The 67,479-nt window shown below is 40.5% G+C and overlaps 3 protein-coding genes across 3 annotated transcripts; all 3 read right to left on the bottom strand.

Moving 5' to 3' along the window:
* Window positions 1–16,459: 16,459 nt before the first annotated feature.
* Window positions 16,460–17,037, bottom strand: sf3b5 (splicing factor 3b subunit 5). Its single transcript, NM_001016441.2, has one exon. The coding sequence runs from the start codon at window positions 17,033–17,035 to the stop codon at window positions 16,775–16,777; it is 261 nt and encodes an 86-aa protein (NP_001016441.1). The 5' UTR covers window positions 17,036–17,037; the 3' UTR covers window positions 16,460–16,774.
* Window positions 17,038–22,041: 5,004 nt separating this feature from the next.
* exoc8 (exocyst complex component 8) lies at window positions 22,042–31,763 on the bottom strand. Its single transcript, XM_002941595.5, has 3 exons — window positions 31,716–31,763; window positions 30,594–31,234; window positions 22,042–24,454 (listed from the first exon to the last, which is right to left on the bottom strand). Exons 2-3 carry the CDS (start codon window positions 31,040–31,042, stop codon window positions 22,843–22,845), a joined length of 2,061 nt encoding a protein of 686 aa, XP_002941641.1. The 5' UTR covers window positions 31,043–31,234; window positions 31,716–31,763; the 3' UTR covers window positions 22,042–22,842.
* Window positions 31,764–38,125: 6,362 nt separating this feature from the next.
* On the bottom strand, window positions 38,126–62,753 carry tsnax (translin-associated factor X). Its single transcript, NM_001006777.1, has 6 exons — window positions 62,587–62,753; window positions 56,006–56,113; window positions 52,726–52,840; window positions 42,238–42,368; window positions 39,834–39,952; window positions 38,126–39,244 (listed from the first exon to the last, which is right to left on the bottom strand). Exons 1-6 carry the CDS (start codon window positions 62,597–62,599, stop codon window positions 38,837–38,839), a joined length of 894 nt encoding a protein of 297 aa, NP_001006778.1. The 5' UTR covers window positions 62,600–62,753; the 3' UTR covers window positions 38,126–38,836.
* Window positions 62,754–67,479: the final 4,726 nt, after the last annotated feature.

The following is a 67,479-nucleotide window of genomic DNA, read 5'->3' as shown; positions in this document are numbered from 1 at the left end:
AAAACAGGGGGCACATTATTATAATACACAAGTTTCATTGAGTCATGTGACAGAAATGACACCGCATATCCCTATAAATGGGGCTTTGCGATATCAGTTATAATTGGTGCAAAGAAATGTAATTCGTCGCATGACTGACCAAAACCTATTTATTATAATAAATTATATTTAATTGAGAGGAATCTTCAAATTTTTTTTCAATATAGGGCATCCAACAGCATCACCTGTATATGCCATTTTTATTCCAACTCCGGCCTTAAAACATGGCCCATGATTCATGAAGCCTATAACCCACCCCCTTCAGAAATTTTTCATTATCAGCAGATAAATCATTTTGTACGCACATTCAATAAGGAAAATACTTCCTTATCTCCCTCATACTTTAGACCTCTCAAATGTGGATGTTTAAAGCAAACAGTCTCAATCTTCTATTTAAATCGAATATTATTCGATATCCATATAGACACCCCTTTACCCCTTTATTCTAGCAAGCGACAAGGACCTCAATACTACTATTACAGGAGAAACTTGGTTGTGATGCTTGCAAAAAATATCATTACTAGAAACGGCTTATAAAGTTTTGGCAAGTTGGTATATGGTCCCTTCACTCTCAAATATAACAAATCCCCCCAACTTAGCGGAGACTGTGAGGCAATGCAGTCAGATTGGCTCTGTATTGCATATATGGTGGAAATGCCCAAACGTCTAAAGCTTCTAGGCTTATAATATAGATTTAGAATATATATTTTCAGTAACACAAAATAACTTTAAGAAAGACCCCCAAAAAGCTTTTCTGAACACAAAGATACATAATATCAACTAGAAAGGGAAGTTTGAGAAAAAACTTCATGTTGGGTTGAATGAAATCTGATCTGTTGTTGGCTCCGTCCACTTTTTCTAACGTTGGACCACAGTGGTAAAAGCCACTGTGCAAAGTTTGGGGACCCTGGTTTTAATAGTGTCTGAATGGCAATAGGTAAATTGTTATAGGTGGTTGGTGGGTGTGCCCACTTTTTCTAACCTTGAGTAGAATTCACCCAGTGACAAAAAGTGGGCACCCTGGCATAAATAGTGTGAGAATGGCAGCATTTTAAATCAATAAAATGCAATGGATGTAATCTGATTGGCTGTTAGTGGCCCAACCCACTTTTCCTATTTTTGAACTGCAGTCCCCCAGTAACAAAGTTTGCTAAGTTTTGGGACTCGGGCATAAAAATTGTGAGACTGACAGCATTTTACACTTCACCATTGAAAGTAAATGTGATTGGCTGTTGGTGACTCCGCCCAGTTTTTTCTAACTTTGAATGCCAAATACTCAGTGACTAACTCTGGAAAGTTTAATAACCCTGGAATTAATACTTAAATAATAAATTATAAACCAATTAAATGTAATGGGTGGAAATGAATTGGCTGTTGGTGGCTCCACCCACTTGTTCTAACCCTGAATATGTAGGCAGCCAGTGACTGACTGTGCAAAGTTTGGGAACCCTGACATAAATAGAGTGAGAAAGGCAGCATTTTAAATTTAAACCAAAAAAAATTAATAGGTGAAGTCTGATTGGCTGTTGGTGGCTCCACCACTTTTTAAAACCTAAAAATGCAGTCCCCTAGTGACCCTGGTGTTAATACTGTGAGAATGGCAGCAGGTTGAATTTCCCCATTGAAAATCAATAGTTAAAATCTGATTGGCTGTTGTTGGCTTCACCCACTTTTTCTAACTCTGAACCGCAGTTACCTGGTGACTAGCTTTGCAAAGTTTTGGGACCTTAGTATTAATATTAAAGAATGGCAGCAGTTTAAATTTAAACATATGAAGTCTATAGGTGAAATCTGATTGCCTGTTGGCCCCGCCCCCTTTTTTAAACTTGGAACATAGTCACCCAGTGACAAACTGTGCAACGTGTGGGTACCCTGGCATTAAACATGTGAGAATGGCAGCAGTTGAAATTTCCCCCCTGAAAACAATGAAAGAAATGTGATTGGCTTTTGGTGGCCCTGACCACATTTTCTAACCTTGAGTAAGAAGTCACCCAGTGACTAACTAATAAAATGCAATAGGTGAAATCTGATTGGCTGTTGCTGGCTCCACCCACTTTTCAAAACTAAAACTGCAGTCCCCTAGTGACCAACTGTGAAAAGTTTGGGGACCCTGGGGTTAATGCTGTGAGAATGGCGGCAGGTTGAATTTCCCCATTGAAAGTCAATAGGTAAAATCTAATTGGCTGTTGGTGGCTCTGCCCACTTTTTCTAACCTTGAACCGCAGTTACCTGGTGCCTAACCCTGCAAAGTTTGGGGACCCCAGTGTTATTACTGTGAGAATGGCAGCAGGCTTGATTTCCGCCAAGTCAATAGGTAAAATCACAGCTCTGCCCACTTTTGGGCATCCAACAATCATCTTATTTTCATTCAGGCTGACCCCATGACTATGTGATTCAAGTTTGGGGAGTGTAGCCTCAAAGCTGTAAGATTGGCAGCAATTTCAATTTACTTATAAAAGTCAATGGGTGAAATTTGATTGGCTGTTGTTGGCCCCTCCCACTGTGGGGTCATCTAACAAATGTCGCTGTTTCATTCAGGGTGACCCCATTATCATGTTATTCAAGTTTGGGGAGTGTAGCATCAAAGCTGTAAGTGTGGCAGCAGTTTGAAAATCTTCCCTGTCAAAGTCAATTGGAAAATTGGGGTGTTCAGAGCGGCGCCACAAAAAGACGGGGGAGGGATTGCTTAGAAAAGCACAAGCAACCTGCTCCGCTATAGGGCGAAGGAGTGTGGAGAGTTTGGGTGTTGTACCCCTAAAACTGTAAGAGGAGTAGCGTTTAGAAAATAGTGGTGCTAAGAAGAAGCGGAAGAATAAGCTGAAGTCGAAGAACAGTATGTTGGGGTTTTCAACCCAACACAATAATTATACAAAACTGATAACTTTTATTTTTCTGCCAGCCAAAATCACAATTGCAAAGTTTTGGGGGAAAAAAAACATTCCCATCTCCCAAGACAAAATGAACTGGGTTGTGACCAGTATACTCATAGATGGACTTGAAAAATTATGTTGGTTTGAAAAACCCAACATACTATTCTTCGACTTATTCTTCCGCTTTTTCTTATAATTATTCTTAGCGCCCCCCATTTTCTTTCTTTTTTTTTAAACATTTTATTGAAGTTTTGCAATAAACATGTAGGATGAATAATGACAAATTATTTAAATATAGGTTGTACAACAATAGTCACATTCGACAGTTTGTCTTTCTGCCAATATTATAGCTTTGAAGCTACACCCCCCAAACCTGAATAACATAATCATGGGGTCACCCCGAATGAAACTGCAAAATTTGCTGAATGATCCAAAGTGGGAGCAGCCAAACTTCACTCTGGCTTTCAATGGGTAAACTTAATTTGCTGTCACTTACAGCTTTGAGGCTACACTCCCCAAACTTGAATCACATAGTCATGGGGGCAGCCTGAATTAAAAGATATTTGTTGGATGCCTGGAAGTGGGTGGAGCTATGAACAGCCAATCAGATTTTACCTATTGACTATCAATCGGGAAATCCAACGTGCTGCCATTCTCACAGTATTAATGCCAGGGTCCCCAAACTTTGCAGAGTTAGTCAACAGGCAACTGCAGTTCAAGGTTAGAAAGCTACCAAGCCAATCAGATTTTACCTATTGAATTTAAACAGGTAATTTATACCTGCTGTTATTCTCAGTGTCTCGCCAGGATCCCTGAGTTGCTCACTAGGGGACTGCAGTTTGAAAAAGTGGGCAGAACCACCAACAGCCAGTCAGAGGTCACCTTATTGAATTTTTTTGTTTTAAATTTAAAATGCTGTCATTCTTATACTATTTATGCCAGGGCTCCAAACTTTGCAGAGTAAGTCACTGGATGACTTCAAGGTTTGAAAAAAGTGGGTGGAGCCATCAATAGCCAATTAGATTTATCTCATTAATTTTAATGTGGAAATTTAAACTGCTGCCATTCTCACACATTTAATGCGAGTGTCTCACAGTTAGTCACTAGGGGACTAAGGTTAAAGGTTAGAAAAAGCAGGCGGAGCCACCAACAGCCAATCAGATTACACCAATTTAATTTCATTGGTTTATATTTAAACTGCTGCTAGTTCTCACAGCATTAATGGCAGGGTCCCTGTACTTGCAGATTTAGTCACTGGTGGACTGCAGTTCAATGTTAGTAAAAGTGGGCAGAGCCATCAACAGCCAATCAGATTTCATTCAGTGACTTCACATGTTTTTCAAACCAACATGAAATTTGTTCTCAAACTTCCCTTCCTAGTGTGGTTCTGTTGTTTCGCCGTGAACTGGTAATTCAACCTTCGGTTAAGTTATGTCTCTTCCTTTTTTTGGCCCTATTATCCAGATGAAAACGGGCCACTCTTCCTTTTCTCTTTTCTTTCTTTTCTTCACTTATTGTTTTCATTAATTGTCTGTCTTAAAATGTTAAGAAAATGCAAATAAAAATCATTAAAAACAAAAATATGGTCTCCCCGACGCTATACAAAACCTACAGGAGGAAGTGCCGCAGCTTCTAAAATCTATAGTCCCGGACATAACAGACTCTCAACTACTCATGGACAGAGTCCACAGGGCTCTTGGTCCCAGACGGGAGGGAGCCCCACCGAAAGACATAATCGCTCAGCTTCATTACTACTCAACGAAGGAAGCTATAATGTTTGCCTCCCGGGCCGCTTCCCATCTGGAATATAAAGGCCACCAATACTCCATTTATGCCGACCTAGCCGCACTGACAATTCAAAAACGTAAGCTCATGAAACCAGTACTCACCATTCTGACCTCACATCGGATCCGCTACAGATGGGGATATCCATTCAAGCTAACGTTCATGTACCAAAACCGCCCGTACTCAGCGACGACAACACAAGAAGGCCTAGAACTCCTGACTCGACTAAAGTTACAACAACCAACCCCAACCACTCCTAATATTACTCCTAGGAAAAGCTCAAGCGAGAGGTCCATCTCACCACTCTGGCGTAAAAGTCCTATGGCACAACGGTCCCCGAATCATTAACCTTGCCTCACTTCACTACTAAGAAGGAGTCCTCCGGGAGGAATTCCCCCCCAACCGAGGTCAACCGACTGACCTTCTCGAAATCCTTGCAGGATTCTGATAAGTTTATATCACCTGTTTGAACGATGTTTTCCAGTTATAGAAGTTTTCCCCCTTGTTTATTTTTTGCTGCTATTCTTGTGGGTATAATTAACGGTCTCTTTATATGGTGTCCTATGAACCAACCTCTTAAGCTTTACTGTCTTATATGCTATGTCTTTAAAATGTATATCTCATGACGCCAAAGGCCTGGACTCCCCCACGAAACGTTCACTGGCATTCCGGCACTATAACAAATTAGGGGCTGACGTTCTTTTCCTCCAGGAAACTCATTTTTCTAACACTTCCGTACCCAAATATTTCCATCATTCATATCAACTTGTATATACTGCCTGTGCAGATAAAAAACATAGAGGAGTAGCCATAGGCATTCACAAAAAATTAAACTTCCAAACCACCACTACAAAATCAGACCCAGAAGGCAGATTCCTAATCCTAGTGGGACAAATACAAGATACCCCAATAACCCTGGCAACAGTTTATGGCCCTAACGAATGCCAACAAACATATTATAGGAAATTTTTCTCTATCCTGGAGGAGAAGTGCAGAGGTCCCTTAATACTGGCCGGTGACTTTAATGAAGTATCCCACCCAAATATAGATCGACAACCCAATCCTGTATTTAAACGTAATCAAAAAAACAAACATTATTTTGCAAAGCTATTGGACAAATATCTCTTGGTGGATGCATGGAGGGAACAACACCCATTTAAGAAAGATTTTAAGTTTTTTTCCGCCCCACATAATTCCCACTTTAGAATTGACATGTTTCTAATTCATAAGCAAATATCCCCTAAAATATCTCAGACAAAAATACTCTCTTGCCCCTGGTCAGACCACTCTATAATTACTCTAACACTAGCTAGCTTAGCACACAAGCCCTTAAATACCACTTGGCGACTAGATGACTCCCTCCTATCCAACCCACAACATCAACAAACAATAGAATCGGAATTAGAATCATACTTCACTCACAACAACACCCCAGATATTGCTAGCCCAACTCTATGGGCGGCACATAAAGCTTATATTAGAGGGATCCTGATCCAAATTAAAGCTAAAGCTAGAAAAGAAAGAACCAAAGCTACTAGTCAGCTGAACATCAACATGCAACGACTAGAAGATCAGCTTAAAACTAACCCTAATGATACCAAATCTAAAAAGGAACTTGAAAAAACTAAAACAGAACTTAATCTACTCCTAACAGAAAAAGAAATCACAAAATTACAGTGGACAAAGCAAAAATTCTATAGAAAGGCCAACAAAGCCGACACAATGATGGCACGTCAGTTATCAAATAAATTTAACAGATCCCCCTTCACCCAAATCAAATTAAAAGACGGATCCCTGACAACAAATCCAGAACGTATCACTCAGGAATTTGCAACGTATTACCACATGCTATATCAAAAACACAAAGACCCAAGCCCAACTTTACTACAGCAGTTTTTAAAACAAGCAAACCTACCCTCACTAACGCCTCAACAGAAAACATTAATGTCAGAACCAATCTCCATAGAAGAGATTAAGGTAGCTATAAAACAACTGAAAGCAAACAAATCCCCAGGCCCCGATGGGTTCACGGGAAAATACTACAAACTATTTGCCCCTAAACTGATCCCATGGTTACACCTATTATTTAACGATATAATGACTAATAAAGGCAACTTCAACAGAGATGACTTACAAGCACAAATAGCCGTGATACCTAAACCAGAGAAGGACCACACTAATTGTAAAAATTTTCACCCCATATCAATACTAAACCTAGACATTAAACTATTGGCTAAAATAATAGCCTCAAGACTCAACCAGTTTCTGGGACAACTCATCCACAAGGACCAATCAGGATTAATCCCAAAACGATATGATGACATAATAATGACCCCATGACCTCTCTCCCATGATCCCATGACCTCTCTCCCATATTTATATGAGACTCTTTCTAACTTTGCCAAAATTTCGGGGCTTAAAATTAACCCCTCTAAGTCAGAAGCTTTAAGTATAAACCTCCAGCCCCACCTTAAAAAACTATTGGAAATTAATTTTGAATTCAAATGGCAAACCAAAACTAGGGAGTATTGATATCAGCCGATTACAGATCTTTAGCCAAAGAAAATTATCCCAAAATAGAACAAAAGATTTTAAATATGGTGAAGTCATGGCAAAGACTTAAATTATCCTGGCTTGGGAGAGTAACCGCGCTAAAAATGTCTGCCCTCCCCCTACTGTTATACTTGTTTCGCACGCTCCCAACCTCCCCCCCCCAAGGATTACATAGAGAAAATGCAAAAGACTTTTACAAAATTTGTCTGGAATGGTAAAAGGCCGCGAATTAATCGCACTACAGCTTGCCGCAACCGACACAAGGGCGGCCTAGGCATTCCCAACTTGAAAGGATATTATATCGCAGCACAACTATCCCTGCTGATACCATGGCACTTACCTGAGGATAAACCACTATGGGTAACGATCGAACAAGACTCTCTGCCAAATATATCCTTAAGGAACATATTATGGACAACCCACTCTATCCCTCAGACACAAACAAATCCCATAGTAACTCATCTCGTTAGGCTCTGGGACAGATCCAAGGAACCCTACAAACCTTGTTCTCCACATAAACCAGTCGCAAGCCTTATTAACAACCCAGACTTCGATCCAGGCCAGTCACCAGGAGCTCTTCACTGGTGGAAACAATCCAACCTGGACACTATATACTCACTAACTAGCTCTAACATACTTCTGCCTTGGCCAAGACCCCGGGACAACTATAAAATTCCACAACAAGAATGGCTCCACTACCACCAAGTAGTAAGCTACATCAGATCTCAATATAAAGGCAAACAATTTCCTCTACCCACAGCCTTCGAGAGACTATGTCTGCAACTCACTATGTTTAAAGGGGCATTATCCTACTTATATGACACAATAACCCACCTAACTCCAATTAAGGAATTAAAATTTGTACAAACCTGGGAAAGTACGTTACGCCTGTGCTTTGACGAGGATACTTGGCGGGACATCTTCAAAAATACAGTATCATGCTCTATAAACGTGCTGACTCAGGAAACTTCCCAAAAGGTTCTACATCAATGGTACTTGATACCAACTAGAATCTCCAAATGGTACCCTTCGGCATCCTCATTATGCTTTCAAACATGCAATCAACAAGGCACATTTATGCACACTTGGTGGGACTGCCCAGTCGCAGTACGTTACTGGATCAGAATCTATACCTTAATAACGGCAGTAACAAGCCTCTCATTAAAAAAGAGCCCAGCAGAAGCCTTACTCAACAAAAACATTCCCGGCGGCAATAAATACTTGAGGAAACTAATCACTCACATCTTCTCAGCAGCGAAACAAACAATAGCCAAAGCCTGGAAATCTGCGACACTGGACATAAACTCTGTCAAAACTAGACTTGATAATATGCTAATTATGGAAAGGCTAACAAGCATCTCATCAGGCCAATTAAAAGCCCACCATAAAATTTGGGCCCCCTGGATGACTTACAGAAATATCTCACTACATCTATAAGACCAACCTGGATAGGATACCTTCTACAGGCGCACTGATATACTAAAAGACAAGACCTTGATTACCTACCTACAAGACAAAAACTTGACAAACATATACCCACAAGAACTCATTCCCCAATTTTACCGGTTACTCTCCCATTTTATTTTATTTTATTACTTGTGCTTATTCTTTATCCTCAACTTCTCTTTCCTCTTTCATTCCCTCCCCCTACCCCCCCCCCTCCTTTTTCCCTATGTTTATAACTACTTTGTAAACCTGCCTGGCACCCTGGGATAACCCAAAAGGTGCTCCTCTGTATACCGTTACTTTCAAACTTAAAATAAAAACATTTAAATTAAAAAAAAAAAAAATATGAGGATATTAGAAGTCAACTTGGAGTTCCATGACCTGTATTATATGGTCACAGACTCCTCAGTAACTTATAATATCCTTACTTTATTAAAAGAAAAAAAACTTTGCTAAAGTTTAGCATATTTAAAATTTTGCAGTTTACGTAAACTTATGTCCCACATGCAAGGGTTTTATAAACAGATTATACATTATATATTTATAGAATTACAAAACTATATGTCATTAAAAAAAATCTAAAACAAAAGCACAGCACACCTGTCAAAGGCCCATAAGTGTCTGTGGTGACATACGATATGTAAACCACAAGCAAACAAGTTAACTTAAAATTGCTCAGAGTGCTCTTTTATATACACTTGCAATTTACATGCTGCTAAAATAATACATTTTGTAACATCACCATATTCTGGTAATTTTTGCTGACTGTCTACAGTCAGGATAAAACCATTAGTGAAATGAAAATTGTGATGTTGTTACAATAAGGGGGTGTTACATCAAGGGGCTCCAATTTGCCAACATCACAGAGAAAGTGTCCCTCTTCATGGACGATATATTTATATATCTAGCAAGCTGTAGTGCGATTAATTTGCGGCCTTTTCCCATTAGAATCCCTTTTCCCTTAGAATCCCTTACCACCCTGCTAACTGTTGTCCAAGACTTTGGCAAATACTCAGCACTCCATATTAATTGGAAAAATCACAGCTATTTAGCATTGACCCTACCCCTCATATTCCACCTTTCCAACAGACGCAATTGAAATGGGTCACATCTTTTAAATACCCTGGGATATGGATACACCCAGACCCCCAACTTTTCCTACAACTTAATCTAGACCCTATAATGGACTCTCTGTCAGACCTGGGCCAAACTACCACTCACACTATTGGGAAGAGTGAATATTATCAAGATGATATCTCTGCCTAAGCGCCTTTATATATTTCATAATACTCCATTTATTTGGGCCAACAGTACCCTCAGATTTCCTGCGAGAGACTAAAAGCAAATTGGGTTTTGGCCCTGTCACACTTCTATTTTTACTTTCTAGCCTCCCAAATTTACTACATACATTGATGCCTCTCTCCCAATCCTTACAATACTAACACAGAACTCCAAGCATCCATTCTCCACTCAATAGAAGGCCTAGGTACTTACCCCTACAGACACCACTCAGATATGACCACTCTACTGAACACCTTATTCACTCGCACAAAGCATGGACCACAGCCCTGAAAATCCTGAACCACCCATGGCCGCTTCTCTCATCCCAGCTCCCACTCTGAGCCAAGTCGCTCCTACCCCACCTGCAGGAACTACAGGACTACATCTATTGCCTGGGTTTTAAAAAACTCAGTGACCTTATATTTGGTCACCAGTTCCCCACACACCCAGACCTGCAAGAAAGAGCATTGGGCCAACAGATACAACTCTATAGATACTTGCTGCTGTGCTGCTAACCCTCATGCCACTTAGCTCTATTAGGCAGCCCTCTGTACTCCGGTGCCGGCTGCCTGCAATTGGGCTCCATGCATAACCCTAACATCCACACGCTTTCCCCCACCATAACTACAGTAACCCTAGAGGACATCCTGTTCTCCTCATCTCCAGCCAAACATCTATCCAGGCTGCCATTTTAGCTTGGTGTTCATAGCTTCCTGTTTGTGGTCTACCCCGCATAGCTCAGATCACACATTCCTAAGGGTGGGGGGAGTGGGTTTTATGAATTCTTACGGGAGGGGGAGCAGGAGAGGGCAGAGAGGAGAGCTGCGCAGACTCTGGCCCCGGGAATGAAGGATTCTTCTGAGAGAGGAAGTCAGATACCCTAACAACGTATTTACAAAAAAGGAGACAAGAAATCCTGTGTTTCTTTTGATAGAGGACTCAGTACAGTGTTTCTGTGAGTGCTTGCTGCACTGACTTCTCTGAAAAAAGATTAGTTGTGTAAGTTTTCCTCTGCCAGAGACACACAGCTTTCTGCTTCCTGCTCTTTCCTGCTCCTCCTCAAGAATGCTAAGAACTCACCCCCCCCCCCCTTAGGAATGTGGATCTGAGCCAATCAGCAGGATGCTGACTCATAGTCTAACTAACTGAGCATGTTCACTTCGTCTGGGTGTCTGTGCAGGAGTGAGGCGTCATGGGAACTTTCTTTACACAGCTCAGCTTTTTTCTTCCTGTTTGGCTTCTCATCATCTGAACAGGTGAAACATGGGGAGACTTAGGCTGATGCCACACGCGGCGTAGGGCTGATTTTTTCGGCAAGCGGATAAACGCTTGCCGAAAATTCAGCCCTACGCCTCCTACTTGTGCCTGCACCCGAATGAATGGGATACGCTCGGGTGCAGGCACATGTAGCCGATATACGCATGAAAACGCGGGAGAATGCAAAGTCTCGCGTTTTCATGCGTATATCGGCTACATGTGCCTGCACCCGAGCGTATCTCATTCATTCGGGTGCAGGCACAAGTAGGAGGCGTAGGGCTGATTTTTCGGCAAGCGTTTTTCCGCTTGCCGAAAAAATCAGCCCTACGCCGCGTGTGGCATCAGCCTTAAGGGCACTATTGAGACAACTGAAGGTATGCCTGCAGCTTGAGATTACCTCTTTACTAGCCTTTCCTTCTCCTTTAATGCCCCTCTGAGATATTCATACATTTACAGGCCACTTTGAATAAGACATATGGCTAAAAGGATATAAGGGGGGGCACACAATTTTCAGGTTTGGTGTCAGCCTTTTTAGTTCTGCCATAAATAGCCCCTGGAGCACCCTGTATACCCTTCTGCATACTGGATCTGCTGCAGTGTACTAAACTGCTTTTCCACCCAAGTTAAACTCTTTAGATAACTAGCTCTGCTCCAACCTGCTCAGACACACTCTTCCTTCCCAAACTGAAGCAACCTGGTTTTGAAAGCACAGAGCTGGAATCAGATATGTCAAAACGTGGGTCCTAGGTTGTTGCCTTCTCTACTCAAGCTGTTCTGGGACTAAAGATACCAATTATTTACATACAATATAACCATATATAACAAAACAAAGTGAAAAACAGCATATCACTATACCGTATAGAGTTGGATATAATAGGGATCTCCTTCTTAATTATTTTTTTCTGTATAATATACTTTCAAAGCTTTTATAGTGTGTCACTGACTAAATAGCACCACCTGCTGGTCAAAACTATTGCTTTTGAGAAAAATTATAACAGCATTTTCAGAACCAATTTTTTACAGTTACAACTAATCACTTATTGTACATTGTATAGGTTATAAGAAAATAATTCTGAATAGATAGAAATGGGGATAAATAATAAGATATGTTACCGAAAACCCCCACTTTTTAACCAAATCTATGAATGAGCAGTGATGCTTTCATTCATTTCATTTAGAAGCGCGGATAAGGTTTGTACACAGTGATGCTTACAAGTTAATTACAATTTTGAGGAACCATCATCATGTAGGGGGTCCCCCACATCCCTTACAATCAATAACAAAATCCGAGTAAAGAGACACAGATATCCTTCAGGAGAACTGTCGCCCTAAGAAATAATGCTAAATCCTTTCCTATCCTTTTGTGTAAAAGAAGTTGAGCAAAAGAAACTTTACCTACACTATTGTTATTATGTTGGGTTGAAAAACCCAACATACTGCTCCTACAGTTTAAGGGGTACAACACCCAAACTCTCCACACTTCTTCGCCCTATAGCGGAGCAGGTTGCTTGTGCTTTTCTAAGCGATCCCGCCCCCCGTCTTTTTGTGGCGCCGCTCTGAACACCTCAATTTTCCCATTGACTTTGACAGGGAAGATTTTCAAACTGCTGTCACTCTTACAGCTTCGAAACAACACCCCCCAAACTTGAATAACATAGGGTCACCCCGAATGAAACAGCGACATTTGTTGGATGACCCTAAGTGGGAGGGGCCAACAACAGCCAATCAAATTACCCCCAATGACTAGTGATGAGCGAATCTGTTCCGTTTCGCTTCGCCGAAAAATTCGCGAATCTTTGAAAAGATCCGCGAAACGGCGAAAAATTCGCGAAGCGGCAAAAATGTCGTGCGACAAAAAAAATTGTCGCCCGCGGCTATTATTTTGTCGCGCACGGCTCTTGTTTCGTCGCGCGGCTCTTGTTTCGTCGCGCGGCTCTTGTTTCGTCGCGCGGCTCTTGTTTCGTCGCCCGCGGCTCTTGTTTCATCGCGCGGCTCTTGTTTCGTCGCGCGGCTCTTGTTTCGTCGCCCGCGGCTCTTGTTTCGTCGCCCGCGGCTCTTGTTTCGTCGCGCGGCTCTTGTTTCGTCGCCCACGGCTCTTGTTTCGTCGCGCGGCTCTTGTTTCGTCGCGCGACTCTTGTTTCGTCGCGCGGCTCTTGTTTTGTCGCGCGGCTCTTGTTTCGTCGCCCGCGACTATTCTTTTTTGACGCCGCGACAATTTTTGGACGTGCGGCGAATTTTTCCGCGGCGAAATTTTTCATCCGTTTCGCGAAACAATCCGCCAATGGCGAAACGCGGAAATTCGCCGCGAATCCATGCCTGGCGAAACTTTTCGCCCATCACTACCAATGACTCTAATTGGTTTGATGCCAGGGTTCCCAAACTTTGCACAGTCAGTCACTGGCTGACCACATTTTCAGGATTAGAAAAAGTGGGTGGAGCCACCAACAGCCAATCCATTTCCACCCATTAAATTTCATTGGTTTATATTTAAACTGATATACTTATTCCAGGGTTGTTAAACTTTCCAAAGTTAGTCATTTTGCCATTCAAAGTTAGTACAAGTGGGTGGAGCCAGCAACAGTCAATCACATATCACCTATTTACTTTCAATGGCGAAGTGTAAAATGTTGGCAGTCCCACAATTTTTGTACCTGAGTCCCCACACTCAAAAATAGGAAAAGTGGGTTGGGTCACTAACAGCCAATCAGATTTTATCCATTTTTTTTTTTTTTAAACAATTGCTTGTTTATTGAAAGTGTTCACACTTACAGACACAAAGGAAAAAAAAAAGATGCATTCAGTAGTCTAAATGTTCGCTTTTTTATACATTTTATACATAGATGCCCTATGTTCAGTCACCATGCAACATTGTTTCATTAATGTTTTTGCAGTAGGGTTCTATAGGCAAAAATGTGGAGTATTGTTGGTCCCCAATCTTTGAACAGTGGTTTCTACTATATAACAATTTGGTGTGTCTGTAATTCATGTGCCAGAGACACACAGTTCTCTGCTCTTTCCACTTTCCTGCTCCCCCCTCCCTCAAGAATGCTAAGAACTCACTCCCCCCTTAGGAATGTGGATCTTAGCCAATCAGCACAAAGCTAACACATAGGGGCTGATTTACTAAGACACGAATTCGAATCCGAATTGAAAAAATTCTGATTGGAAAACGAACATTTTGCGACTTTTTCGGCGCCTTTGCGACTTTTCGGAAATTATCGCGACTTTTTCGTTACCAATACAATTTGCGCGAAAAAACGCGAGTTTTTCGTAGTGTTAAAACTTGCGCGAAAAGTCGCGCCTTTTTCGTAGCGTTAAAACTTAAAAGGCGCAACGTTTTGCGCAAGTTTTAACTCTACGAAAAAATCGCCAGATTTTGCACAACTTTTGGAATGGCTATGAAAAACTCACGTTTTTTCGCGCAAATCGTATTGGTAACGAAAAAGTCGCGATAATTTCTGAAAAAAAAATCGCAAAATACCGATCATTATGAAAAAAACGCAATCGGACGCATTCGGCCCGTTCGTGGGTTAGTAAATGTGCCCCATAGTCTTACAAACTGAGCATGTTCACTTGGTCTGGGTCTCGGTGCAGAAGTGAGGCATTATGGGAACTTTCTTTACAGAGCTCAGCGTTTTTCTTCCTGTTTGGCTTCTCATCATCTGAACAGGTGAAATATGGGGAGACTTAAGGGCACTACTGAGGGAACTGAAGGTATGCCTGCAGCTTGAGATTAACTCTTTATTAGCCTTTCCTTCTCCTTTAAGGCAAGTTTTGTATCACCCCAAAATCTTGTGTATATGCCAGAATGGAGAACCTATTGCCCATGCCCATGATACACAACCTAAGGGTTTTGGGTTTCATGTTTAAACTACAAAAAACTTTAATTGTCTAACTTTTTATATGGGTATATATTCTTATAGATATTGCAGTTGGTCTCTTTTTGGGAAAGCAAAGCTTCCCTGTATTTTCATTATGTTCCACCTATATGTTGTCTGCTTGTCTAAACTCTGTATTTTAGACACACATGGAATGATGACAGACAACTGGGTTGTCACAACATGGCATTTTCTCCCCTCCCCCTCAAAAAAACCCACCACCTATGGAGAAAATATTGATGGCCCACTACTGCCCATACATGCAGTAATCAACATGAATGTCATCTGCCCATCACTGCATACATGAGGTACATTTTGCATTAAAAACACATTTTCTGCACTTCTGAAAAGATTGAGAGAGTCCCAGACAAGATAGGGGCAAAAGACATAGTGGGATGCCATGGACACAGGGCTGAGCAAACCCCTCAACTGAAGCTTCTGGTAAACAACAAAACCCCTATTACTAAGTCAATAATTTATATTACCAGGCATCCCAACGTTTGAGCATGCACAGTAGAGTTAGATCTGGTGCACAAGTATATAGGTGGCCATACACGCTGTGATCGAATTATAACAACGGCATACGCGCAGTCTGACCGAGGACAGCAAAGTTGTCATTATGATGAACAGTTACAGTTCAATAACATCTGATCATTGGTGACGTAAACATTTAGTAACCCTGTTTATATTAAAACATTGTTATACTTACTTCTGCTATAGTTCCAGAGATATTGATATTAATCCCCAAATGCAGTGTCTTCCAGTCACAGTTTTAAATGTAGGGTATTTAAGTGGTGGTTTACCATTAAATTAACTTTTAGTATGGTATTAAATGCCCTATTCCCAGCAACTTTGCAATTGATTTTCATATTTTTTTTTTTTTTAAATTACATGCTTTTCTCTTCTGCCTCTTTCCGTCTTTAAAATGGGGTCACTAACACTGCCAGACAAAAACCATTGATCTGTGTGGCAATGGTTGGTTTTTTTTCCCCTGTCTATGCAGGCTTTCTCCTATTCATATTCCAGTTCAAACCACTGCCTAGGGTAAATAATAGCAACCAGATAGATGTAAGAATATGAAAACTGAAAGCAACTCAACAAAAAGCTATATAAAAAAAAACAATTATGAAGCCTAATTGCAACTGACCCTAGGGTTGCTGGCTACTAAAAGCACCCTGACTACGTTTACCTTTTCCAGTTTTTTTTTTTTTTTTGGGTGGGGGGGGGGATGGGCAGCTAGATTCTCTTCAAGAACACCAAACATAGCACCCTGACAATAACATTTTACATACTTATTAATCTAATAAGTGAACCACAGTGAACAATTAAAAAACTAACAAGGGTATGTTGTACAAGGATTCAACAAGAGTTGATTGTTTTATTACAAGTGATAAGCAGTTGAAAGAAAAGCCTAGATTAGTCGTACAAGGATTTCGAAGAGACTTCAGGCAAATGCACAAACGTCCTCAAAGTACTTTATCACGGACTCCTGGAATTCAGAAACTCCATTTAGAATTAGCACAGTCCTGCTTTATGATACACGCCTGTTGATTAGGCGGGAATCTCTTGCTTAAGTCCCGGAAACTTTAAGACGAACGGCGATAAGTTTGATCGACTCCAAGAACTCCATAACAGGCAGCCTCAGAGAAGAAACCATCGCCACGCTTAAGAGTCGTCGGGCTTATCAGCTGGGGGCCCACACGGCTGCAGCATCTTCTCCATCAGGTTAAAACGTACCCGTGCTTTACTTTCGTTCTCAGCCACGGCAAAGTAATTGAGCAGATCAAAGTGGCCCATGTAGGAGCAGTAAGAGTCTCTGTGCTGGTTCACCAGCCACTCCCACTTAGTAGTATCCGCATGGCCCGTGCCGATATACTTGGACTGCAGATGCTCCAGTTGGCTGTGAATAGTATATCGGTCTGTCATGGCGATGGCAAGCGCTAACAGCAAGCTCACTGTACACGACTTGGTGTTATGATATGCAGCGGTAGCGCCTTTGGCTTCCGGAGGACAAAAGAAGTCAGCGTGTTACAGCAGCCGGAAGTTACGTTGCTTCCGGGAGTGACCAATATATCGACGCCGACTAAAATAAATAAAGTTTCGTAATTTTGTAGTGTTTTGCTCATTTTCGCTTCAGCGATTGGCCCGCCTATTTCAAGCGAAATCGAAACTCCCTGCATGCTCAGTTGTGGGACACAGGGAGAGAACAGGCGGAAAGCTGTATGGAAAAATATAAAGTGGTTGCAGTTGGGTCAATTCTATAGGAATAAACCATTTTTTGAATAGTAACCTCCGCAACATGTTAACACATGAAACAATACCCAGCGGCATATAGATTACTCGCCTTCCAACCTTTACCTTTAAAGTGATAATATCCGTGATTTTAGCACACAGTCTTGCGATTTATTAAAGTTATATAAAGGCAAGGGTTCAATGTCCCCTCTAATTTCTTCTCAGTTATGTACACAAAAAATATTTTGTGCGCACAGTTTTTAATTTTTTGCATTCAGCATGTGTTTGTAAATGCATACATTAAAGTGATGTTAGAGCCCTAAGGGAGCAACTAAGACACTACCCATTTTAGACATGTAAACTTTGGCAGTATAAGGGCATTTCTGGCACATAATAACTTGGAGAGGCTTTTCACAGGGTTAAACACCGAAGGGTTAAATTGACCTATCAGTATATTCCTCTTGTAACAAGCAAAGATCTATTAAAGAAAAATTATTTTTGCTTGAAAGAAAAAGTTAGAACTGAAGTAGGTAATAAATGTGCTTTAAAGTAATTCAAGCTTGTTGAATCATTTTAGGTCTGTTACACATGGGGGAAATTTGTGCGTTTGATCAAAGTAAGTTGTGCCTGCGTAAGGCAGCATTCTTCATTGCATGAACTTTGTAGTGCACATGAGCTGTTTGCAGATGTAAATGTCACTGATGATGTCAGAAGGAAAATGGCTGCCAGGTAAAAGACACTATTTGCTTTAGGGATATGTAATGGTGCTGACAAACACAGGGGATATATGCAGTACAAATGGAGTTGTTTGGGTGCCCAACTTATATATATATGGTAGGAAAATGTATGGTTTACATGTCCTTTAAATTGCACAAGTGGAAAGTAGGCAAGCAATATTGTTAACAAACTAAATAAAGTAATAAAATAAAAAAAAGAAAAAGGAAAGGAAAAGGAGAAAAAAAATTACCTTAAAATCTGAGGAAAATAGCTCAACAGTAAAGAGTTCTGCTAAAATTTGCAGAAATTAAAGTTGCGCCTTTTCTGAGATTTACTGTTTCAAAATGACTAAAAATACAAATCTAAGAATTTCCAGTTAAACTTGCCAAGATCATGTAGAAGTCAATGGCAGATGTCCGTTGAGACAGGTGCCCCATGCCAGTAGCGGGGACTGACTGTTTATGTATATAGTTTTACTTCAGTTGCAGTCAGTACAAGGTATTTATAAATAGATCCAGCATTGTGTCATGATGGCTATCCTCAGAGCGAAGGGGTCTGTGAATTCCAACAGCCAATGGAGGCCAATAAGAGGAACTCAAGAAAAGAAACCGGTGACTGGGGACTTGCCAGTTGAAGTTTTCAGTTAGGAGTTTTTCTAGTTTAAATAAAGAAGTTATTTTCTCTTGCAATTGTGGTTACTGGTGAGCAGTCATTGATTAGATCACAGTACCTCACCGTGACACCCCTTCCCTGAAGGATCCTTATTTTGCTTTCAAACTTTAGAGGTGTAACACTTTTGAGGCTGTTTCTTTGTGCAACAATTTGAAAAAGTTGCGGGACTATTCACCACACAAGATCTTTTCAGTTCAGACGTAAGACATTAATGGAAACGAGTTTATTCAAATTTAAAAAAAAAAAAAGCACAATGTTAAGAGTTTTAGTAAATCTACCCTCCACAGCTAACATGACATCAGAATAAATCTGCACACACAGAATTTATTCCTTATCACTGCCAAAGCTGTGTGTTCTTTGACTATTGTGGAATATTTAAAGCCTGAAACCCAGGGTATTTAATTCCAGAAATATCTTTGTACAAGTCATTCTGAATTGAGAAATCCAGTCAGATAACTAGCTGAAAAAAATATAGCAAGTCCAGTTGATTTGATAATATAGATATACCACAACCTGGATGAATGAGAACTATCACATACAACCAAGAACCTGCTTCTTATTTATTGTTAAGAAGAATACAGAAAAATGGGATGGATTATTAGTTTGTTCTGATAGGTCCTCTATGTATACAACAATCCTTCTGTAATTTGGATCACCAGACTTTGTCAGCATAAAATAATTTAAACATTAATTCATCAATATGGATTTACACAAATTTGTTAGGATTAAGTACATGGTGTTTATTATTACACAGAAAAAAGAAATAATAAAAAAAAAGAAAATTAGATTTACCTAAAATGAACTCTATGGGAGATGGCCTTCCCATAATTCAGAGCTTTCTGCATAAGAGTTTTCCAGATATGGGATTCTATACCTTAAATAAATAAGAGCTTGTGCAGGATTATTCTGGGGCTTCCCATCCAGGACTTTAAAGAAGAGTCTCGCCTAGAACATTGGAAGTGCCTGGACACATCCTTTTACATTGAAGATAATCATTACAAGGCCCATGGGGTTTCACTTTTACCTAAAGTCTGCAGCTCTTCAGGAACCTCTATTGTATTTAAACTTCACCTTAATAAAGCTTAAGTATTTAACCATTTTATTGACTGTGGTACATTTAGCATTTTGTATTGTTCAGGACTGTCAGTAGTCATTTTGTTTAGTAAAGTAGTATGTGTGTTAGTGCATAGGTATTTATTTTCTTAACATATTAGTGCAATTCTAAACCTAAATGTGCCTGTAGCACAACGGGGCTATATTTAAAGAAATCAAAACAATTTTAAACTATATGATATGCCTATTTGAAATACGGCTTCTACTGATCATATTGGATTTTGTCCCAAGTTATGTGCTTAGACAGGGCACAATTAGTAAAGTAATCAGGAGTATATAGGAACAAAATCATGCATGTCTTATAAATGTGTAGAAATCGGAATCATTACAAAATTGTGTATGAAACAATTTCACTAAGTCGGGATTCTTAAAACCTTGCATAGCCTTATGCTGTTTTTAATATGTATTTTATAATCTCTATTACAATTCACACACACACACAAAAAAATTTATCAGCAGCACTGCTTAATATAAATATTTCCTGTGAAGGCATGTTCTTGATTGTCTTTGCATTTAACATACATACATACATATATAGTTAGTAACATAGTAAGTTAGCTTGAAAAAGATGTACGTCCATTTGTACTAATAGCTGTGTTTCCTCACTTGCTTAAAAACCACTTCAAACCCCTTCTTGAAGCTATCTAACGTATCAGCCAGTACAACTGATTTGGGGAGGGAATTCCACAACTTCACCACTCTTACAGTAAAAAATCCTTTACGAATATTTAGACAGAACCTCCTTCCTTCAAATCGGAATGGGTGCCCTTGTATCAGTTGGAAGGACCTACTGGTAAATAAAGCATTAGAGGGATTATACGATCCTGTTATATATTTATACATAGTTATTATATCACCCCTTAAGCGCCTCTTCCCTAGTGTAAACAACCTTAAAGGAGAAGGAGAGGTAAAAACTAAGTAAGCTTTATCAGAAAGGTCTATGTAAATACAGCCATAAGCACTCACAGAAACTCTGCACTGAGTTCGTTTTCAAAAGAAACAGGATTTCTTGTCTCTTTGTTTTTCAGTGACAGTGTCTGTGTAGCTCTCTCCTCTCTCCTGCTCCCCCCTCCCTCAAGAATGCAAAGAACTCCCTCCTGCCCTTAGCAATTTGTAATCTGAGCCAATTAGCAGGAAGCTTCCTCATTGTCTAACTAGCTGCACATGTGCAGGAGCGTGGCATTATGGGAATTTTCTTTACAGAGTTTTTTTTTCTACGAAGCTTCTGATCATCTGAACAGGAGAAATATGGGGAGACTTAAAGGAGAATGCAAGTCAAAATTTAAAAAGCATACTGCCCAATAGTCCTCCTATTGTTTAGTAAAAACGCCACACTTTTGGCTCACCTAATCAAATATTTACTCAGTCACACTTACTTCACATTTTCTAGAACAGGCAGCCATCTCTAAAAAGGTATTCTCCCTTCCTTCATTCCCTCCCCTCTGCCAGATCCGCTTCTGATGGGCATGTGTAGCTCAGAACAGGAGACAGGATCAAGTTACACACATGCTCAGAGAATAGGAAGGCAGCCGCTGGCAGCCTACAGGACGGACAGAGATATTTCAGTGATGTCACTGTAGTCTTCACACTGCTGTAGGCTGTCAGCACCATATCTCAGAGAAGCAAGCAGGGATCTGGGAATTTAGATATGCAGTAAGTACTTAAAAAGAATGCCTTTAGACTTACTTTTAATTTATATTAACCTTTCATTGTCCTTTAAGGGTACTGTTGATAGAACTGAAGGTGTACCTGTAGCTTGAGATTAACTCTTTATCAGCCTTTCCTTTATCCTTTTGTCATAACCGAGACTTTCCATACCCTTTACCAGCTTAGTTGCCCTTCTTTGGACCCTCTCTAATTCAATAATGTCCTGTTTGTGCACTGAAGACCAAAACTGAAAGTATATTCTAGATGGGGCCTTACCAGCACACTGTAAAGTGGAAGAATAACCCCCTCCTCCTTTGAATCTATGCCCCTTTTAATACAGCTCAAAGCCTTGTTTGCCCTAGCAGCTGCATGACCTTACATTTATCCACATTAAATCTCATCTGCCACTTAGCCACCCAGATTGCCAGTTGGTCAAGATCCTGCTGCAAGGATGCCACACCCTGGATGGTATTGAATGGGCTGCAGAGTTTTGTGTTATCTGTGTCATCAGAAGGATTTAAAAGACCGATACAAGGATTATCACAAATTTACAAGCTCCAAAAGAGGTAATCTGTACATTTATTTCTCATAACAGCCTGAAAAGGTGAAAGCATTTTCTCATAAAAGGGAAAAATCAGAATATAAATTAAGCACAATTATCTTAGCCCTGTGTTCAACCAATGGTTTTAAATTTAATGTACTTACAAATACTGGTTATTTTACTCAACTAATTTTCTTAGCATGATCTTTTAGCTTGCTCGCTCTCTAAATCAACATAGAATGGATATAAGAGTAGAAAACTGGTTCACTATGTAATTGCTTGCTGTTTTATGGGTATCGCTGCATTACCCCGAATAGTCTAATAATTACCTAATAAACATTTTATTTCTACGAGTTCATTTGTATATTATGGTTACAATCCTTATTTCTACTACATTTATACAATGCATTCTTCCCTTTTATGCATTTTCTCCATACTATCAGTATAGTAATGCTTGTGCTCATCATTTCCTCCACTGACATAAAAATGCTGGCAGAAAAAAAGTATGATAAACTATCATTCGCACAGAGTGGATTTCGCATGACTTTTTGTCACGTCAGGTCTTTTTGTCCTGTCAGTTTACATAGGACAAAAGACAATGTTTTAGCACACAGAGCAAATGCTGAGTGTACCACTGGCTTAAGATGCACCTTCTTGCAAGGCCAGAAGCTACAGAGGCACCTTTGTTATAATCCATTACTTATAATTTCACATATTTGGCCTGTAAAAATATATGTCAATGCAATGAATAAAAGCAAGGGCTTACAAGTTATTTTTTTTAAAGCAAAATGCGCCATAAGTAAATTGCAAATTAGACAACAGAAGTTGTACTCTCAGGATTTACACGCACCAATCTTGAGGAATTTCTTAATTCTTGCAGTTGTTTTGCTGGCTTTCCAACACCTTCTTCGAATCTCTTTTCCACAACCACAAGAACATTTTCATATAAAAAGGATGCATTCTGTCTAATAAAGGCTTTCTTTTCAGATTCCTGTTCACATCTTAAACTGTAATCTACATGCTGAATAGCAACCAGTATAATTTCCATCAAGCATTCAAGCAGCACCATGTGCAGCTCAGGAAAGTATAATTTAAGTGCTTCTTCTAAAAAGGCCATTGTCTGTTTTGTGAAAGCAACAATGGTGTAACTAATATTAACCCAACAGTCATCGCCAGTATATTGGTCAAAGTTATTTATTCCACAATTTTTCATTTCCTCTCTTAGCTTGCCAAGTGCTTCAGGAGTCATCAGGTTCATTCTTCTCCACATTTCCTCAGAGTTACGGTGTTTTGTAGCTTCAATGACAATATCTTTGTAGCTCTGCAGAGCAGCTTTTATATCTTTTACAAGCAGTGCATGCAGTATAAAGGTGAGATCTAAACCTATTTCACTTAATTGTTTACAGTGCTCCTTTGCTACTTTAACACATTCAGCTGCAGTAGAGAGACTTTCCTTGCTGTCAAATACCTGCTTACTAAAAGCATCTACAAACATCTTTAAGGCTAACCGAGACCAAACAATAAAAGCAGAGTAGCAACCATTATTTTCAGCAAAATCCATTTCAAATTCCTTGGCAGTTTCAAGTAAACTAGTAAAAAATACATTGCATAGTTTATGAATATAGAGCAAAGTGGCCCCTTCAATTCTAAGCTGACGTATGGCAGTTTGTACGGCAGCTGCTTGGTTTTTTAAAAACAACTCACATGCCTTAGTGGACTGACCTAATCTAACAAGTTGGGAGACTGCTCTTCGAGTTGCTTTTGGGCCACCCCTCAGAGATCTATCTGGAGAAAGTTCAAAAACAAGCACATCTGTTAGCTGTCGAACCCGCTCATCAACTTTGGACTTCAGCTCTTTTACAGGATGTGTTAGAGGTTTATCTTCCAAATAGCTGTTCAGTTTATCAAGCAAATCAACAGCCCCTTCAAAATTTCTTTGAGCTATACAAACATCTAAGTCTTCCGGAAGCTCCTGGATCCAGTCAATTGTTAAATCTACTTCTACTTCATCAGATGTCCCATCCTCATCAATGAATGGGTTGGCAGGCATTTCTGGTACAACAGGCAATTGTGGGGTTGTTTCCTCTTGTTGCTTTTGCTTTTCATTCAAAGCTTTACTTTTTTTTGTTTGTTCCAGAATTTCCAGCCACTCTTTTTTAATTTTTGCATTTTCTGCCTGGAAGATACGACTTTCAGGAAACATGAGTATTTTGAACATGTCTTTCATTGGGGGATTTTCCTTTACATTAACTACAGCAAGGTCATCTAAATTATGGAGTGCATTATATTTATAAATCCCTCGGCGATTGGGCACAGAGGTAGCAATGAGCAAGCAATCATTCATTAAAAAGGCGTGGACTTTCTGAATAAGGACCATATTGTCAACATCAAATTCTGTTAGGTCGCCATTATAAACCAAATACCTACAGAGGGAACAGAAAGAATAAAATCATTTTATTTAATAAAAGACATTAAGGGTAATTCATAAAAAATTAAGCATAAAAGATCTACAGCACATTATAAACAGCACTTTAATGTGGCAGTGGAATTTTTAGTATGTTATACAATGTCTTACTATTCTACCACTTCTTAACTGGTCTTAAATTGTTGCAGTTTTTGAATTATTTGCCCTCCTCTTCTGCCTCTATCCAGCTTGCAAATTTAAAATGCTATCTGGTTGTTGACCCCAGCAGCCAAAAAAACTTAGCTATAACTCTGCAAGGCTTAAATTTCAATAGTTAATTTTTATTGCTAATGTTTCAGCTCAGGCTTACTCCTGCTCATCTCCCAGTTTATTATTTAAAGGAAAAGTTATTCAAAGGAAAAGCACACCATTTATTATTTTGAATGCTTTATTAGAAAATACCTGCTAAAACTTGGCTTCCGGTAATTTGAAATAGAGCGATATGGCGATGCAGGTAAGAATCCACTATGCAATGATCCTGCATAGGGCAGGAAGGGTATGACACAAACAGGTGGGGCAGGCAGAGTATGGCACACACAGGCAGCATAGGGCAGGCAGAGTATGGCACACACAGGCAGCATAGGACAGGCAGAGTAAGGCATACACAGGCAGCATAGGACAGGCAGAGTGCTGCCTGCGTACTCTGCCTGCCCTATGCTGCCTGTGGGAGGTGAACCTGGCAGGGGTTTGTTCTAGGAGTTTGTTAGCAGTTGGAAATAGCCATTAAATGGTCCCTAAGTTGTGTAATTATGTGCTGGGGGTTGCTGTGCTATCCACAGGAGAGGAGGCATATGGATTTAAGGGTATATCTTAATATGACTTAATATAATTCTTTCACATATGAATGACGGTTGATATCCCCACAGTAAGGATCAAGCATTTGTGTTTTTGCTGCACTACCACCATTGTGATAAAATAGGTGTGGTTTGAAGTGGGCGTGGTTTAAAAAAGGGGAGTGTTCAAAACTGGCTTTCATTAGCGGCCCTCCACCATGTATGCTAGAGAAATTCTGGCCCTCAGCACCACAGAAGTTGGATAGCACTGTTGTAGCCATTGTGGCAAGGCTAAAACTGCAAATTGTCTCTTTCTTCATTTTCCATGTTGCTGTGAAAATATTACAATGAAAAATATGCTCTTTCCAAACTACATAAAGTTTGAGATGTTTAATTACAACAGTGCTGAACCAGCCAAGCTGTAGAAGGTTATGCAGATACTCCCAAATCAAAGAAGCTTCTCCTTATTTTTTAACAAGTAAAATCAATAATATAAATGAATATGACAAGAGTTTATGATACAAATAGGTGATACAATTGTATAGTATTATATATATATATATATATATATATATATATATAATACATTATATGTTATGCATGCCATAACAACAAAAGGGTATGCTTGGGTGAAAATCTTTTGGGTTTGATGAATCATAACAGTGCACTAAAAAAACATATTGGAGTTCATTTTATAAATCACTCATAAAATAGAAGAGAAGAGAAAAGTGGAGGAAATCCAACAATGAATCTTTTAAAGCTCAAATTGGATGTTTCTGCTAAATATAATTTGGCTTGATTCTGTAAATAATAATTCTGAACTAAAGCTATTTCATACATAGCCATTTCCTGGCATTAAGTGGGAGAAAATCCAAAAGTGAACTAGAAAGGGAAGTTTGAGAACACACTTGTTGGTTTGAAAAAGTTAAGTAACTGAATGAAATCTGATCTGATCTACGCCCACTTTTTCTAAACTTGGACCACAGTTTTATAGTAAAAACCACTGTACAAAGTTTGGGGACCCTGGTTTTAATAGTGTCTGAATGGCAGAAATTTAAATTTCCCCACTGAAAGTCAACGAGTGACATCTGATTGGTGCTTGGTGGCTTAAATTTAAACCAATGCAATTCAATGGATGAAATCTGATTGGCTGTTAGTGGCCCAACCAACTTTTCCTATTTTTGAACTGCAGTCCCCCAGTGACCAACTTTGCAATGTCCAACTTTACAATAAAAATTGTGGGACTGACAGCATTTTACACTTCACCATTGAAAAAAGGTGAAATGTGATAGGAAAAGTGGGCGGAGCCACCAACAGCCAAACTTTGAACAGCAAATACCCAGTGACTAACTTTGGAAAGTTTAACAACCCTGGAGTTAATACTTAAATAATGGCATCAGTTTAAATATAAACCAATTAAATTTAATGGGTGGAAATTGATTGGCTGTTGGTGGTTCCGACAACTTTTTAAAACCTAAAAATGCAGTCCCCTAGTGACCCTGGTGTTAATACTGTGAGAATGGCAGCAGGTTGAATTTCCCCAATGAAAATCAATAGGTAAAATTTGATTGGCTGTTGGTGGCTCCACCCACTTTTCCTAACTCTGAACTGCAAAGTTTTGGGACCTTAGTAATAATATTTAAAGAATGGCAGCAGCTTAAATTTAAACGTATGAAGTCTATAGGTGAAATCTGATTGGCTGTTGTTGACCCAGCCCACTTTTCTAAACTTGGAATTTGGTCACTCAGTAACAAACTTTGCAAAGTTTGTTGACCCTGATATTAAACATGTGAGAATGGCAGCAGTTAAAATGTCCCCACTGAAAACAGTGAAAGAAATACGATTGGCTTTTGGCTGCCCCGCCCACTTTTTGTAACCTTAAATACATAGTCACCCAGTGACTGACTGCAAATTTTGGGAACCCTGGCATCAAACCAATAAAATTCAATAGGTGAAATCTGATTGGCTGTTGGTGGCTCCACACTCTTTTCGTAAAACTAAAACTGTAGTCCCCTAGTGACCAACTGTGAAAAGTTTGGGGACCTTAGTGTTAATACTGCGAGAAAGGCAGCAGGTTGGATTTCCCCATTGAAAGTCAATAGGTAAAATCTGATTGGCTGTTAGTGGCCAAACTTGAATACATAGTCACCCAGTGACTGTGCAAAGTTTGAGAACCCTGGAATCAAACCAATAAAATTTAATAGGCTGTTCACAGCTCCGCCCACTTTTGGGCAACTAATAATCATATTTTCATTCAGGCCGGATCCATGACTATGTGATTCAAGTTTGGGGAGTGTAGCCTCAAAGCTGTAAGATTGAAACTGCTGCCAATCTCCCTATTAAAGTCAATGGGTGAAATTTGGTTGGCTGTTGTTGGCCCTCCCACTTTGGGTCATCCAACAAATGTCGCTGTTTCATTCGGGGTCACCCCATGATTATGTTATTCAAGTTTGGGGGGTGTAGCTTCAAAGCTGTAAGAGTGGCAGCAGTTTAAAAAATCTGCCCTGTCAAAGTCATTGGGAAAATTAAATAATGGCATCAGTTTAAATATAAACCAATTAAATTTAATGGGTGGAAATTGATTGGCTGTTGGTGGCTCCGCCAATTTTTTAAAACCTAAAAATGCAGCCCCTAGTGAGCTTGGTGTTAATACTGTGAGAATGGCAGCATGTTGTCTTTACATATTGAAAGTCAATAGGTAAAATCGGATTGGCTGTTGGTGGCTCCACCCACTTTCCCCAACCTTGAACTGCAGTTACCTGGTGCCTTAAGGTCCCCATACACAGCCCGATTCTAGCTGCTGATATCGGTCCCCTAGACCGATTCGGCAGCTAATTGGCCCGTGTATGGGCACTACAGACGGGCCTTCCCAACCGATATCTGGCTATAAAAAGTCGTAAAAACCACCGTGCAAAGTTTGGGTACCCAGGGTTTAATAGTGTCTGCATACAAATTGTGAGGCTGACAGCATTTTACACTTCCCCATTGAAAGTAAATAGGTGTAATGTTATTGGCTGTTGGTGGCTCCGCCCACTTTTTTCTAACTTTGAATGGCAAATACCCAGTGAGTAACTCTGGAAACTTTAACAACCCTGGAATTAATATTTAAATAATGGCATCAGTTTAAATATAAACCAATGAAATCTAATGGGTGGAAATGGATTGGCTGTTGGTGGCTCCTCCCACTTGTTTGGGAACCCTGACATAAATAGTGTGAGCAAAGCAACATTTTAAATATAAACCAAAAAATTTCAATAGGTGAAGTCTGATTGGCTGTCGGTGGCTACACCCACTTTTTAAAACCTAAAAATGCAGTTCCCTAGTGACCCTGGTGTTAATACTGTGAGAATGGCAGCAGGTTGAATTTCCCATTGAAAATCAATAGGTAAAATCTGATTGGCTGTTGTTGGCTCCACCCACTTTCCCCACCGCTAAACTGCAGTTACCAGGTGACTAGCTCTGCAAAGTTTGGAGACCTTAGTATTAATATTTAAAGAATGGCTGCAGTTTAAATTTAAACATATGAAGTCTATAGGTGATATCAAATTGGTTGAATTTTCCCATTTAGAGTCAATAGGTAAACTCCGATTGGCTGTTGGTGGCTCCGCCCACTTTTTCTTACCTTGAACCACAGTTACCTGGTGCCTAACTCTGCAAAGTTTGGGGACCCCAGTGTTATTACTGTGAGAATGGCAGCAGGTTGGATTTCTGCCAAGTCAATAGGTAAAATCTGATTGGCTGTTCACATCTCCACCCACTTTTGGGCATCCAACAATTATCATATTTTCATTCAGGCTGACCCCATGACTATGTGATTCAAGTTTGGGGAGTGTAGCCTCAAAGCTGTAAGATTGGCAGCAGTTTCAATTTCTCCATTAAAGTCAATGATTAAAATTTGATTGGCTGTTGTTGGCCCCTCCCACTTTGGGGTTATCCAACAAATGTTGCTGCTTCATTCGGGGTGACCCCATGATTATGTTATTCAAGTTTGGGGGGTGTAGCTTCAAAGCTGTAAGTGTGGCAGCAGTTTGAAAATCTTCCCTGTCAAAGTCAATGGGAAAATTGGGGTGTTCGGAGCAGCGCCGCAAAAAGACGGAGGGCCGGATCGCTTAGAAAAGCACAAGCAACCTGCTCCGCTATAGGGCGAAGAAGTGTGGGGAGTTTGGGTGCTGTACCCCTAAAACTGTAGGAGGAGTAGCGTTTAGAAAATGGGGGGCGCTAAGAAAAAGAAGAAGAAGAAGCGGAAGAAGAAGCCAAAGTTGAAGAACAGTATGTTGGGTTGGGTTCAGATGGGGTTTTTTGCCTTCCTCTAGAAGTTAGGCAGGTTATATATAGGCATTATGGTTGAACGTGATGGACGTATGTCTTTTTTTTTCAACCCAACTTACTATGTTACCTTACTATGTTTTTCATTGATGGTCTTTTTTCAACTCTATGTAACTATATACACATATATAGTAAGCTCTTTGCAGCATCTTGTGTAAGTTATTGGCTGCTTTGTATGTAAAACTGTATATTCAATGTATTTACCCATTTAGTGCACAGTTCTGCTGAATATGTTGGCAATTTATAAATATGTGATAATAATCTCTAAGAGATACAAATACAAGACCAAATGGCTTAGGGCTCTGGCACACAGGGAAATTAGTCGCCCGCGACAAAACTCCATGTTCGCGGGCGACTAATCTCCCCGAGTTGCCATGACCCGCCATCCCACCGGCGAACATGTAAGTCGCCGGCGGGATGGCACACGCGGTGGCGCGATTTCCCGAAATCGCCGAAAAAGACTCGCGAGACGTTTTCGGGAAATCGCGCCGCCGCGTGTGCCATCCCGCCGGCGACTTACATGTTCGCCGGTGAGATGGCGGGTCATGGCAACTCGGGGAGATTAGTCGCCCGTGACAAATGAGATTTGTTGCGGGCGACTAATCTCCCCGTGTGCCAGAGCCCTTACATATACAGACAAAACTTTTCAACAAAATCAATTAACAGTTACAAATGGTTAGTGATAAGAGCTTACGTGATTTATTCAACCACCAACCAAGATACAAATGATTAACAATCAAAGCTAAATCAATGATAATAAGAGTATTACAAGTCACACTAGTGCCCCACAACCTGAATAATAGCACGTAGTATGTGCCATTATTATGCCTTCAGATAAAAAAAACTCCATTGAAACGTCAAATTAAAATATATTCGTATAACAAGCACATCATTTCATTGCATTAATACAAATTACATGCGGCATCCCTTGTAGCAACTACTGCTATACAGTGCGACGCCACAGTTACAATAACACATTGTAAATCTCTTTATATTTACCTCCCGGGTGTTTCCAGCAGGTTTTTGCATCCCTCCACCTTTTCCAGCAGAGTTGTAAGGTTCCTGACCTTTCCCTCTTCTGCTTCCTTAGGAAACGCTGCCTGGAGTTCCCGGGCGGCTTCAGAGCGGTCTGTATAAAGCAAGGCCTGGGTGACGCTCTCCATAATACTTTTTTGCTCAGTTAGAATGTGGCTGAGTTGGTACATCTCCCCTTCCAAATAACTTATCTCTTTGGCAGTTTCAATGAACTGACGGTAGTTCTGATACACATTACGTTTAAGACTCTGAGCGGTCTCATCTGCCAGGCTCTGAATGCGCTGTCGGTGCTCTTGCAGGTCTCTATCCCCGTCTGATTGCTGTGACAGCAGTTTCACATACTGTTCTGCTTGAAAGCTGCTAGACTCCAGCTGCCGCCTCAATCGTTGCACCGAACCACCACCTTCTGCCATTTTTATAACCCAAATAAAGCACCGGTTCAACAGAAACAACGCACAAAACAATGTTTCAATCTGTCAGCAAGATAATGAAGGCTACAAATTGCATGTACGCTTCCGGGCGTATAGGATAGGCGGAGCAACAAAACACAGTCTTTCTTCGTTCAGACTGCGCTTGCGCCTCTCTCCTTATTGTACGGAAGCCCGCTGTGAATTTGAAGCGCAAAATCTTAGTAGTGATAAAGATTTATTTTACATCATCTTGTCTCATTTGTCTTTACGTATACAAACTTAAAATGGGTGACTATTTCTTTTAACGGAAAACTTAAAAGCTTTGCAAAAAAAGCAGTTAACAAGTGTATTGTACTAGGTTTGCCACCAGCATTGATGTCAACTCAATTCCCCCAGTTTGTCCAGTTGTTACCAGGTTTTAAACCCCACCTCCCCACCTCCAGCTGCTATATCCATTTCATCACTGCGGATAGCACATACCCCCCAACTTTTAGAAAAATATAGAGGGACATATAGAAATGCTGCACATAGCGCAGCATTTGAACACATTTCTTGGGGTTTCGTTTTATGTGTTATTACAGTTTTGCTAAAAAAGGTGAAATTGCCTTTTAAAGAATAAGTAAACTTTTTTTTCTATTAATAAAATTACTCTAAACAGCTTCCCAGAATTGCCTACCTTTGTCCCTCTTTTCTTTCTGACCTGGTTCCTCAGTTACAAGATGATCCATTCCACTCCTTCCTTGTTCAGAGTGAAGCTCCGCCCCCACTTCCTGTTTGGGTCTCTCATTACATCAACTACCTGTAGTCAAATTGGAGAGCCTTCTGCACATGTCTGGAGGCAGCAGGAGCCAGTCTGTGCATTAGCAGGGTTTTTTTTTTCTTGATAAGAGACCTGAACAAGAGTGGGGGCGGAGCTTCACTCTGAACAAGGAAAGAGAGGAACCAGGTCAGAAAGAACAAAGGGAAAAAGGTAGGGAATTCTGGGAAGCTGTTTAGAGTAATTTTATTAATCGAAAAAAAAGGTTTACTTATTCTTTAAGCTGCAAGTCTCAGTTGCCCCAGTTTAGCTTATTAATTACAATTGTATCTCAGTGCAGGTGTAGCTTAACTTTTGTTGGCTCTCTGCCAAAAGCCTACTTATTTAGTTTAATTTAGAGAAACTTTGTATATTTTTTAGCAAATTTTTTAGAGACTTTTCAGTAAGAATCTGGGACTGCTGCTTGAGCGGTTAAAATCGGGACAGTTGGGAGTTATGGCTCAGGGTTGCCATCTGGCTGGTATGTCGGTGGCCTTGTGCATTAAAATGATGAAACATTGATGAAAACATTACTAACGAAGAACAATAAAAATGTAGTAAGGCTGATATTTTTTTTCCAAAAAGGGGGAAACTCTTACTGTGTAAAAAAATATGACAACCAAATTCAGCACACATCACCAGGCTTCGCCGTGTAAAAAACTAACGTAAAATCTAATGTTCAGACAGCAAACTTCTCCATTTATTTTACACAGCTTTTTATACTGTTTCTTCAGCATATTTCGTTTTTAGGCTGATGTCAGACATGGCGTATTCTTGGCAAGCTGAAAATATGCCCGCTACTGTAAATGCGTCCTACCTGTGCCTGCACCCGAATAAATGAGATATGCTCAGGTTCAGGCACATGTAGGCAAATGCAGCACATAGCACAGCAAAAATTTTTTGACGACACCCATTTTTCCAACCACACCCCCTTAATACCACTCTCATTTTACAAAATTTGGCAGGTTATTCAAAGTTTGGACACATTTCTTGGGGTTTTGGGGTCTTTTTATGTGTTATTACAGTTTTGCTAAAAAAGGTGAAATTACTCAAGTTGAAATTTATTTGCGAACATGCAACGTTTCGGAGCCTTTGTCAAGGAGCTTGTTGCTTGACAAAGGAGCTTGGCTCTGAAACGTTGCATGTTCGCAAATAAATTTGCGAACGTGCTTGATTCAACTTGAGTGCTGGTGCTTACCTTTTTTTGTGCTGTATTTTGGGAGGGTGCCAATCCCTCTGGCATTTGAGCACCAAGTTTCACTGCCTAGAGTGCCAGGGTGTGCGGGTAAGATATCTTTTTACTTTTGTAGGTTTCCAGTCATGCCAGAATTCCAAGAAGAATTTTCAGCAGGTCAGATAGTTTCTTATATAAGAACATGGTCTGACTCATCTGTGAGGGCCAAAATACCTTCTAGCCTGTGAAATAGACTCTACATGTCCATTAAAGGAACAGTACCACCGAAAAAAAAGAAAGTAATCAATATATTATCTACTGGTAGCCATTCAAATTAAAAAGGAGAAAAGGCACAAGTTACATAGCAGATAATAGATATGTTGTCTAGATTCCCATTGTGTCCTACAGAGCTTATCTGTTATCTGCTATGTAATCTGTGCCTTTTCTCCCTTTTCAAGCTTAAATGGCTGCCCCCCTTGCCTACACAGCAGCATATTTATATAAACTATAGTAGTCTTTCTGAAGCAAACACACAACTTTTATTAGTGCAGGGCAACAGTACATTATATTTTAATTACTTTAAAACATCTTTTGTGTTACTGTTCCTTTAACAAAGTTTATAGTCAGCATAGTTATCATAAGGGTCAGATTTGGTTGTTTCTTTGCTTGAAATGGGTGATCTTGTGAAAACTGTTTACAAAAATTTCTACACTTCATACATTGACTTTACATTGCTTTATCAGCACATTTGTAGTATGGCACTCCTCTCTTCTCTGGCGCCGCATCCAAAATGGCAGCACCAATGGGTGCCACGTGGGTCGTGGCGCAGGCACACTGTTATTTCTTAAACCCTTGATTACCACGAACCGGATTATTTCCTGCCTAGTCTGTACACCAACTTCCTCCTTGGTCCTGACTCCAACCTGTAAGCAGCTAGGCCCTGACAGAACTATTGGGACAGTAAGGTTGTAAGGAAGAGGTTGCACAACCAGGACCCGGAGGTGTCATGCAAACTGTGTTCTCACTGTAAATTCAATAATGAGTTTTCCTTGTCATTTAACCCTTTACCTGCCAACGACGTACGGCGTTGCAGGAAAAGGCTTTATCTGCCAACGGCGTGCGCCGTACATCGTTTGGCAGATAAAGATTTTTAGTGATGACAGACCCCTGGGCAACGAGCCAAGGGGGGCTGTCATAGTAACATAGTAAGTTGGGTTGAAAATAGACATACGTCCATCACGTTCAACCATAATGCCTATATATAACCTGCCTAACTACTAGTTGATCCAGAGGAAGGCAAAAAACCCCATCTGAAGCCTCTCTAATTTGCCGCAGAGGGGAAAAAATTCCTTCCTGACTCCAAGATGGCAATCGGACCAGTCCCTGGATCAACTTGTACTAAGAGCTATCTCCCATAACCCTGTATTCCCTCACTTGCTAAGAATCCATCCAGCCCCTTCTTAAAGCTATATAATGTCATACCGGCCCTGCGACGCGACGCGACCCCCCCCAAGCAGCAGACGCGATCGCTATGTGGGAGATAAGATGCTGCAAAGTGGAAGCTTTGAGGGGATTTTTGGAAATGTCATCAAAATTGCTAATTTTAGAAATGCTTTGCGGCTTGGTACTTTGGAGTAGAAAGACAGGGGTACCCATTTTGAATTCAGGGGAATGTGTACTTTCCAAAAATATATGACTTTCTGGGGTGAACGTACTTTTTACTAGCTTTATCCCACATATAATGATGTAAATGTGTTGATTTTGCAAGAGCTGAAATTACAGAAATGATAGATCATATGGGGGTATGTTCACATTGGAGCCCCTACATGCCACATACTTAGGTAAACCTATACTTATTGGGCATCAAACTGTTCAATGGTGTTTTATTTGGTTACTTTATGACCTGTAGGAGATACTATAGACTGGAAGCTTTGAAGCGATTTTTTAAAAACTTCACAAATTTTGATAAAAACCTATAACTTTAGGAAAGCACTGTGACTTGATAGTCCCCAGAATCTGTTCTTTCCAGAAATGTGTAATTTTCTGGGATAAACCGTCTGTTTGCTAATAGGTAGGCCAAGATTGGCTGCTTAGCTTGACACAATATAAATCACCCCAAGAGTTAAATATTATAATTTCTGTTGTTGGGCCCAAATTGCTTAGTGCCACATAAAAGGCAATAGCTCACTGTATACTTATCATATGACGATAAATCTCTATCTTGGGCTGTTAATCTCCCTGAAATGCTTTCCCACTGGCAATAATGTGAACCACCCGGTGGGAAGGCATTTCGGGGGGGGATTGGCGCCCGCATGAGCAGAGACTACTAATCTCCCCATGGAAGCACCACCAAATCAGTCTACTTACATGAGTTTTGCCTCATGCACACACTGCTCCGTCACTCCTCATCGGTGTGGATCTTTCCTATATTAGTTCTTCCACTTTTTTGCATCTCTTTTGTTGCTGGATACAAATGCTTATAACATAATTAATTGAAAAATCACTAAAACCATATTAATTAATGGTTTCTCCTCTTAATAAATACATCAGCAAATAAAGGCACATTTATTGATGTTATTTGTTTTCTTGTTTTCTTAATTGTTTATCTAAATGAAAAAACTAATTGTAATAATTATTTTATTGTTAAAAAAAACACTGTAAATTAATATCAACATTTAGGGGCAGATTTATCAAATGTGAGTGTAGAGCTTAATACATAAAAACACACCTATGCCCTACTCCTTCTTGTTGGATTTTTAGAAGTGTATTTTTCAAATGGTGAGTTTTAACTTTCATCTATTGATAAATACATATAAAAATCCAATAGGAATGAATAGAAGGTTGGCAAGTTTTTATATATTAAGATCTAAGCTCACATTTTGATAAAACTTCCCCTTAAGGCCCCCATACACGGGCCGATAGAAGCCGCCGATATCGGTCCCTTGGACCGATTCGGCAGCTAATCGGTCCGTGTATGGGAAGAAACGAGCAACCCTGGCCGACCGATATCTGGCCTGAAATTGGCCAGATATCGATCGGCCAGGTTAGAAAATCCAGTCGGAACCGACTGCCCATGGCCGCAAATGTAATCCGATCGTTTGGCCTGATTATTTTTTTTTAAAGCAAGTTGCTACCCGATATCGCCCACCCGTAGGTGGGGATATCGGGTAAAGATCCGCTCGCTTGGCGACATCGCCAAGTGAGCGGATCTTATAGTGTATGAGGACCTTTAGTCTGTTCAAAATTAATAGGGCTCATTAAAGTGTGGCTGAAGTTTATCAAAGCGCAATTCACATGACTGAGGGCACCTGAGAAACGAAGTAAATGTCTAGCCCCATCAAATTTCAATATTAAATATAAACAAACATTTTTGATCTTTTGAAAACTGGCTTTCAATGCAGGATTCTGTTGAATGAGTACTATTAACTGATTAATTTTGAAAACAGCATGTTTTTCTGTGAAAGAACCCCTTTAAAAACATGGGATCACATTAGAAAAAGTGCTGTATTTTAGAAAGGTAAGATATTTTTGCAATGGGTATCCTGGTTTGTGAATGAGTACTGTCCATTTCTTGAGATATCTGCATGCACAGCTACAGTTTTCCAGATCATGCCTTATTTGCCAGAAATATAATGTGTCTTTGTTGTAGATCCAGCTGTTGTTATGCTTTTTGTAATTCATCCTGCAAGGATGTCTTTTTGTTTTCGGCTTCATTTAATAACTTGGAGGCTTGTTGCAGAAGTTCCTCCAATGAGTCTTTAATTCCGGCTAATTTATGACCCCGCGAAGGAGCTGGAATTCTTACAGGTTCTTTTGCATTTGATTTGTTGTTGTAAGTGAACTTGGTTGTGGATCTGGGATGTTTTTGGTAGGGCTGTTCTTGAGCCTTGATTTTAGTGTCTGTAAGAACTTATGTATAGAATTTTAGATATCATTTGCATTAATGGATAACACCAAATGTTAGGGAAGAGACATGTAATATGATTAATTTTCATGGCCTTTAAGGCTTTACTGTTGCGGGAAAGGTTTTATTGATTAAAATGGTTTTATTACCTATTTGTACTGTATTATACACTGTTCTTACCTTACTCCTTTTGTGCATTTGAATCAACTGATAAGAACATGTTTTGTATTTATATGGGGATCAAAAAACACATACATACTGTATGCACATATATATTAATACATTCACGTATATTTAAATATATTTCCCAGTTTACTCATACCAATATTTAAAACTGTAGATCTTATAGAGCTTATAACTATAGCCTTGGTTATAATACTTGTCCTAGAAGTTATCAAAGTTGCTCTTAAAATCATTTAATATAATCTGCAATAATAGCATCACTTGGCAGGGTATTTCACCTCACTGCCCTCGCTGTGAAGAACCATTTCACAGCTTCAAATGAAAGTTCAGATCCTCATGTCTAAATAGGTAGGGTACTCTAATTTTCACCCATTGATAAATATGCTTCTGAAAATACCATAGGAAGAGGAAGAGAGTGGGTTTTCTGTAGTGAGCTCAAATTTCCCACTTTGATAAATCTTCCAGACTGTGTGACATAATCCTTACCCTGTCTTCCTGCTCCCCCCTCCCCATTCTACTACCCAAGCTCCTCCAACTATCTAGCCATCCCTGGCAAACAGCTCATAGCAGATGGAAAAATCAGCCCTGTTCTCTAAAACCCAGCCTCAATCCCTACACCAAAGTCTTTAGCATGGATTAATCTCCCTAGGCTCTTACTGCCTTCCTAATGTATCATGGCTAATATCTTTAAGATAAGGAACCAGAAAGTCCTCTCCAAAAGCTTTTCACCTAGTTTTCTGAAATAATTTTTAGCCTTTGTAACTCTGTCATCGGTATCAATTTGTACCACAGCTATCAGGTTTTCCCCTGTCCCTGCCAATAATCTACTCTCTGAGAGTCAGAGCACTTTTGTGAATAACATTTATGCAATTTTGTTTGCAGTTTTGCACTTTACACTTTAACACCTTATAACTTCTTTCTTTCAAAGATGTGGATATGTTTTAAGAATAGCAAAATTGTATTTAGCCCTGAGGTACAGAAAAAACCCCAGTGGGAATCATATTAATGAAAAGTGTAACACATCAGTTGTTCTGTAGAATGAGACATTTATTATGAAATGTACAGCACAAGTGTAAAATGTACTTATTTATATAAAATACAAGCTTATACTATTATACAGCTCTCTTGCTAAGAATGTTTTTTACAGCAAAAGAAACAAATATCTAGGAGAACTAAATCCTAAAAATGAATATGGCTAGAAATGCCATATTTTATATAGTGAATTTACTGCATCAAACCAAGGTTTCAGTATCTCTATGGTAGTGATGATCCATGCCTTTACAGTTTCACAGGATTTCCCCATCTTGGATTTTATTAGTGTCAGTGACACTCATGCTCAGTGTGCTCTGAGCTGTTGAGAAGCTAAGCTTAGAAGGTCATTGCAAATATCAAGCAGAAAATGAGACTGGCCTGTAATATAATATGATGATACTGGGCTCTTTATTACACTTTGATGCAAATAACACTGGTCTCATGTATTTACTAATTCACCTTATATTTTGACATTTATATTCTATGTATACTGTATATTGTGAGACAGTCCCTAAGCTCAGTAATTGACAATAGCACAGAGCATGTGCAGTAAATCAGCAGAAAAGATGATGCAGAGCTTCTGGGGGCATCTTTGGAGGCACAGATCTTTACTGTTAAGGGGCTGTGATTGCCTTAGGCTGGTACAGAAGCCCGACATATGATTTACAACATTTCTAGTCTACTTCTTAATTAGGGTTTAGTTCTCCTTTAAATTCTGTCATCAATTTCAATTAATTCTGATTTGGAAGAAAACACATCTGCTAGCATATGTTTTGGAATCTCTGAACCTCTAACTTTTAATGCATAACAAGCATTCTCAACTTTTGACAGACTCTGTTTTAAAACATGAATCTTTCTTGAAATTTCATATGGGCCAGTGTTGCCAATGTATGAGAATCCATCAAAGACCTGGCGCAAGAAACAACTTAGCTCAAAGGGTGTGTCAATGTCTCCGTTTCCAACACTACTTATACAATAACGCATTAATTCTCCAGTAAGGTCAGCTACCCCAAGTAGGTAATCCACAGGAGTAACTTGAATGCTCAGTGCACTTATTTTTGAATGCCTGTTGTCAGGTGAACTTGATAAATTACCACAAAATGACTCTGTTGTTATCTGTAAATAGAAAAAGATATAAATATATGAATATGTCCTTGCAGCGCCGGATTTCTTATCCTGCCGCTCCGAGGCCGCCCCCCCCTCGGCCTTGGATTTTTAAATCATACTATGATTTTATACAGTCTGATAAACATATGAAATTAATACTGTACCATTTGCAATACTGCTTAATGTTAATGAATCACAAGTTGAAAGTGTACCATTTCGAATCATAAAAAGTGCATCGCCTAATGCTAAATGTTATCTGTAATAATTTCTCTAGAAGTGCTTACATTTTCATTTCAAATTTAGGGGGTTTTAGTTACAAGTTTAAATGGCCAATAATCTGAAAATGTCAGTATTAGTATGCAATTTGTATGTTTGATGTCTATGTTCTTGTGTTGTCTAGCACAGTGGACAGATAAATTATTTACACACATTGGGGACCAATAATTAAAATACGATTGCTAAAAATTTGTATTTTTTCTAAGCTTTAGAACTGTGCGCATTTTCTGCGATTTTTTTCGTTAATTTCAACGACTCTTTTGTGCTTTGCAACAATTTGTTGCAAACAAAAATTTTTGCAACAAAATCGTAAAGTACTTACCATAGGCATGTTTTCCAAGTCTTCAAATATCAACTGCTTGTTTATTTCATTGATGGTAACAAGTGTTCTAGATTCAATGAAATGTTTGAAAGTGATGGCTTCAACATATTCTTGAAGACCTATATAAAAAGTAGTAGTAGTAGTATAAAGACTAAGTAAGCTTTATCAGAAAGGTCTATGTAAATGCAGCCACAAACACTCACACTAACATGCTGCTCTGAGTCCTCATAGGCAGGAGCCTGTGGTTTTGGAGATTGCATGTAATGTGAATCTGAATAAATTACTAATCTGCCATACGCAGTATATTGTGCGTTGGTCCTTCAGCTCAGTAACGGACAGCACACAGAGCATGTAAATCAGCAGAAGAGAACATGGAAGCACATTAACATGTGTACTTTCCATACAGTATTTCATGCTGTTACATACTTGGGATGGGGGGGGGGGTGGTCTTACAACTAGGGCTGCCATTGGTAATCATGGCTCCCCATTCTACTAAGTTAGCAGAATCCTCCCACCAGGGGGATCATTTGTCTACTGGTCACATGGGCCCAAATGGGAAAAAAAAAACCTTGCATAGACCCCAATTAATCCAAAATTATGCCTACAATTCAACAAACCCTGCTCAGAGCCACACCATCCCTGGCCCCTATAGTGACCTGAAATTTCTATCTAGGTGCACCCTCATGGGGCTCCTGACTGCAATACCTACACCCCTCTGCTGCTCTTTTTATCTCCAGCCCCTAAGCATTGGACAAAGAAATAACTAGGGACTTGTCACCCTAAGAAATAATTCTAAATACTTCTCTATCATGTTAGTGTGGCAAAATAAATGTTACTTACACTAAATAAATTATTTAAATGTTGTTTCCTTTAACCTTGGAATTTACAATTTCATCAAGCAGACAAGTGCCATTTTGTGAGCACTGTTATTAAGGCAAGTTTTGTATCAACCCAAAATCTTGTGTATGTGCCAGAATGGGGGACTTGATGCCCATGCCCATGCGCTGAATGCAGAATTATAGAAAGTGAGGAGGGAGGGAGCATGTGAGGAGTGCAGTGACATCAAGGAATTGGTAATTGGAAAGTGAAAGTAACTACCTGTCCCACCTCTATGCCTAAGGCATAGAGATCTGTCTGAGGTGTGAACAATGCAGGCGTTTACTGGCTGAGCCTGAAGTGTGAACAATGCAGGGAGTGAACAATGCAGGGACTAAAAGGGGCGAACAGTACAGTGAATTACATGATTAAACAATACAGGGGTTTACAGCCTGAATCTGAGGTGTGAAAATGCAGGGGGGCACTTAATCTCAGTACGGATACCATTTAAAGCTTACACATATGTAAGCAGCCAGACAGGATGGGGGGGGGGGGGCGGGCATGGGCAGCCTGTTGGATAGCATTGCTCTAATGTATTTTTAAATTGCCGACACATCCCATACAAAGCATCTCTTCTCCAGAAAGAAATACTCGCACTTATAGAAACCGTGGTTACAGGTTGCATGCTAAAATCAGGAAGAAACAATCCAATCACCAAGCACAGTTTGTAGTGTTCTCATAAAACAGATTGGTCTGTTCCCCTGCCTCCTTTTGCCGCACACTTTATACAAAAAGAGCTCATTACATTATACAGCGGTATTCACCTGCTCTTGAATCTGCATGTTTAACAAGGAAGAACAAGGAAACCCTTTGCCACAAGACTTTACCATATTATTGGGAACCCTTTGTTGAAACGAATCACTAAGTTTTCCCCAAAATACTGTTTATTTTATGTTTGGATGAATGTTAAAGATGAATGTTCAGTTGCGGCTGCCATCTTGCTCCATTAATATGGCCGCCGCAAGTGCGAATGTTACCCCCTCTCTGCTCTCCCTCCTCCCCCTCCCCCACTGACCTGATGCGCATCTTTAATTCTGTGCAGAGCGATGAGCAAGTAAAAAAGCCCTTGCTGGTCCTGCTTTTGGCCTCATAGCAAACATGTGACTCAGTTGCTCAAACTGGACAGATTGCAGGAATCGTGATCTAAGTGCATACACTGTTTACTGAGTCTAGCTAATGCGCATGCTCCAGTCTTGGTCTTAGTGCAGGAGTGCTGCATTATGGGATATTTTTTTCAATATCAATTAAATTACATTACAACCTATTTAAAAAATGTAACCCTAATTATAACTATATACGTTCATTTTTTTCTGCCTGGTGAGTGGGCCTTGTTCTATTTAGTACAGACTGTGGATAGAAACATGCAATTAAAGAATATGAGGGGGACATGAAGCATGGATTGAATGGCAATGAAAAATTTACAGATTTTTAAAAAAATAATTGCCTAATTAGGAAATATCCGTACCCATGTATATTTTCCAATTTAAAACATATGTGTTAAAAATTGCAGATACTTTTTATATCTTACCTGGTGTAAATGCACGGTGATACTGATACATATCTTCTCCCACCAACTCCTCAGCAATTTCTTTTATTTTTTGACGAACAGCAAGTAATTTAGTCTCTGCTTCAGACAGTACATCTTCTTTATTATGATCACTGTAAAATAATTAACATTGTAACAAAAAAAAAAAAAAACACCAAACAAAATGCCACCAAAGAAAAAAAGCAATCACAACCTAGGTGACAACCCAATGCCAATACCTGGTGATGTTCCTGCACAAAATATGGTTACACCACTGATATACACACAGCACAAAAGTTTACAATAAAAAACAGGCTTACATGTTATATGTTATATGGGCTGCCAGCAATACAATGGTAAGATTACAAACTTCCTGAGAAAGCATGATTTAAATCATACAAATTATAGAATGAGCAATAAAATCAGTTTTTGATACAGCGACTGCTGAACAGCCCATCATTAAATTATTTTTGTCAGTTTGGCAAAGTTGTCACTATTTAAGTATATACTGTTATCTAGTTACAGGATCGGGTACAGAGGGTGGTTGTTAATGGTACATTCTCTACTTGAAATAAGGTTCTCAGTGGGGTCCCTCAGGGTTCTGTACTGGGTCCACTTTTGTTTAACTTGTTCATAAATGACTTAGGGGTGGGTATTATAAGCAATGTTTCAGTGTTTGCAGATGACACAAAACTCTGCAGACCAGTCAATTCTACCCAGGATGTGGCATCCTTGCAGCAGGATATTGACCAACTGGCAATATGGGCGGCTAAGTGGCAGATGAGATTTAATGTGGATAAATGTAAGGTCATGTACCTGGGATGTAAAAATATGCAAGCCACTTATACCCTTAATGGGACTGCACTAGGCAAATCCATAATGGAGAAGGACCTTGGAATCCTTGTAGGTAATAAACTTGGCTGTAGCAAGCAATGCCAGGCAGCAGCTGCAAGGGCAAACAGGGTTTTGAGCTGTATTAAAAAGGGTTTAGATTCACGGGAGGAGGGGGTTATTCTTCCCCTTTACAGAGCGCTGGTAAGGCCCAATCTAGAATATGCTGTGCAGTTTTGGTCTCCAGTGCTCAAATGGGACATGACTGAGCTAGAGAGGGTCCAGAGAAGGGCAACTAAGCTGGTAAAGGGTATGGAAAGTCTCAGTTATGAAGAAAGACTGGCCAAGTTGGGTCTGTTTACACTGGAGAAGAGGCGCTTAAGAGGTGACATGATAACCATGTATAAATATATAAGGGGATCATATAATAACCTAATGCTTTATTTACCAGTAGGTTCTTCCAACGGATACGAGGGCACCCACTCCGTTTAGAAGAAGGGAGGTTCCGATTAAATATTCGGAAAGGATTTTTTACTGTGAGAGCTGTGAAGTTGTGGAATTCCCTCCCTGAATCAGTCGTGCTGGCTGATACATTATATAACTTTAAGAAGGGGCTGGATGGATTCTTAGCAAGTGAGGGAATACAGGGTTATGGGAGATAGCTCTTAGTACAAGTTGATCCAGGGACTGGTCCGATTGCCATCTTGGAGTCAGGAAGGAATTTTTTTCCCCTCTGCGGCAAATTAGAGAGGCTTCAGATGGGGTTTTTTTGCCTTCCTCTGGATCAACTAGAAGTTAGGCAGGTTATATATAGTCATTATGATTGAACGTGATGGACGTGTGTCTTTTTTCAACCCAATTTACTATGTTACTAGGTTAGTAGAATTAAGTCTAAAAGGTACCCCCCTCTTTAATAACTATTGCTCAGTACAAAAATTCAAGTTTGCTGTCCTTCACATCTTTCCTTGTGAATTTGGTGTTTTTGTCCACTGAGTTTGTGTGTTCAGTAAAAGCTGGAACCTCATGTGCTTTAATTTTGACCCAGGCGTCATCCACATATCTGAACCAATGACTTGGTGTTGTTCCCTTAAAGGTGTTCAGGCTTTCTTTTGCATTGCTTCCATGTAAAGCAGCTGTTCTCAACCTGTGGGTCGGGACCCCTTTGGGGGGTCGAATGACCCTTTCACAGGGGTCGCCTAAGACCATCAGAAAACCCATATTTCCGATGGTCTTAGGAATAATTTTATGGTTGGGGGGTCACCACAACATGAGGAACTGTATTAAAGGATCACGGCATTAGGAAGTTTGAAAACCACTGATGTAAAAGTTTGCTACTTTTGGAGACTTGATATTAAGACATAGGTAAGGAACAAATTTGTTCTGGTTTCAACTTTAATCCACGGCAGAGGGAGGGGTCTTGTTTCAGCCAGTGTGTATGTTGGAGTACTGGCTAGCCTGGCAGCAGAAAGACAGACTGAATGGCACTCATCAGCAGAATGTTATCAGCCTTGTTTATTGTAACAACCAAAACCGAATGAACATCTCTCTGGTTCTGGGCCTGGCTAATGTAACAACCAAACTGAATGTATATGCCAATACATTTCAGTGGTTCTGTGTTTCTGGATGCTTCTAAAAGCATCTAAACTGTGTTTATGGTTATTACGATGGATCATGTTCACTCATACAGCTACATATTAGTCAATGGAGGTGCACAAGAGCAGGACAATGCTTCTATAGCTGAAGTGGCAGACTCTGTCAAAGACTCACTCCACACTGACTTTATTCAGGTTCTCATCATGACATTAAAAAGTTTACTTCTGTGGTTTTGTAACCCTTATTTTTGGCAACAATATTAGACACATGACACATGCTGCAAAGTTTTAGGGTCTATGACACTTGAATGTATTTGTATTTGGTTTTCAGTATTGTTTCATTGATGATTGCCATGCCATAGGGTAGTCTCACTGAGAATACACATTTTTTTTTTTAAAGGTTTATTTTTCTTTTTATTGATAGTGAAATAAAATGTTAACATAAACAAACAGGTTACATATATGGATATGAGTGGTTGGTTACTTTACACAATACAAGTTGGTTATACAGATTTGTTATCATGAGTACAGTTTTGTTGCAAGGTATTAATACGGACGCGGTTCTTTTAAGGGGTGAGGGGCCCATTAGATTCACACCACGTGGCCCAGATTTTTTCAAATTTTCCGTGTGCCCCCCTGGTCTCATAGGTAAGTTTTATAAAGGGTAGGGCGGCGTTGACGAGTTGTTGCCAGAGTTCGAGCGTGGGTACACTGTTGCCCATCCATCTCATTATAATAGCTTTTTTGGCGTAGAATGTAAGGGATCTAAATCTTATTCTGGCTGCATTGGTGGGGAGCATATCCTCCACCGTGCCTAGGAGACAGGTTGTGGGATTGATGACATTAGGTAGCGCTAGCACTGTTGAGATAGTGTCCATCACGGCAGTCCAGAACTGCGCTATGGGGGGGCAGCTCCAGATTAGGTGAATAAAGTCCGCTCGGGGGGATTTGCACCTGGGGCAGCAATCGTCAGGCGCTTTGCCGAACCGGTGGAGTTTTGTGGGTGTAATATATAGTTGGTGCAGGACCTTGTATTGGATCAACCTGTCCCGTATGGAGATAAGGAATTCATAACAGGTTTCTGTTGTTTCCTCCCAGTGCTCTAGTGTTAAGCTGGGAATAGCGGTGGTCCACAGGTTGTATGCACGTTCGAAGGGTTTGACATTAGTTGCCAGTAGGTGGGTATATATTCTAGATAGGAGCTTTTTGGTTTGGGGTTGGTATAGTGTTGCTTCTAGGTCCAGTGAGACCAGGGTTGGGGTTAGGGTTTGGAACTGCGCCTGAAAGGCGTGCCTGAGCTGTAGGTATCTAAATAGATGAAGGTGCACTTGGGGTGCTTTCCTTCGCAGTTCTTGGTGTGAAGGGAATTGTGCACCTTGGACTAAGTCGCCTAATTTTTTGATCCCTAGTTTGGGCCAGATTGTAAAGTCAGGTAGGTTCTTGAGGTGGGGGAGTAGGGAGTTACCCCATAGGGCCATGTGGGGAGATAGATGTGGGAGTGGGTGGCCTAGGAGTTTGAGTGCCACTGCCCAAGCTTTGTGAGGGGTTTTGAGTGAGTCGGGTAGAGCACCTCCGTCAGTAATATGTCTGTAGGGGAAGTTGCCCAGACCCTCCATGGAGTTAAGGAGGGAGGCATGCAGGGCCATGTTGGGGTTGTACGGGTTGGGGCAGAACTGCCAGTGTAAATATGATATCTGGGAAGCCAGGTAGTAAAAGAAAAAGTGTGGGAGAGCCAGGCCTCCTTGTTGCAGTGGTGCTGCTAGGCGTTGCCAGGAGATACGCGGTGTGAGAATACACATTTTTACCAAGATTTTAGTGTTTGCCTTTAGACAGGTCCTGCCTTTGAGCTTTGGGCATTGTGGTATAAGTAGTAGGGGACTATTTCTCCCTAAGGCCTTTTGCAGATGAGGGAAACAGACAGCTGTCCCTATATTTACAGATTTCAAAAGAGATGACAAGAAAAGACACAAAACTGTGCAGAATTACAGAGTACATTAGAGAGGAAAAAATAAGCAAGAGAGCTTATTTCATAAAAAGTGTCAGCTCTGGGGTTAAAAATGAAAACAGAAAAAGAGAATTTGTAAAACAGAATCCTATATGTACTTACATCACTATTGTCATTCAACAGGATATTGGATAAGTGGTAGTTACTACAGGTACAGGATCCCTTATCCGGAAACCCGTTATCCAGAAAGTTCTGAATTAAGGAAATGCCATCTCCCATAGACTCCATTATAAGCAATCAATTCTAATTTTTAAAAATGATTTCCTTTTTCTCTGTAATTATAAAACAGCAACTTGTACTTGATCCCAACTAAGATATAATTAATCCTTATGGGGGGCAAAACAAGCCTACTGGGTTTATTTAATATTTAAATGAATTTTAGCAGACTTAGGTTATGGAGATCCAAATTACAGAAAGATCCCTTATCCAGAAAACCCCTAGTCCTGAGCATTCTGGATAACAGATTCCATACCTGTAAATAAAACTTAAAAGGGGAGGTTTATCGTCAGACAACAGTCTGAATTCGAACAGCCTGTCAGGAAAAACATTTTTGGAATTCATTTTTATTTAAAATGTTTAGTTTTGAACCTACAGACCAGGTTCAGCCCTGCTACAATATGCTTTTTTTCCCCCCAGACCGAGGATGTAAAGTCAAAAATCATAATCCTTGTGTGTGTTTATTAGCTTTTGTATTTTGCATCTTATGCTATTCCCCTGAAATTAGCTCTGATTACAGCTCCTGGGAACCTACAGCGCCAGTGGGCCGTCCTGATCTGAAAAAAAAAAGCAGGGCATTGCACTGTACCAGACTTGAAAAAAAAACAAAAGCAGGGACTGTCCTATACCTGACTTGAAAAAAAGCACAGGAGTTTGTTTACTGGATTATCATTGGTTAGTTGCTGGTAAGAGCAACTCAGGCACAGATAAGGAAGTGAAACATGAGCAGAGAGTGAAACACGCCCACCTCTCATTCAGTTGCAGACACTGAGGAATAGAGAAGCCCAGTTAGGGTTCTGGCACATGGGGAGATTAGTCGCCCGCGACAAATCTCCCTGTTCGCGGGCGACTAATCTCACCGAAATGCCATCCCAGCGGCGAAAATGTAAATCTGAAGGCAACTTCTGCGATTTCACTGAAATCGCGCCACCGCGTATGCCATCCCACCGGCGATTTACATTTTCGCCAGTGGGATGGCATTTTGGTGAGATTAGTCGCCCGCGAACAGGGAGATTTGTCGCAGGCGGCTAATCTCCCCGTGTGCCAGAGCCCTTAGCTGTGTTTTAACCCTTTTTAAACTGCTTTACCATCTGATTTTTTAGAACATCTGTTATGCTTTCCTATCTTAGGGCTCTATATATATATTTATATATAACACTGAGTTAGGATTTTGACTTTACATCCCCTTTCACGCTGAACTGGTTCTGCACATGCCTTCCCTCTCCTGCTTTATTTGCATATCTTATACCACTGGCTGGCAAGATTCAGCCAATCTGATCAATGAATTCACGCTTTTTTTTCACGCTTTCAGGACAGCATAGACTCTTCAAACACAGAATTATAAATGACCCATTATAAATGTTTGTACATATTTGAATAAAGATGGAGCCATGTTGTTCCATAAGTATATACTGTATAAACATTTTCACTGTACCAACAAAGGGTATAACTTGTTTATCAACTCCGAACTACGCCATTACTCACACATCTGTTAAAGGGGAACTATCATGAAATTTTTTTTTTGATATAAGGTAGATCTCATTACAACAGTCAACTTTGTAAATATGATTGATTAAAAGTTATGAATCGTTTCATTGCTATAGTATGCTTTTCTGTATCTGACTGGCTGCACACATTCTTTGACTCTGTATCTCACTGAGCTCTAAGTCGGGGTCGGGTTTTGATTGACAGGTGAAGCTCAAATTCTTATTGGTTGCTAGCATCTGCACAGGTCCTTTAATCTTAAACGGTTTTTCTCAGGACACCGGGACTGCGTGAACAACACTTGGCATCCTTCCTTGTAAACCACATTGTCTTAATATTTTGTGGGCAAAAGATAGGTTGTAGGGGTGGAATGGTCATGGAAAGTAATACAATCGTCCTCTGTTGTGTGCGATCTGTACATGTGCGGACATGACACTATCAGGACATCAGTAGTAGCACATGAGTAAGACCCCCCCATCGCTAGCACCCCCCCAAAAGTGCTGCCGCTGCTCCCTACCTCTTGTGCTGTTGTTCCATCGGCCATCGCTAGCACCCCCCCCCCCCCCCGCGACAAGTGCTGCCGCTGCTCCCTACCTCTTGTGCTGTTGTTCCGTCGGCCATCGCTAGCACTAAGCCCCCACCCCCCCCCCGCGACTAGTGCTGCCGTTGCGCACTACCTCTTGTGTTGCTCCGGCCATCGCTAGCACTACCAAACCCCCCCCCCGCGACAAGTGCTGCCGCTGCTCCGGCCATCGCTAGCACCACAACCCCCCCTGGGGCAAGTGCTGCCGCTGCTCCCTACCTCTTGTGCTGTTGTTCCGTCGCCCATCGGAGGTGATCCGAGGTGGCTCTGCTACTGCTGCGCCTGCACCTATCACCCCCCCCAACAAGCGCCGGCGCTGCTACTTAAATGCTCGGCACATCAGTAGCACACCAAGCCACCCCACTGCGACAAGCGCCGGGGCTGCTATTCTATTGAGCTGGTGCTGCTGGTCCCTACCTCTTGTGCTGCTGCTCCCTGTCTCCAAAGCCACAGCCAGCCGAGCATTTCAGTAGCAGCACCAGCGCTTGTTGGGGGGGGGGTGATAGGTGCAGGTGCTAGGTGCAGACACAGCAGTAGCAGAGCCACCTCGGATCACCTCCGATGGCCGAGGGCTGGCCAGTGAGTGTTTCAGAGTTATATAGGCTCTATTTTTCTACTTTACAATTTCACCCTGCATACCAGTGCCCTAAACTTTGATTGATAGAACTGCTTTTCTTCAGATGCCACCAACTCTGTATACAGCAATAAAAATGTATAAGATTTTGTAGTTTCAATTCACATTAGACCTATCTCATTAAAGAATACATTTCCCTTTTTACACAATATGCCAAAAAGTGATCAGCTAGGACCTTTGTACATTGCCTTACTTTCCCCCCTTTATATATTTATTGCATGAGCATATTGTGGAAACATGTCACTTCCTCTCAGTATGGTACATCTTGTGGGTTGTCAAAGCTCGTGTTTGTGTACGTAATGAGACTTTTTTCAAAGGTTTGCCTTTTTGATTGGACTTAAGTTTTGTCTGCTGATATAATGTAAAAGTTTTTGTGAGTGCTTTAAAACTGGTACAATAGGGAACTGCCACAAGGGGATATTAGGTTATTGCTTTCTTATGGTTATTGCTTTGCTTGGCATATGTTACAGAAAGGACTGTATCTGCGTTATACCTGCTTATATCAAACACATGTGTAAAATTGGTAAAAAGTCCTTTCTACACCAAAGCACCAATCTGCAAAGCTTTCCTAAAGTTAGTGGTTTTTATGACTTTTCTGTAAAACTCCTAAAAGTGTTGCAAAAGAATTGAGACTGGGGCAGAGGTTTGCCTTCCAGAAGGACAACGACCCTAAACATAAAGCCAGGGCAACAATGGAATGGTTTAAAACAAAACATATCCATGTGTTAGAATAGCCCAGTCACAGTCCAGATCTAAATCCAATGGAGAATCTGTGGCAAGATCTGAAAACTGCTGTTCACAAACGCTGTCCATCTAATCTGACTGAGCTGGAGCTGTTTTGCAAAGAAGAATGGGCAAGGATTTCAGTCTGTAGATGTGCAAAGCTGGTAGAGACATACCCTAAAAGACTGGCAGCTGTAATTGCAGCAAAGGTGGTTCTACAAAGTATTGACTCAGGGGGCTGAATAATTACGCACACCCCACTTTGCATTTATTTATTTGGAAAAAAATGTTTGGAATTATGTATGATTTTCATTCAACTTCTCACGTGTACCCCACTTTGTATTGGTCTTTCACGTGGAATTCCAATAAAATTGATTCATGTTTGTGGCTGTAATGTGACAAAATGTGGAAAAGTTTAAGGGAGCCACATACTTTTGCAAGCCACTGTAAGTTGTGGAAAAGGAAATTAGTAAATAACAGGATTCTACTTACAGACAGTAGATACAGTCTATAGGACAGGGACCTCTTTACTTTTGTCTCTTTGATACTTTTGTAATTGTAATTTTTTCATACTGCCAAACTGTCCCGCTTTCTGCGGGACAGTCCCGGTTTTGGCAGCGTGTCCCGCTGTCCCGGATAGTTCCATGAATGTCCCGCATTTCTGTAATGCGGGACATTCATGGAACTATCCCGACAGCGGGACGCGCTGGCTGCAGTCAGGCGTTCCCCCAGTGGCTCCTCTCTATATGCAGCTCCTTGTTCTGTGGAGCCAGGTCCTTTTATAAGGTTGCGCCCGTGCGTATTGACGTCACACGCACGCATGTGCGCAACCTTATAAAAGGGCCTGGCCCACAGAACAAGGAGCCGCATATAGAGAGGGGACTCTGAAGAAGAAGCTGCAGCATCGGCAGCATCGCCAGGATGTATGGAGGCACTGTATGGGGGGGGGGCTAATGTGTATGGGGGGACACTGTGGGGGGGCTACTCTGTATGGGGGGCTACTCTGTATGGGGGGGCATTGTGTGGGGGGGCTACTGTGTATGGGTGGGGAACCTGTGTATGGGGGGGGCTACTCTGTATGGGGGGGCACCTGTGTATGGGGGGGCTAATGTGTAGGGGGACACTGTGTGGGGGGGGCTACTGTGTATGGGGGAGCTACTGTGTATGGGGGGAACTACTGTGTATGGGGGACACTGTGTATGGGGGACACTGTGTATGGGGGACACTGTGTATGGGGGGATAATGTGTATGGGGGACACTGTGTGGGGGGGCACCTGTGTATGGGGGGGTACTGTGTATGGGGGGGCAAAACTGGTAGATAGTTAGAACTCACTTATAACTCACTGCCTTCTCTCTATATTTGTATTTTATATGTAGGAGTTGCTATATGGTTTTCCTTAGGTAGTACAGTATGAGGGTATAGCACATTTGCGTCTGATCCCGCCATTTCAACTATATAAAAGGAGTATTTTTGTTTAAAAATGGGGAGTGGCAATTGGGGCGTGGTCACACAAAGTGGGCGTGGTCAAAAAAATAATATTTATTAATATTATTAATAAATATATATATATATATATTATTAATAATATTAATATTTTTGTCCCTCTTTTCATTTTTCAAATGTTGGGAGGTATGTTTTTTTATTTATTATAAAAATGACCCCATGTTGTATTAATTTATTCTGCTGTACAGTGCTGCATACATAAGTAACACCATATAAATAAAAACATACATACATATACAGTACCAGATATTCAACAAAAAAAATTTTTTTAAACATTACATAAACATCAGTACACTATTTAGCAAACTCTCAACTGTCTGTATTTGACTGAGTGTGCAGACATAACTCTGCCGATAAAATCAGAAGGTTCATGTATATGAAGAGAACCGCCTTACATTTCTCAGAAGGAGCTTTCAAAATAACAGTTGATGTGAGGATGCTATTCAGTATGGAGGAGGGAGGGTGGGACTTTGCTAGTTGCTAAGTGACATCACAGCAAGGGTGTAGCCACTCCCATTCAGCAATTGCTTGAACTGTCTCTCAGAGAAAGAAACCTAACTCTATGCAATAATATCTAATTTTTTTAAAAAAGTAAGCATTTCTTATAAAGAAATATATTTGAAGATTTTAATATTTTCATCTGCACTATCCATTCGGACAATTTGATTTTCATGATAGATCCCCTTTAAAATGGGACATGATTTGGGAAGTCACCCTTTTTGTCACTTAAGTATAGGTCTAAATTTCTTAAACTATTAACCACTCGGTGTATTTTAAAGTTGCCAGTAGTTTAGTTCCCTCTACTTAATTAGCAGCATTTTATCCAAAATTGAGAGACACTGTGCCCAAAATAGTAAACACACTTTCCATCCACTACTTATAAGAGTGGTTATTTCTGACTCCAAATACATACTTTACCTGATCATTCGGTGTAAGAGGAAGATTGTCCTTTTGCTTTCAATAGTTATATCCCGGCCAAGTTTAACAAGCCGTTCATATTTATCATGCCTTGCATCTAGATCATGTTGAAATGCTGGGTAAAAAAACATGACAGTGGAAAATATAAATCAAAATTTACTTGAATGCTCTGTGGCATCTTTACATCATGTTGCCAATAAGGCAATACCAAAAGAATATGGTTCATATCACTGTAGCTGTAGTCATTTTGGCTGTATACTGGTTATTGGAAGCTGGGGCTGAGACCAAAATAACACTTTAGGGCAGAGATCCCCCAACCAGTGGCTCAAAATGAATGTGGTGCTCACCACCCCCTTTGATATTGCCCCCAGTGGCCCAAAGTAGGTGTCAGGGAAGTTTTGGAAGCACAGAGACCCCGTTTTACATCAAACAGAGTCTTCTGCAGGCTAGCAGTCCAAATAGGGCTACTAAATAGCCAATCACAGCACTTTTTGACATCCCCAAAGAACGGTTTTCATGCTTATATGGCTCATAAATAAAAAAGGTTGAGGATCCCTGTTTTAGGGGCTTCACTGGTTTAGTTGTGGCATTGCAGCCACATTGATGATGCAGCCAAGATAACACAAAGCTTCACGCTGTGAAAATTGATTTAACTTTTTCCTTCACCTCGCGCCCCCCATTTTCTAAACGCTACTCCTCCTACAGTTTTAGGGTACAAATCCCAGATTCCCCACATTTGTTCACCCTATAGTGGAGCAGGTTGCTTGTGCTTTTCTAAGGGATCCCGCCCCCCGTTCACTGCTCTGAACACCCCAATTTTCCCAATGACTTTGACAGGGAAGATTTTCAAACTGCTGCCACTCTTACAGCTTTGAAGCTACACTCCCCAAACTTGAATAACATAATCACGGAGTCACCCCTAATGAAAGCAACATTTGTTGGATGACCCAAAGTGGGAGGGGCCAACAACAGCCAATCAAATTCACCCACTGACTTTAATGGGGAAATTGAAACTGCTGCCACCCTTACAGCTTTGAGGCTACACTCCCCAAACTTGAATCACATAGTCATGGGGTCAGCCTGAATGAAAATATGATGATTGTTGAATGCCAAAAAGTGGAGGGAGCTGTGAAAAGCCAATCAGAAATTACCTATTGACTTGGTGGAAATCCAACTTGCTGCCATTCTCACAGTAATAACACTGGGGTCCCCAAACTTTGCAGAGTTAGGCACCAGGTAACTGCGGTTCAAGGTTATAAAAAGTGGGTGGAGCCACCAACTGCCAATCAGATTTTACCTATTGACTTTCAATGCGGAAATTCAACCTGGCAGTGGATGTCATCTACTTAGACTTTGCTAAAGCATTTGATACAGTTCCAAACAGAAAGTTAATGATAACATTGAGTAACATTGGCCTGGAACATATTTGTACTTTGATAGAGAACTGGCTGAAGGATACATTACAAAGAGTGGTGGTAAATGGAACATTTTCTATTTGGACCAGTTATTTTAGTGGAGTACCGCAGGGGTCAGTCCTTAGTCCTTTGCTTTTAACTTTGTTTCTATTTTTGCTGATGATTCTAAATTATGCAAAACCTATAAGCTCCATGCAGCATGCTGCCACTTTGCAGAGCATTTTAACAAAATTGGAAAGCTGGGCAGCAAACTGGAAAATAAGGTTTCAATGTTTAAATTGCCAAGTTATGCACCTTGATAGAAATAATATAAATGCAAATTTTACAGTAAATGGTGGTGTGTAGGGGGTAATGATAAGGATCTGGGGATTTGTGTAGATAAGTTGACTAATTCCAGGCAGTGCCGTTCCATGCAAAGTCTTTCATTAACTCAAAGGATTAAAACATAATTTTTATAGGTATGCAGTGCAGTTTTGGGCTCCAGTCATTAGAAGGATATTAATAATCTGGAGAGAGTGCAGAGACATGCAACTAAACTGGTAAAGGGGATAAGATTTAAACTATGAGGTTAGACTGTCAAGGTTCGGATAGTTTTCTCTGGAAAAAAGGTGCAGGTGAGGGCACATGATTACTCTGTAAAAGTACATTAGATGATCAGCACACCAGAGGCCACCCCTTTAGATTAGAGGAACAGAACTTTCATTTGAAGCAGCGCAGGTGGATTTTTATGGTGAGGGCAGTGAGGTTGTGGAATGCCCTTCAGTGTGATGTTGTGATTGCAGATTCTGTTAATGCCTTTAAGAGGGGCTTTGATGATTCAAGCATAATATCCAAGGCTTTTGTGATACTAAATCTACAATTAGTATAGATAATGGTATATATATATAAAAGTTTATATATAGGAGTGTATAGATAGGTTAGTAAGAGTGTGTGTATATATGTTCACTGGGGTTCGGCTGAAGTGGTTGAACTTGATGGACTAGAGTCTTTTTGCAACCCAACTTAAAAGGACAAGGAAAGGTTAATATAAATTAAAAGTAAGTCTAAAGGCATTATTTTTAAGTACTTACTGCATATCTAAATTCCCAGATCCTTGCTTGCTTCTCTGAGATATGGTGCTGGCAGCCTACAGCAGTGTGAAGACTACAGTGACACTGAAATCTCTCTCCCCTTCCTGTAGGCTGGACTATAGGGCAGTATGCTTTTTAAATTTTGACTTGCATTCTCCTTTAACTACATAACTCTACTCTGCATGCATTTTAACTAAACTCAAACATCTGCTGGTGATCTCTATCCCCTTTAAAGGAACAGTAACACCAAAAAATGAAAGTGTATAAAAGTAACTACAATATAATGTACTGTTGCCCTGCATTGCTACAACTTGTGTGTTTGCCTCAGAAAGACTACTATAATTTATATAAGTTAGCTGCTGTGTAGCCATGGGGGCAGCCATTCAAAGGAGAAAAGGCACAGGTTACTTAGCAGATAACAGATAAACCCCCATTATATGGGGCTTATCTACTAGTTATCTGCTATGTAACCTGTGCCTTTTTTCCGGCTTGAATGGCTGCCCCCATGGCTACAGAGCAGCTTATTATATAAATTATAGTAGTGTTACTGTAGCAAACACACCAGTTGTACCAGTGCAGGGCAGCAGCACATTATATTGTAATTACTTTTATACACTTTCATTTTTTGGTGTTACTTTTCCTTTAAGCAAGTGTATTGGTTAAAGCAAAGCTGTCTGGAACCAGGATTGCAGAAAGACACACTAATTCCATTAGCAGTTACATATCATAACATTGAAAACCACTAAAATTTTTTGGGATTTACATCACCTATAAAAATTAAATCATAATTATTACCTTTAAAGGACATTAGTACTGCTGAGGAACTGCAAACACTGCCTTTCTCATCTTTCCTTTGTGATCTTTGAACAGTATCAGGTTTGCGGTTTTTAAAAGACCCTGAACCTATAACACAAACAAAATGTTGTTGAGTTCAATCACTAGTTAAATACAGGTAAATATAAAAACATATCTCTTAATTAAATAGTGGTCAAGGAATCAGTTTATGGAGGGAAAAATAACATTCAAAACAGACTAGAATACAGATAGTTTATGGAGAACTCATAGCTGTATGCTTGCATCCCTTATTGTCAACACTTCTTAATAGCTGGTGCCAAAACAGTACTTCCTTTCTCTCACAGTTTTTTTGACCTATTACAACTTGGTTGCCATCCAAATCAATCAACAGAAATTTCAATTACAAATATAATTTTAACTGCAAATACCAAAAATACTTTCATACTACCAATACGCTAAGAACCCTCTGAAGCTTTTTATACAGTTTATCATACTCTTCTTCTCTTGGTACGGTCTTCTTGGTACTGCCCGGTCTTCAGTTTCCATATGCACTTAAATGAAACATCCCACAACAGGCCCCTTATTTTCTCTGCATTTCTTCTCTCTTGTCCAATTACTCAATACCCATAGTTTAACGTTTTACCATAAGCAAACCTAAACTAATGAATAAAAAACTTAAATATTTAATCTAATATATCAAAAAAAAAATCTTCTGTTCACTTTGGAATGCCTGGAAGACACATATGTTATGTAGAAAAGATGCCATTTCCAATTCAAAATCTTATAACATTAGCTTACTTAGATTGTAAGGGACCTCCTTCCTACTGTGTCTCATACCATGGCACTTAATCTTTGTGTTATTATACTTATTTATTTTATTTACTAGAACACTTAAATATATATACATGGGGACGTGATCTGCATGGCTTGCTGAGCAGATGTGTGCTCTTGAGCTCCATCGCAACCATAATAAATTCTGCAGTGGTAGGCACCCACTTCTCAGTTTTTGGGACTGATCGCCCCAGCAGACACTGGTTGGGGGGTGGGGCAACAAAGCACAAAAAGCATGTGCTGATATGGCTGCAAAACTTAAACAATTTGCTCACACTGTTCAACAAGATGGCTCAGCACCTATGCCAGCACTACAAGACCAAGCATTGCAACTGTTACTTACCACTATCACAGACTGCAGAGCGGCCTTATCCTCCAAGACTGAAGGTTAAAATGGACCTCTCCCTTACACGTGCAGATTTGCGAACACTGTGTGACAGGACAACCAAAGCAGAGGGAAGGATGTCCAGATTAGAAGATACCTGCAACCCTCTGGCAGCCCAAATACAGTTGCAACCAACTCAAAAGCAGAGAAAGTTGATGACTACATGAACAGGCAGCGTAGGAACAACCTGAGGGTAATTGGCCTGTTGGAGAGAGCAGAGGGAGAGGATCCTTCCAAATTTGCTTAACGATGAATCCAGGAAGTGCTCCCTGAGGCATTGCTGTCACAGCAGTTGGTAGCAGAACGAGCACACAAAGTACCAACCTGCCAAAGCCACCACCCTTCCTAATACAGCTTCTGAAAGGGCAGGTGATGAAATTCTGCAGGCAGCATAACAGCTGGCATACCAAACCAGCAAGATGTTCCGTTTCCCTGACTATTCAGCTGAACGCCAAAAGAAACGGGGGGGAATTTGTGGGGGTTAAAGGAGAAGGAAAGGCTAAGTCACTTGGGGGTGCCAAAATGTTAGGCACCCCCAAGTGACTTAGGACGCTTACCTTGTACCCTGGGCTGGTGCCCCTGTTAGGAGAAAAAAGCACCAGCCCAGGGCACCTGCAGGAAGTGCTTCCTCCTTTCTTTTTCTTCTGCCGGCGAAATCCGTGGGCCGGCGCATGCGCAGTAGAGTGAAAACCCGACTTTCTTGTTCAAGTTCGGCTTTTCACTCTACTGCGCATGCGCGCGCAAGCGAATAGGAAGCGCTCGCTGCTAACCGGGCTGGTGCTGTTCTCTCCGTACAGGGGCACCAGCCCGGGGTAAAAGGTAAGCGGTCTAAGTCACTTGGGGGTGCCTAACATTTTGGAACCCCCAAGTGACTTAGCCTTTCCTTCTCCTTTAAACAGAGGCTACACAAAGCCAATGTCAAGTACTCCATGATCTATCCGGCCAAGCTTCAAATATAAGCGAAAGGAAAAACTTACTACTTTGCCACCCTGAACAAAGCAACAGAGTGGCTGGACTGTCACGGGTATCGTAACAGCCCCCAGAATGGGAACAACCACTAAACAGCTGTAAGAACTCAACACAAAGCTGCCTTAGCAAACCCCTAGGAATAAAGATTTATGACCTAAACCTTACCACTGGCCCTGCAGTACTCAGTCTCCTGACCACTCTGGGAACTCACAATTTCTCCAGGTTACTGTGCACGAACCCCCAAACTGCGGGAGCCTCCGTTAAAATGATCTGCATGTATATTGGTAAGCAGCATTCTAATATTTATATTTGTGGACCTGTTTGGCATAAAACCAGTTTGGTCCGGGCCAATTCCGGCCCACGTCTAGGCCATGGCGCTGGCGCACCAAGTCTGTGCACCAGCTTCCTCCTTGCTCCAGACTCTAACCTGTAAGCCACTAGGCCCTGACAGTATACACAAGCCATATACGAGATGTGCGTATGTGCAACGTGATGTCACCAGAGAGCTTCCTGAACAGCTTGAGGATTTGATTTCTCATGGTAACAAGACTGACACTGCCTTAGAGATCATCAAGCAGAGAAAGATTGTGACAAGAAGTTCCGGCCCATCCTAGCTCCTCAATTCCAAAGACCCCTGCTCCAGAGATCCGCTCCTCAGGTCCCATCCAGTACTCCCGAATAACCTATGCAAGTCAGACGGGCACATTTCTCTGAACACGAGAAAGGCATTCAGCTGGCCTGTGCTTGCACTACGGTGGCAAGGCTCACTTTGCCAGCAACCACCCTCTAAAGTAGGGAAATGCATATGACTTGTTCAGATTGGGGAGTTACATCTGGATGGCTTCAAACCTTCTCCCCAAAATAATTCCCACAGATTCCTCTTGGGTAGTTCCATCTGGCTTCAAGAACTGTTAACTTTCGAGCCTTCCGTGATTCTGTAATTTTATGGACTCTGCCTTTGCTAAGCTTCTTGGTATTCCCCTACCAAGGGGTTGGCCATTTAGATTTAAGACAAGTACGAAAAGTGCTCTGTAGACGGAAGAAACATTCTTTGGCTATATTATCTCTAAGAAAGGGTTTGAAATGGATCCTATCAAAGTGCTTTCAATTCAAGATTGACCTCTTCCAACCAGCACCAAGGCCATACAGAGATTTATTGGCTTTGCCTATTACTACAGCAATTCATTAAGGGATTTTCATTTTACATAGTTCCATAGCTTTCTTCTTCCAAGCAGAACTACGACATTGGGAAACAAGAGTTACTTGCTGTCAAGTTAACTTTGGAAGAATGGTGTCATCTGCTAAAGGGGAAAACCGCATCCTATAATCACCTTTACTGACCATAAAAATCTAGAGCATAACCAGACTCTTAAGAATCCTCAGCAGGCTCAGAGGGCACTCTCTTTTACACGGTTTAATTTTGTTATTACTTATAACCCAGGCTCCAAGAACAAAAAGGCAGACGCTCTCTCCAAAAGCCATAGTGAGGTCTGTGATCCAATTATTCACCTTTATTAGGATTATCACTTTCCTGCTGCCACAATTCACTTCTCAGATTCAGTCTGCTCAGTCTTCTGCATCTCCAGACAAACTCCTATTGGCATACATTACATTCCCCCTGAACTTCCTTACTCTGTTCTTCAGTAGACCAATTTATCCAAGCAAGCTGGGCACCCTGGAGAATGACTCTAGTTTTTAAATGACTCTAAACTAGACTGTTGGTTTCTCTTGTATATAAGGAAACCATAGAAATCATAAGTAACATCTTCCCACTTATCTCCATCAAGCTGTGGAACCACTTTTTCCCACTTGCTTGTTGCATCCCTGTGTTTGAGGAAGTTACTAGAACTCTTTATATGTTGGAGAATAATACAGTCATATAAAAAAAGTTTGGGAACCCCTCTTAATGCTTTGGAGTTTTGTTTGTCATTGGCTGAGCTTTTTAAAGTAGGTGTTTCCTTTTAATATATAACATGCCTTATGGAAACAGTAGTATTTCAGCAGTGACAAAGTTTATTGGATTAACAGAAAATATGCAATATGCATCATAACAAAATTAGGTGCATAAATTTGGGCACCCCAACAGAAATATTACATCAATACTTAGTTGAGCCTCCTTTTGTCAATGTAACAGATTCTCGATGGCTGTATTTTTGACCATTCGTCCATACAAAATCCCTCCAGTTCAGTTAAATTTGATGGCTGCCGAGCATGGACAGCCTGCTTCAAATCATCCCATAGATTTCCAACGATATTCAAGTTGGGGGACTGTGACGGCAATTCCATAATATTGTACTTCTCCCTCTGCATAAATGCCTCTGTAGGTTTCGAACTGTGTAACTTCAACTTTGTGACTGATGCTTGAACATTAACCTAAAGAATTTGTTGATATTGGGTTGAATTCATCCAACCCTTGACTTTAACAAGGGCCCCAGTCCCTGAACTAGCCACACCGCCCAATAGCAAGATGGAATCTCAACCAAATTGGACAGTAGGTAGCAGGTGTTTTTCTTCCGCTATGCAAAGTGCTTTTTGTTAACCATATAACTCAATTTTTGTCTCATCAGTCCAAAGCACTTTGTTTCAAAATGACTGTGGCTTGTCTAAATGAGCTTTTGCATACAACAAGTGACTCTGTTTGTAGCGTGAGTGCAGAAAGGGATTTTTTCTCATCACCCTGCCATACAGATCTTCTTTTGCAAATTGCGCTGAATTGTAGAACGATGTACAAATACACTGTCTGCAGCAAGATGTTCTTGCAGGTCTTTGGAGGTGATCTTTGGGTTGTCTATAACCATTCTCACAATCCTCTGCATAAGCCACTCCTGTATTTTTCTTGGCCTGCCAGACCTGGGTTTTAGAGAAACTGTGCCTGTGGCCTTCCATTTCCTGATTGCATTCCTTACAGTTTAAACTTCTGAGATAGCTTTTTGTAGCCTTCCCCTAAACCATCCTTTTTTCAGATTTTTTTGAGAGTTGTACTGTATTGGGAGTATAGTCATTTCCTATCATTATAGTTCATTTTCATACAAAGGCATGCCACAATTGCAATTATTTCAGTCCAATACTGCTTTCTTTGTCACAAGGTACATGTCCTTTTTGCTTCATTTTAAACACTAAGTAAATTTTTCTATTTAGACAATCACCACCCTTATTAAAAAGGCTAAACCCCATGTATTAATATACACACAATGAAGCATATAGTATACAAACTCCTATACATTTAAAATACTATGTTTATTAACCGCATGTGCATCTCAAAGCGATAAAAGCAAGCACTATTTCAAAAGATAAAGGCAAAAAGCGATAAAATCAAACACTATTTCAAAAGATAAAGGCAAACAGAACAGCAACACAGATGCCATATCCAATGTTGTGAATTTTGCATAAACATATTCTGAAACATTATTATCCTGGAACCACCATAAAATTGTATCAGCAATAGGTGGAAAAAAAGTTTCATAGTGTCTCTTACTTTGAAGAGTACTTTGAAGTCCCATCCTTGGACCAGAAATCACTTTCATAAATTTGCTGTGACCAAATGTACCCTAGGGAGACCATTTCCTTATAATAAAAGCAATAAAATGTTAGTAATCTGAGCCACACTGACCCTAAGAATCCACAATCTATGCAATACAATGATCAATATTTAGCTGCCTTTATGGACATTAACTTGCCCCTCAATGCTTACAGCTTTTTTGCAGATTCCACTCCTCTCCCTTTTGGAAAAGTGCATTTGATTTAAAGATTTCATCTGTGATCGGGCTTTAACCTGGATCAATATGGAAATTTATGTAAGTAATTTCTGGTCCACCGTGCATTGCACTAAATGCTTTAACACTCACATGATGTCACTGCGCATGTGCACATGTCATGGAAAGGAAACATCCAGGAGAAAGTTGTGTTATTATGGAAGTACTTGGGGGGGGGGGGGTTAGGGGTGGTTACCTAGGAGTTACAATCATGTTGCCCCAGGTAACTCCCAGGAGATCTAGGATCAGGTCCATCACTGCTGAACTGAAGCTTTTTTAGAAAGCTGAGGTTGATGGTTTTGATTTGAGACATTTTGTTCACATTGTGTGTGCTTAAAAATACATTCCTATTACCTTATTAATTGCAATACTGTGAGTTGGTCACACAAAGACTTTAGCTAGGATTGTAAAACCTCCACATAAACCTGCACACAACAGTATCCCTTAAATACGGAGACCGCATTTTTTATGCTAGGAAGCAGTAATTTAAATGATCTTATATTTTGGAACTTAATGAATGGGAACATGCTGAGAAAATTAGAGCTACTAGAATCATAAGTAAAAACCTTCACTGTTCCATTAACGACAGCCCAGCCATTTAGAAATTGCTAAATTTCTAACTATTAAAATGTTTTATGATTTACCTTTAGCAGACATTTTAGCTCATCTCATGCACTCTCCTTGTCCGGCGTGCTCGCTCACGGAACCCTTTACGTGAGGGTGTGTATGCAGCTCAGTGACAGCAGGGGGCCTGATAATCCAAGTAAGTGCATACTTCCCTACAGTGCCGTTTTCAGTAACACAAACCCCCTCATTGCTGTTTAACAGCAGGCTCACACCTTCCCGTGTTACTGAAAATCCCAACGCTACAAGTCTCATCACGCGAGACTGGCGTCACAACTACACGCACGTAGCCGCCTTGTGGAAGTGACAAGGCTGCGTAACGCAGAGTGGGGTACTGTGTTGTAGTTGCTCAGCCGTAAAGCTTGCTTTCCTCTGTTGCCGCACCTCCCGCTTCTGTTTGAAACAAAAAAACAAACGTGTTAGTATGCTGCCATGTCCGCCCCCCCCACCTTAGTCTTAAATTATATCTGCACAGAGTAACGACTTGGGAACTTAAAAATTATTATTTTTTTCTGATTGCAAACAGTATCCGCTGCCCCCAGAGCTGCTTCTACCGATTTTACAAAAAATAAAGAGGTTTTGCACAAACTGATGTCATGTTTTTAGGCTTTTTTGTTCATTTCACGTTTATTTAACACGTCAGTTTTAGTAATGATCTCACACACCTGCCTTATGTAGAAATAAACATTGTAAAACCCTTTTTGTTTACATAAATTTTAATAACAGGTAAGAGTTTATCGATGCGTGAGTAACACATAGATCCATACTTTGGTTAAAGGGGGATCATTCCATTAAAGAAACACTGTCATGGGAAGACGTGTTTTTCAAAACGCATCAGTTAATAGTGCTTTTCCAGCAGAATCCTGCAATGAAAAACCTTTTTTTTTTTTTAAACACAGATTTTTTTTATATTTAATTTTAAACTTTCACATGGGGCTAGCCATATTTTTCATTTCCCAGGGTACCACAGTCATGTGACCTGTGCTCTGATAAACTTCTACTACTATAAAATCATGACAGTATCCCTTTAAATTAAAGGAAAGACTAAGTCACTTGGGGGTGCCAAAATGTTAGGCACCCCCAAGTGACTTTAAAGGAACAGTAACACCAAAAAATGAAAGTGTTTTACAGTAATTAAAATATAATGTACTGTTGCCCTGCACTGGTAAAAGTTGTGTGTTTTCTACAGTAACACTAGTATAATTTATATAAATAAGCTGCTGTGTAACCATGGGGGCAGCCATTAAAGTTGGAAAAAAGGAGAAAAGGCACAGGTTACATAGCAGATAACAGATGACCTCTCTAGAATACAATAGTGTTTATCTGTTATCTCCTATGTGCCTGTGCCTTTTCTCCTTTGAATGGCTGCCCCCGTGAGTAAACAGCATCTTTGTTTATATACATTTCTGAGGCAAACACACCAGTTGTACCAGTGCAGGGCAGCAGTATATTTTATTCTTATTACTTTTATACACTTTCATTTTTTGGTGTTACTGTTCCTTTAATCGCTTACCTTGTACCCCAGGCTGGTGCCCCTGTTAGGAGAGAACAGCACCAGCCCGGGGTACCTGCAGTGAGCACTTCCTTCTGCATTTTGTTCTGCGGATAAATCCCTCGGCTGGCACATGTGCATTAGAGTGAAAAGCCAACTTTGTTGTTAAAGTTCGGCTTTTCACTCTAATGCACATGCGCAAGCTCGCCAACGCGGAAGAAGGAAGCGCTCGCTGCTACCCCGGGCTGGTGCTGTTCTCTCTTAACGGGCACCAGCCTGGGGTAAACAGTAAGCAATTAAAGATACTTGGGGGTGCCTAACATTTTGGCACCCCCAAGTGACTTAGGCTTTCCTTCTCCTTTAAATTAAAGTTATCCCATTAAGTTAATGTATTATGACAGAATCTCCAAAAACAAGCAACTTTCCAATATACATGCTTTATTTTTAATCAAATGCTTAATTTTATTGGGAGAAGAAAACAGTGTTGTACAGTAATAAATAATCACATGCTACATTATTACAGAGATAGGGCATGTGTGCTTAAATTGCTAACTTGTCTCATATCATTAACATTATTGAGGGAAACATCAAACACTATATTACAAAGGGTATCTCCCCACACTTATCTTTTAGCGTGTGGTGAGAAGGAAAATCTGAACAAATTATTTAACCTTATAGCAACATGGGGATAATAAACAGAAAGAAAAAAAATCAGAATTATAAGCTGATGTGTGGTTTGTTACAGGGCAATTTGTACACTGTGTGAGCATTATTAGGGGTCATAATTTGGATAATGTGAACTTCCAAAAGAAAGCTAGTGTGGGCTATGTTTGTTGTAGAAGTTAATCCATGTTGCCCAGTACTGGTCTTCACATGACCAGCGATTCATGGCATGTAGGGCTGCTCTTTCATATTGAATGTTGGTGTGAATTTCTGCTGTTAATTGGGGGAAGGACGGGGCTTCCTTTTTTTTCTAGGCTCCAGCAATCAGTCTCCGGGCTGCTATGAGGATATGGGAGAGGATTTTTTCATTCATTTTACTTCCCAAATCTGGGAATATGCAAGTTAGGGCAATGCTAGGGATTTTGGGTAAGGTAACATCAAGAGTATTTGTTATGATGTAGAATACAGATTCCCGGAAGTTAAACAGTTTCTTACAACTCCACCATATATGTAGCATTGTCCCTTTATTTTTACAGTTTCTCCAGCAATCTGTTGAAGTGCCTGGGTATATATGGTGAAGTTTCTCTGGGGTGAGATACCATCTATGAAGGACTTTGTAGTAGTTCTCTAGATCAGTGCTGTCCAACGTCTGTGGTGCCGAGGGCCAGAATTTCTTTAGCATACATGGTGGAGGGCCGCTAATGGAAGCTAGTTTAGACTACTTCTCTTTTTTAAACCGCACCCACTTCAAACCACACCCATGTTATCACAACAGCTTTTAAGACCATACCCACATTAATGGTGGTAGAGCAGCAAAAATGGTTGGTGCTCACTGCGGGGATATCAACCATCATTCATATGTGAAAGAATTATATCATGTCACGTGTGTGACAAGACACACCCCTAAATCCATATGCTTCCTCCTCCCCTGTGGATAGCACAGCAACCCGCAGCACATAATTACATACCTTAGGGACCATTTAATGGCTATTTCCAACTGCTAACAAACTCCCAGAACAAATCGCTTCCAGATTCACCTCCAACAGGCAGCACAGGGCAGGCAGAGTATGGCACACACAGGCAGCATAGGGCAGGTAGAGTACTGCCTGTGTGTGCCATCATCTACCTGCCCCCACCTATGTGTGCCATGCTCTGTCTGCCCTATGCTGTCTGTGTGTGCCATACAGTACACACAGTAACACAATGCTGGCACTGCTCCTACAGTCTGAGGTGTGAAGAGGTGAATAACGTGGGTGCTTACAGTCTCAACCTGAGGTGTGAACAATGCTATGCAGAGATTAAAAGGTGTGAACAATACAGGGGATTACATGTATATACTGTACAATACAGGGGAATTACAGCCTGAATCTGAGGTGTGAACAATGCAGGGGGTGAACAATGCAGAGATGAAAAGGTGTGAACAATACAGGGGATTACAGGTATATACTGTACAATACAGGGGAATTACAGCCTGAATCTGAGGTGTGAACCATGCAGGGGGCCAGTTAATCTCAGTACTGATAGCAAAAATACAAAAGAGGAGATTTTATGCTATGCCTTTAATATTAAATATACAGGCTCTGGGAGTGACTAACGCTTATTGTTTACTGCAGTTATATGCCATAACTTTAAGTCCACTAAAGATATGCTACCATTGTGGACAAAATAAACTAAATCTACCACCCAGGAGACACAGCCTGTGAGTGGCTCATTTAGCTGGGTTCAGCTAATTGGCTTGTAGAGACCAAGCTGTAAAACAAGTATTAAATCACCTCACTGATATTGTGGGTCATCCCCACTTTGGTCAGCAGTACTTGGACCTTTGCTGGGGGACTCCACCTGGTTGTATATAGTATATTCATTAATGAACTGGACCCCCCACACTTTATCCCCTACTTTCCGGTTGTAGCTTGACTTGCAGTAATTCATTTTTGTATGATGTATTGTGAAAGAGTTTAATTAAGAACAGAAAGCGTGATAACAGGAATCAATTAATTGATTTTAGTTTTACCTTATTTTATGAAATTGGTGTTGTGTGCAATGAATTTGGGATTCGCTTTTAGATTTATGGAATACACTAATAAAGGTTAAGTTTTAAGACATAGCACAAAGACCCCTCAATTTTACTTAATTACATTTTTACTTTTGCTTTTTTTTAATTTTTTTTTAAAAGATTTTATTTTGCGTTTTTAATTTTAACAGCATAAGGGAACAGTCCCAGACTTTTAATGTTAATAAGCAGTGTAGGACTCAGGTAAAATGAGGGGCCTTGACATGGCACGTGAGCATACATATTTTGGCCAAAGTGTGGTACTAACACCCCATTTTTTGTAAAAATTATTTTTAAAGGAGACATATCCTATAAAAATTAAGAATGTACCAGTGAATTATACTCCTCTAAATATAAAAGGATTGTGTTTAAAAAAAGTTGTGTTTCATGCTGATTTATTGAGAAATTCCGCCAAAACCCCACTAGCCCCGCCCATCTGTTCCACTTCCTGCTGGCTGAATTCTCTGGATGAGCTGGGGAGCCGCCGGCTCTCAATACACTGCACTGTAGGAGAGGAACCAATCACCAGCTAGGCTGACCTGATAGGGAACTGAAGCCTGTCTGTGCTTGTGTGACTGTAGGGCTGTGATTGGCTCTCCCCCTCTTACTTGCTTCTGGCAGGGACCGTTAGGACAAGCCCACTCTTCATTTCAAATTTGGTCAGAGAAGAGATAGGATCTATAGGGAGCTCCAATAAAGGGGCCATTT

This window comes from Xenopus tropicalis, chromosome 5, assembly GCF_000004195.4.
Source record: "Xenopus tropicalis strain Nigerian chromosome 5, UCB_Xtro_10.0, whole genome shotgun sequence".
NCBI classification, from domain to species: domain Eukaryota; kingdom Metazoa; phylum Chordata; class Amphibia; order Anura; family Pipidae; genus Xenopus; species Xenopus tropicalis.
The sequence above is the reverse complement of the archived record's forward strand: the minus strand, read 5'-3'. Positions and strand labels throughout refer to the sequence as shown.

What these genes read in the sequence shown, in the direction of transcription:
- sf3b5 (NM_001016441.2), bottom strand. Translation starts at nt 17,035, where the DNA reads ATGACAGACCGATATACTATTCACAGCCAACTGGAGCATCTGCAGTCC.
- exoc8 (XM_002941595.5), bottom strand. Translation starts at nt 31,042, where the DNA reads ATGGCAGAAGGTGGTGGTTCGGTGCAACGATTGAGGCGGCAGCTGGAG. An exon ending in CTGCTGGAAACACCCGGGAG is followed by an intron (nt 24,455 to 30,593) that starts GTAAATATAAAG and finishes TTCCCTCTGTAG; the next exon opens with GTATTTGGTTTATAATGGCG.
- tsnax (NM_001006777.1), bottom strand. An exon ending in AGTACTAATGTCCTTTAAAG is followed by an intron (nt 52,841 to 56,005) that starts GTAATAATTATG and finishes TTTTTTACCCAG; the next exon opens with CATTTCAACATGATCTAGAT. An exon ending in CTCTTACACCGAATGATCAG is followed by an intron (nt 42,369 to 52,725) that starts GTAAAGTATGTA and finishes ATTATTTTACAG; the next exon opens with TGATCATAATAAAGAAGATG.